The sequence below is a fragment of the Falco biarmicus genome, chromosome 2 (genome assembly GCF_023638135.1).
Source record: "Falco biarmicus isolate bFalBia1 chromosome 2, bFalBia1.pri, whole genome shotgun sequence".
NCBI classification, from domain to species: Eukaryota; Metazoa; Chordata; class Aves; order Falconiformes; family Falconidae; genus Falco; species Falco biarmicus.
In genome coordinates, this window is record NC_079289.1 from 31,641,500 (window position 1) to 31,704,451 (window position 62,952).

Consider the following 62,952-nt stretch of genomic DNA (forward strand, 5'->3'; position numbering starts at 1 on the left):
TTATTACCATCAGTAACTTTTCCACTAAGATGCCAGTTTATCAATTAGAAATATTGTCTCTAGGATCAAGGATTTTTTTAAGAAAACCTATTTATTTATTTTTCTCTGTAACACATCCTTTTTAGCCTTTCATTGCATACAGGGGAAAAAAGGAGCTTTTATGTGGACAGATTCTGTACGAGGTACTGACAGCTAATGGATTGTGAAGTGCACAAGCATAAAAGCAAAATTAAGCCACTAAAGTGGCCCTAAACACATGTGCTTATTTTGCTAGCATGTGGTTGGGAAAAATGTACATTAATTTTGACTAGCTGTACACAAAATCACCTGTTGCTGCGCAACAATTTTTAATCGTTTTTACAGCAATTGAGCTTTACATTCGCCAGTAACACTATCATGTTATTACTGTAGACAGTGTAATGGCCACACAGCTGCACACAGAAGAGAAAGGAGCAGCTTCTGTTGTAGAAAATTGAATATAAACAACAAATAGGATAACTTTCTTTCTCTCCCCTCCTACCCCTTCCTATCATAGATGTTAGCACACTCATATATATATGTGTGTAAAGACACATATATGTATTTCTCAGAAATAAAAATAGATAAAAGAAAGGACCTAACCTTGGACTTCAAATTTTAGTTCCTCTGAAGGTGTTAGCAAACCCCTTTCATCTCTGTTTCTCTGCTTTAGCTCTGCTGCTCAGAACAGAGCCCAGTGCTGTGTGTTGGGCCTGAGGAACAGGCTCAGAATGGTGGGGGGGGCTTTTCTTCCTGCCTCTTTGCAGATGCCACAGGATTCTAGCAAAACTGGCAAGAAAACCAGCTAGCATCCTATAACCATCTTTTATAACAGGCTTAACTTGATGACAGCCTCACAGAAATCATGCCTTTTCCCTAGAAGGACAGCTCTGGTACTAGCCCTCTTCTTTTAGCTGGGCTTTACTTTGTGAGACCTCTAACATCCAGCAACATTATCCTCCAAGTCCCTGACAGAGCAGGCTCCCCAAGGAGAACTTGGGTACATGTGCGGAGGAAAGTCATTAAGAACTGAGATTTCAAAGCTCTCTTACTTCACAGAAGGAAAGGTTTTGTATTTGCAGTTGTGTGGGGATTTTTCCACAGAAAAAAAAAAAAAAAGAAAGAAAATGAGAAACACATTCCCAAAATATGACAGTAGCCAGAGCTTGGACTTACTCAGGTACCCAGATGGGCAGATAGCAGCTATGTGGCTTCTTTTCAAGCTAAGGCCAGATTCTGTTTAACATGTGTTTGCTTGTGCAGCCGTGGTTTGGAAAAACAATACCTCCCTGGTCTTGGGATGTATGTTGTTGTTTTCTGCGTGTGCTTACTGAGACTAATTTGAACTGGAATAGTTGTTTCCTTTAAAAGATTCTAGCTAGTTGTACCCCAGACTTACTTCATGATAACCTGTAAGGGCTCTTTCTGAAATCTGTGCAGGCTTTTCCTGCTTGCTCCCGAGCCCTGGACGTGGAGATAAAGAAAAGGATCTGTTCTTTGTCTGGGTGCTAGGTTGCAGAGTGATGATGTCTTAAAATGTAGTGAGGAAACAACACTACATCTGGCTCTCTGAGCTCCCCTGCAAATCAGTTCTGTGCCCACCCGCCTGCAACGAGGGGCTGCCCAAAGCCTCCCAATGGGGGGTGTGCCCAAAGCCTCCCACAGCTTAAATACTGACCTGGGAAGAGGAGAGCTCCTCAGGTGAGCATGGAGGGAGCAAACAGCTCAGCGGTGTGTGAGCTGGCTGCAAAGGTGCTCTGCTGCGTGTAGGCGTATTCCAGGGCAGAACTTGGGTGAATAAGAGATTGCATATAATCAGCACTTATGCATGCAATAAAGGATCTCACTTGGGGTCTGTGCCTTCGTATGCTATAATAACCTAGGAACTGCTGCTTAACTGAAGAGGATTTAAGAGGTAAGGTGAAGGGTGATATAGGCTAATAGCTTGTAGCTGGTGTGAGAAACCCAGTTATTATCCAACATCATCAGATATGTAACTATTCTTAAGCTCACCCTCAAAAGGAAAACAAAGAGTACCCGCACAGTGTGATTTACCATTCCTTAGATAAGACAGAAGAAAAGGGGAAAGAAAGGAATATAAAAACTGGCAGAGGAAAAGCAGCTGCTGAGGTAAGCACTACCAACCTCAAAAGAAGAACTTGAAAAACTATAAAATTTATTAGAATGAAGAACCTGTGACACCTGGAACAGTGAGCTGAATGCATGCTCAGCCTACAGCTTAGTAGTTATGTACCCCTGGGCACCCCACGTACCCCAAGTAGCCACCCCTCTCTGGGCAACAGAGGGGCCAGGTGATACAGATCAGTGCTTAGTTTTGTACAATTTTATTTGTTCCCAGTGATTTTCTCTATTAGATTTGTACCATCTTCACTGCCAGCTGTTTGAGCACTTGTTGTCTGGGTTTATCCCTTCAGCTACAGTGGTGGGAGTGAAGCAGAGAAAAAACGGTGAGAGATCAGGAGATGAACAGCTTACATGAGGGCAGAGTTTCTTACTAAAAAGAAAAGTTGTAGGTGAGAAAATAGTAATAGTAAGACAATGTTCAGCCAGTGGAGTGTAGTTTTAAGTGCAAATTAAAGCCTAGAGGAAAGTGTAAGTCTGAAAGTGGGCTTGATGCCAATTAAATAGAAATGCAGCCTGAAAGTCTCTGGAAGAAACAACAGTTCCACAGCTCTGTCTGTTTCCTTCACTGCAAGATGCCTTTCTCATTAAAAAAGCCACATTGTCTTGTTCTCCTCTCAAGATAACTCAAAATTTTCTTCCTTTGGTTATGACTGTTCAGTTCCTTGTCATGGCAGGAAACAGAGTTAAATTGATGAGTTGCATTTGTAATTTTCTGGAATCAATTTGAGGTTCATGCAAGATCATCAGGGAGAAATGCATAGAGCTCTATACAGGGCATGAGGTGTTAGTGTTGACTCTGTGTGTGACATCACCTCTACTCCACACCTATCCCAAAACAGTGCAGAAACACACCAAAAACACTGCCAGTACCTACTACTATTGAACTGATGACTTTGATTTCTCAAGTAGTGACAATTGAAACGTTGTTAACAGTTCCAAAATCCAGCCTCCAAAACCATCACTGCTACTTTTGACCATATGTGTCCTAAATATAACTTGCTTACTTCTAGGAGAAGTATGATTAGGAGAATTGGTGAGCCTTATATTTTTAAAATTGACTCCAGAATTCTTTCCCTCTGTTTGCCACTTTGCAGCTTTTAGAGATTGCTGTGGAATGAATCCTCACTCACAGTCTAGGGACATTGTTATAGCTTTTTGCCTTTTAAGGTCCTGACTGGAGATTACACCAGGATATACAGCCATGTAGACTACGGAGCAGCTTGTAAACAGACCATTTGTTGGTGTGTCGAGGCTATATCTCTGCTAGCTGTCACTGTCTCTGCTAACAAAGGAAAGACACTACAGAAAAAGAAGATATCTGGAGGTTATAGTAGATTAGAAGCTGAACATGAGTCAGGAACATGCTGCTGCAAGAAACTTTGATACAATTGTGGGATGTAAAAACAGAGGTTTCCTAAGTGGCAAAGAATGTAATTTTTTCTGCCCCTCACAGCACTATTGAGAACCTGTCTGGAGTACAGAATGTAAAAGTAATGGGAAAACCCCAGAAGAGAGTAACACCGTTTCCGAGAGGTTTAGAAAACAGACATGAGAAATGGTTGTCAAGAATTTTGTTTCTTCCATCTAGAACAGAGAGACTTGAAGAAGGACATAACATAACTTTAATTAGTGAAAATACTATTAAAAGAGAAACAGAGTTCAAATGTTTTCCACGTACACCAGATGTCTTTCAATATAAACAGAGTTTTCATAAAGAGGACTGCAATCAATGGTTTCATTTTGCACCAGGTGTGGGACAGAGTTCTTTGCCACATGAGATAATCCAAATGTAAAAAAAAAAAAACACTTCTAAAGGTAGTGGTATGTGGAAACACAGATTTTAGGAATATTTGGCAATTTTAACAAGGCCACAAGCAGTGCCAAGGACATATGCTTATCTTTCCCCAGAGAAGGGAGATGGCTAAGAGGACTTCTTCAAGTCCCTTCCAAGATTAATAATTTCTGTAATTCATACTCAGACATGTGCACAACATAAATCCCACACAGTCAATTTTCAGAGTCTCTCACCAAGCTGCCCCAACATGGAAACAGCATGCCAAATGCAAAATAAAGTTATTGCCATAACCAGAGGCTCCTAGAGAGATTTCATTCATCAAATATCTGTTGTATTAGCTGCCAAGTAGACAGCTGTCATAGTAGTGAAGTCCTTCCTTTCATGGTTCCTCTCCTTTTATTGGTAATGTTTGCTGCTAGTCTGGTACAGATTGTATATAACCACTGTTCTCTCTTCATTTCTGCTTATAGCAATTTTCTGTGTTCATAGAATTCAAGCACCTTTGGGTTTATTTTATAGTGAATATAATAATATACAACCACTATAAACCGTATGTTAAGCTGACTTTTACAACAGAACAGCTGTCTTGGACTTGGTGGGGTGGTTCAAAGAGGTCTCAAGAGCACTTACTCTAAAATCATTGGAGCAGGTTTGTATTCCTCTGACAAAGTCCCCATTAAACACTCAGCGAGCACATGCCTACTCATGATGTGATATGATCCAGGTGTTAAGAGGAAAGTAGGATGGACATCTGAATGGGGAGGTGCTGTTTTAGTAGCTGAGACTTTACTGAGATGTGCTTTTTAAGCAGGAAGTGTTGATGACTGCTTCAGTCCCAGACTAGATTTTAACAAAAGGTGGGCCACAAGATCATGTCACATGCATAGTATTTTCCCTGCTTTAGCCTTCTGACTGAAAATAAGATGAAATGAAAGAATAATTTGTAATGTATTCCTAATGATTTCTTCTGTCAAACTGTGGTACCCATGCTCAGCTGTTATCTATAGTCATCATCTGAAACCTCATATCACCTATAGTGCTTGCATACAAATTATATTCCCTTCAAAGTCTCATAAATCCTAATTAGCTTTAACTCTGATGCCTTAGAGTTTCTGATTAAGGAGATCAGAATATCTCTTTGCTGCAGGATCCCTCAAGAAGCAAAGTAGAACATTTGAAGAATAGTTCGATATAAAGTTAATAACCTACAAGCATCATGGTCAGACCTGATAACTTTAATTAAGAAAATGCCCATTTGGAAGTTGATAAGAAAGAACAGGAAAGATAAAAACATTTATGAGAGGAGAGTGGCCATTAAATAATGCAGTTCTTGTGACTGCCTTTAAAAAATATTTATATAACAAGTGTATTTTATACTTGTATAATTTAACATACAGCAATTTGAGATCTTGCATCTGAGTTATACCTTTACTAGTCTGTAACTGGAAGAGCGCTGAAGGGCTTACTGCATTTATAGTATGAAATCACAGAATCATAGAATCACTTAGATTGGAAAAGGTCTTTGAGATGATCAAGTCCAGCCATTAACCCAGGACTGCCAAGCCCACCACTAAACCATGTCCGTAAGCACCACATCTACATGTTTTTTAAACACCTCCAGGGTTGGTGATTCCACCACCTTCCTGGACAGTCTGTTCCAGTGCTTGACCACCCTTTCAGTGAAGAAAATTTTCCTAATATCCAATCTAAATCTCTGGCATAACTTGAGGCTGTTTCCTCTGCCATCACATGGCACACGTAGGACAACCGGGGGATCAGGCCCAGCTAGCATGGGTTTATGAAAGGCAGGTCCTGTTTGACGAACCTGATCTCCTCCTACACCAAGATGAACCACCTAATAGATGAGGGAAAGGCTGTGGTTGATGTCTAGATTTTAGTAAAGCCTTTGACACCCTCCCCCGCAACATTCTCCTGGAGAAGCTGGCTGCTCATGGCTTGGGCAGGTGTGCTTTTCATTGAGCTAAAAGCTGGCTGGAAGGCTGAGCCTGAAGTGTGACAGTGAATGGAGTCACATCCAGCTGGTGGCTGGTCACAAGTGGTGTTCTCCAGGGCTCAGTACTGGGCCAGTCCCCTTTAATCTTTATTGATCATCTGGATGAGGGGATCGAGTGCACCCTCAGTAAGCTGGCAGACAACATCAGACTGGGTGGGAGTGTTGATTGCTTGGGGGCAGGAAGGCTCTGCAGAGGGATCTGGACAGGCTGGACCGATGGGCTGATGCCAATTGTATGAGGTTCCACAAGGAGAAGTGCCAGGTCCTGCACTTGGGTCACAGCAACCCCAGGCAGCGCTACAGGCTGGGGGCAGAGCGGCTGGGAAGCTGCCCGGTGGAGAAGGACCTGGGAGCGATGGTTGACAGCCAGCTGGACATGAGCCATCAGGAGGGCCAGTAGCATCCTGGCTTGTATCAGGAATGGTTGGCCAGCAGGACCAGGGCAGTGATTGTGCCCCTGTACTGGGCACTGGTGAGGCCGCACCTCGAACCCTGTGTTCAGTGTTGGGCCCCTCACTGCAAGACAGACACTGAGGTGCTGGAGCGTGTCCAGAGACGGGCAGCGGAGCTGGTGAAGGGTCTGGAGCACAAGTCTGGTGAGGAGCGGCTGAGGGAATGGGGGTTGTTTAGTCTGCAGAAGAGGAGATTCAGGGGGGATCTTACTGTTGCCTGCAACTTGGGGAGCCAACTTTCCCTTGGGTTGTTGTTTTGTATTCCTATATCTAATTCTTCCTTAAAAGACACAAAACCCAATTGTTTCTTGTGGCGTATGAAGGCACGGACTCAGGTTGTTGTGCAACCAGAGACCCTTTATTGTGCAATGAAGGTCATATTTATATCTCTGAGCCCGCATACAAATTCCAGCGATATGTTTCACCAGGCTCGGGGCGGAAGCCATTCATGCAGTTACATAGCTATATATAGTTACAAACATGCACACACCTTTTGGCTAGATAACCATGTTTTTCTTTCTTACTTTCCTTCATAAGACCCAGCTGTTCTCTTACTTCCTGTCAGTAATGATCAGACATTCTCCATCCTCCTCTCCCAGTTTCTCACACCCTGCAATTCTTGCCTTTAAATATAACAGTCTGTTATACTCTCTGCTTTCTTCCATTCTGTTCTAGGCTTCTCCTTTATACCCCCAGCCTTTATGGCATGGCTATCAATTTGCTTTTTATTTCCTGCCTGCAAACCCCCACTTCTTGTTCCTTTTTTCACATATGCAGACTTACTCTGTTCCTCAGATATGCTTTTTGAGTGCTACCTTGGAAATTCGATTTTAGCTTCCTCAGTTTCACTTCACTCATTAACTGGATATTCCCAAATAGGTTTTCGCAGCATTACAGTGCCTGCCATCTTACCTCAAAGACAGACCTGCCTGGTGTCAACAAGAATAGCATCCATTTGCACCAATATATCTTAAAGCTAGAGTTCTCGCCACATCTGCTTGCACTGAGGCAAATACTTCAGAGTGATTTTGCCTTCTTGCAAACATGTAGAGTGCCATATACACAAATAATGATGCATAACAAGCAGTGCTGGTTTAGAAGTATTTTTCCCATAGGAAATGCTGACCAAAAAATTTAAAAGCAAATATAGTTGCAATTTTTAAAAGAAAAACCTCTACTGTTTGGATTCCTTGCCATCACTTTCCTCAGTTGTGTTCCTTCCATCCCTCTCTCTTTCCTTCTGATGGAAAAATATATGGAAAAAGAATGACTAGGAAGAACAGGAAAATTCCCCAAATGTTCTTCCTTCTAAAGAGTCTTATTCTCTGTTTTCTTCCTCTCTCTTTCACAAGAACACTTTCTAAATAGAAAGCAAGAAAGTAAAAAACTCTGAAAACACTTGAAACTTTTCCTTTTCTTTTTGATCTTCCCTATTCCTTCCCACTAAGAAGGGGGATAAACAACCAAGATGCATATATGAAATGAAGGGGGGTTCTATGTTTTCAAGGCAATCTGCTCCAAAGTCTTCCCAAAGTAAAGCAGCTTGTTCAGTTCTGATCATGGATGACTGTAAAGTTACAAGGTAAAATAAAAGTTTTCTCTTAGGTGGCAGTGAGGGACATGAGATCTTAGGTTATATCTGAAGTTTTCCTTTGACTTTGCTGCTGGTTAAAGCACTCTCCACTTCCAAAGGTGACAGAGAAACAGCAGCTGTGGGCAGTTTAACTACAGCTGACTCTGCAGTAGTCTTCTGCAGAAATCCGCCTGCCTTACATATTCATGCTGCTTTTACACTCTGCCTGTCTCTCCTCTCAACTCCAGTTTGCCCTCGGCTCTTTGCAGCATGACACACCTCTGCAGGGAGTTCACCTCTGTATTTCAGAGGGATATTTGACTTCCCTACATGCACAGAAATTGCATCTTCTCTGCTGAATCACAAGATACTCATGTTTGTGCATGAGACTGGATTTGCTGTGTGTTCAGTGGTTGCACGATGAAAGCTTCCAAAGCCGTGGAAAAGTAAAGGTCAACAGAGTCCATCTTTAGGAGAGCAGGGCAGAAATTTAACCCCAGTGATTTCAGGATGGGTGGCTAACACAGCTGCCTGCTTGTGGCCGCGTTATAAAGCAGGGAATCGCCTGTCAACAGGGCCACACACAGTCCCTGCCATCCCTTTCCCTATGAAACCTGCCTCTCTGCCAGCCACTCACTATGCTGGACAAGCGTATGATGAAGACTGGGAGCACAAAACCACTGAATAATTGAAGCTGGATTTTTATGTTCCCCATTGCCTGCAGCATCTTTAGTGTTGGGTGATGCAGATGTTGGGCAAAACACGGAGTGGGGGTGGTGGTTTGGGCTGCCAGGATGAAGTACAGTTTGAGGTCCCTTCTTCATTTTTCCCCAGAGCTTCCCACAGGATGACATCTGCCATCTCCCTGCCGAAACATAGGCATGTGTTCTGCTAGCCAGTGTCAGCGAACTGCGTGGTGCTGACTGCATTTCTCCTTACAGAAGCAGAGGACTTTGTCATAGCAAATGACTAGAGTGTTAAATCTAAGAAGTGTCATGAATTGGTTCGATCCCTCTGAAGAATTAGATAGATCTTAGTTTCTATTTGTCTTCTTACTTTGGGGAAAAAAATAGAAAACTAATGTTATTTCTTTAGCTGCAAAAGCAAACAGAAATGAGAAAAATATTTTGGAAGCTGAGAGGTTTTTCTTTTTTATAATATTGCACCGAAGTTTCTTAAACTAAAAATTTCACAGTGAAAATATAAGGTATGTGCTTCTGCTTACTATGTAATAAAGAATGGTAATTCCTCCCAGGAGAAGACAAGAGCACTCCAAGAACTTTTGCTGTCCTAGATACAACAGGATTTCAGCTATCTCCTGGCACTCAAGTTATACTTAGAAATATATTCCTTCCTATATTCAGAAATCTTTGCTGGCAGGGAAAGAAACAAGCTAACACCTATACCTCTCATGAGCTGGTGTTAGCACTTATTACTATGAGTTAATAAGAACAATGTGGTCCCAACAGCCTCGATGCTCAAGGTGGCTGTGGTTTCCAAGAGCTGAGGGGACTGCATGTCTGAAAGGGTCAGGTTTTGATTTACATTTATTTTCAACTCTATTAGTCTCTTAAGCATTTTTGCAACAACTTCCTTAGACCTCTGCCAACAGAAGTATCTTCTGCCCTATAAATGCTGCCTGGTTCCAGATGCTAGGATACAAGACTACCACCAGGATTAGGGATTCGAGATCTAAGGCTGAGCAGGTCAGAGAGGAACAGCCACCCACTGAACCACCCATAAGTGTTGCATTTCTTGGGAGCGGAGCAGCAGCAGTCAGGCCTGAGGTCCTCTTGGACCTGGTGACAGTCTGGGAACTGGCTGCAGATAACAGCCAGCTCTTCCAAACTGCCTCTAGCACAGCTTTGATTCTCACCTGGACCTGTGACCTGGTGAGTCAGTGAGTGGCTTTTCTTTGAGTCAGGACTGATCAACTGCCTTACAGAAGCAAGTACAGGAGCTGACATGGTCATCTTTCAGCTAAGCTCTAGAATAAGGACTTCAGTCACAGGAACAGATATTTCATAGCATCTTCCTAAGTGTCCTGGTATTGTCCAGTTTCTGCATACTGCACCTCTGGCAGTTTTATTTTCTCTGCGTGAATTCCTAAATTAAGTTTCTCATAGAACGCATGCTGTGGTTTTATATTTTTACGGTAATATCTCTTAAGACAGAAGACTACCTCAGTTCCACAGTAAAAGCAAAAAAACCTTTACAAAAATAGGTAAAATCTCCCCAGAGCCACTAATTCTGAAGTTAACCACTGAGAAATATATGTATGAAGGCTGCACAAATATGCTATATATAATAGATATATAGCACTATACATAGCATGCAGTAATATTATAAGTAGGACACTAATTTGATATGCACTAGGAAATGTAAAATTAAATTAGCAATATGTCATCAAATAGATTTGAAGAGATTTGACTTATGAATTAAATTTTAGTCTAGCCTTTTTGTTAGACTTCAGTTATCTTTTTTTTTTTTTCTTTAAGCAAAATGTACATGAGAGGTGGGCCTGTGCGAACATTATGAAGTTCAACAAGGCCAGGTGCGAGGTCCTGCACATGGGTTGAGGCAATCCCAAGCACAAGTACAAGCTGGGCAGAGAACGGATTGAGAGCAGCCCTGAGGAGAAGGACTTGGGGGTGTTGGTGGATGAGAAGCTCAACATGACCCAGCAATGTGCACTTGCAGCCCAGGCAGCCAACTAGACCCTGGGCTGCATCAACAGAAGCACGGTCAGCAGGTCGAGACGGGTGATTCTCCCCCTCTGCTCCACACTCGTAAGACCCCACCTGCAGTACTGCCTTCAGCTCTGGCGACTCCAACATAAGAATAGCGTAGGCCTGCTGGAGCGAGCCCAGAGTGGGGCCAAAAAGATGATCAGAGGGCTGGAGCATGTCTGCTGTGAAGACAGGCTGAGAGAGTTGGGGTTGTTGAGCCTGGAGAAAAAAAGGCTCTGGGGACACCTTATAGCAGCCTGCCAGTGCCTGAAGGGGGCCTACAGGAAAACTGGGGAGGGGCTTTTTGCAATGGCATGTAGTGATAGGGCAAGGGGGAACAGCTTTAAACTAAAAGAGGGTGGATTGAGATTAGGCATTAGGAAGAAATCCTTTCCTGTGAGGGTGGTGAGGCACTGGCACAGGTTGCCCAGAGAAGCTGTGGATGCCCCATCCCTGGCAGCGTTCTAGGCCAGGCTGGATGGGGCTTTGAGCAACCTGGTGTGGTGGAAGGTGTCCCTGCCCGTGGCCAGGTGTTGGAACTGGATGATATTTAAGGTCCCTTCCAACCCAAACCACTCTATGGTTCTATAATACATAGTAATTAGATAAGGAAGCATTTCTTTTGTTGTCACTGCAATTTCCCAGCTTTACCAAAACTTTCTGCTCTCAGGTACTATTGTCAGTCATATTCTATATACCTACATAGGTTATTTTGTAAAACTTATTTGACAAGGAGGGTTTCTTGGGGGGAAAAAAGGAAAAGCTAATAAAAAATCCAAAGCTAATTCAACCCACCCATTCCTCGTATTTGATTTCTGTAATAAAACATCAGTACCTCAGTTATGACCTTTGCTCTGACTCTATGTATGATTCAGAGACTACCCATAACAGCCCAGTTCATGTGTAAACAACTGTTAAAAGTTAATGTTGCAAAAAGTATGGAAGGATTAGATGCACAGTAAGTATGCTCTTAACTTTAAGCAGCAGTGCAATTGCCCAGCATTATGCAAAGTGTGAATCAGCATAGAGCAGGTAAGAATTATTTTTGTTTTCACCAACACTTGAAGCTCTAAATTGTGTTGAGTGCAGCTAATTATAGTATAGTTCTTTCAACAGGGAACAACATATCGGTGCACAGGAGTGTCTCTATTAATTATCAACTCTTGACAGAGGTTTCAAAATTTTGCTTGTAAAACGTTCACTAACTTCTAGTAGAAGCATATTAAAACTGTAAGAAGGTACCTCTTTTATCTCAGTGTGGAATTCTTATAGCACCTTGCTGTTGGTAGCCTTCACAGGACATCTTATGCCTGGGAGGAGAGACTGCCATCAGCAGACCAGGAATTCTTCACCATCCCTGAAGAGAAACAGTATGCCTTAGTGAAAAGAGATCCAAAACTAGGGTTTCCCCAAGTTTCATGGGACTGTGCAGGGGGAAGGAGATACATTTTGTGAGTGAGGAAAATGTAATACCAAGCTAACTTTGGTTTTGTCCATCAAGCTGGGAAGGTGCATAAAGAATTTGCCCAGTGTGAAGTCAGGAATATTGCTAGAATAACTGCTGGAATTGCAGGTTTTCACTGAGCATTTGTACAGTGTCAGTGCCTGGGTGTTGGTGGAGGGGCTGCAGGGCAGCCTCTGTGAGCTGCAGGTAACCACACCGGAGCAGATAACCACCCTGCAGCCCATGGAGGACCTCAGGCCAGAGTAGATATTCATGCTGCAGCTCGTGGAAGACTCTGTGCTGGAGCAGGTTCACCCTGAAGGACTGCAGCCCCTGGGAAGGACCCATGCTGTAGAAGGAGGAAAGTGTGAGGAGGAAGGCACAGCAGAAACGAGCTGCTACGGGCTGAGTGTAACCCCCATTCCCCGCTTCCCCTGCACCACTTCGGGAAGCAGGTGGTAGAGGAGTTGGGAATGAAGCAGTGGAGTTGAGCCTGGGAAGGAGAGAGGGCAGGGAAGGTGGTTTAGTTTTTTGTTTTGTTTCTTACCGTCTTATTCCATTTTTAATTGACAATAAATTAAATTTAAATTCCCCAAGTTGTGTCTGTTTTGCCCATAATGGTAATTGGCAAGCAATTTCCCTGTCTTTATCCTGACCCATGAGATTTTTCACACAATTTTCTCTCCTTGTCCCGTTCAGGAGAGGGAATGAATGAGCGACTGGGTGAGTGTTTGGTCCTTAACCAAGGTCAAACCACCACAGTGTTGCAGAGCTGGACTTGGGGAACTTGACATGTGGCCAACAGAAAGTCTGCTGGAGACAGTGTCTCCTCTCGAAAGCATGCAAGCTGATTATCAATTTACATCTGCTCAGAAGCAATTCATCCCTGTAGGTGATGACTAAGGTAATCATGCAAATACTTGCAAGTACAGATGAACCCATCAAGGAACTACATGGAAATAGTCAACTTTACCATTCAATCCAAGTTGAGCACTCAATTCCCAGCTTACCTCAAAGGCAGAAATTCTTGTTCAGTTCACCCTTTATTCAATACAATTATTTTGCTTTTCTGTCAAATGCAGCGTACTACTTAAGCCTCCACTTCAGTGGAAGGGCAATTTAATTAATTCACAGAGTTATTATTTTAATTGGGTTTGAGTGAATCAACTTTTGAGTGAAAGTCAAGTGACGGGGGTTATTGGCTTGGCTTCATAGATGTTATTCTTGCTTGCATTTCAGCTAGCCCCAGAAACAAGGTTACTTCTCTCTGAGGATCTCAGTCTGAGACAGTGGCATCCACTGCAGTTTTATTATTTTAGTAACATAAAAATGCAAGAAAATTTAATGTTAAAATCAAACTTTCCCCTTCTTACCACATTTTAACATGATGGAAATGCTAATTAAGCTGACACCAACTTGGTCATTAGGCCATATCTTCAATTGCCAAGAAAAAAAAAGAACAATGAAAGGGGAAAAAATTCACATTTTGGTGAGGAAATATTCTTGTCAGCTTCATCATGCAGCTGTGGTACTTGACCCACCTGAGCACAGGCTGGTACATGAGACAGAAGTGATGTCCACAGAGGTGATGTCTGTCTCCTTTGCTGTGCTAGGTAAAGCAAATTCAGTAAAACAGTGAAGAACAACAAGACCAGTATACACTAAATTAGCAGGAAGCTCTGTATTCTGACAGGACTAGCTAGCTGAAGTAACGCTATAAATGCAGGACTGAAACAAATAAAGAACTCTCAATAACAACCTTTAACATAAAACCACTGTATCTTCAGGTGGAATCAGTTCTCTATCAGCAAGATATGCCAAAGGAAGGATTTTTTCTTTATCTTTTGTAGTTGCAGTGAATTCCTGAGTCATTAGAAAGTGCATAGCTATCACGATCCGAGTTCCAGCCAGTAGGAGCTCCTAGATGGTTCCCTAATGCAAAAATTGCTTCCATTTCCTCTCCCCTTTCCTTCCTGATGCACGGGCAGATGGGAGTGGGCAGTGTGTGTTATTAGTGTTTGTGTTGATGTACCACGTATAAGCCTCAGCTGAGTCTGGCACTGAGTGTGGAGTCCCCTGATGGCACCAAGGATGGTATAAAAGTAGAACAGGACAAAGTTCTTGCCTCCAGAAATTTCTAATTCCAATGAGACAGGAAATACTGTTAACAGGAAAAAGAACACAAGGAGGTGAAATGATGTGGCCCAGGCTACCCACTGCGAGAGCTGGGAGCTGCCATCAGCTCTCACATGCCAGAGACCCTGCCTTTGACACTATGCTTCTCTTAAAACCATGCAAGTTGGTTTTGCACCTGATTCTACATGATCAGCGGTAAACAGCATCAGAGAAAGTTCCTCAGAAGTGGGACATTCAGCACTACCAAAGAGATTATGTATCTGAAGTCATCCAAAAAAAAAAAAAAACCCCAACCAAAAAACCCACGTCCCTCTAACAGGAATATATACAAAATTGGAATTCAAGTAAGGCAATGAATTCACATTCCATGGCTGCACTTGTAAACACCAAGGTAAGATGTTGACATTTAATTTTCTCACATTTATATTCCTAAGAGGAATTATACATTCAGTTTACACAGATTTATTGCCTTAATTGCTTAGCAGCATTAGGTGTAACATTAAGAAGGTCAAAAAAAATGTTTTTAATACCTATTGTGAGGTCCTGAGCCCCTGTGAATTACAATTCTAAAGCCTTCCGTCTAAAACAAAAAGCAGTCTAGATGTGAATGTGCACAAATTAAATGCCTTCAGAGGTGGGAGAAAAAAAGGAAAAATAAGTAAATACTGTTTTAAGCCACATACACAAAAGTGCATTTATGGAGGCAAATACTGTCTTCTCTGGTGAGTGGAAATATGTGTCTGCTGTTGCATCTAAGTCCTCAGCTCTGATTTTCTCATTGCCAGTTCCTGAGCAAAGACCCTGGAGGGAAGGGAGCAGCTCGTGGTCCTGTTTGTACAGTAGTCTGATGAGATCATCCACTCCCAAGCACTGGGACTCAAATGGTGTTTTCCATCCACACTTTGCAGTAATGGGAAAATCAGGGTGTTTATTAAACAAAACCTTTCTGCGTAAAGCTTTGCTGTCTTTCAAAGACTTTCAGATTCTGAGGAAAAACCTTTCCTTTTCTTAATCAAATATATATTTCTTTTTTTCCACCAAAATGTCAACATTTTTCTAACAAATTTTTTCTTTTCCAAACAGCTCTAGAAGATACCTTGTGTCAATTACTGATTATGTAACTGATTACCTTTTGAGGTGATATGATCTTGTGTAATTCAGGTTAGTTCTGTTGAAGTCTGGAGTTACGGCCAGGCAGCGAATTTTCCAAGATGCTGTTAAGTCTGCACCACTGCACCACACCGTCCTCTCTGTCCCTGCCAGCCAGTGAACCTGCAATGATTGATGCATCGAGACCTATACATCTCCTTTCCCATTCAGATCAGGGCTGCATGCTCTGCTGGCAATGCCATTATATGCTGGATGAGGGTATGGCCAGCAGTGTATTCCTTTTTCAGTCCTAAATTCCTTTCTGTGTTTCGTACATGCAAAGCTCTAAACAGCTTATGAGCTGCGCGCTGTGGCTACATAGGAAATTGGTTCAAACAATTTCCCACTCTGTGATGATGATACATACTGTAACTTCAGTGAATGACTCCTACTGCTAATTTAGCTTAATATGAACGTGCAACATCACAAAATCATTTGGCAACAGCAGTGGTAAATGCCAACCAGAGCTGTTGCCATGAGATGAATATTAGTTTAATCTTCTAAACCAGGGGGTGATATTTTAGTTGGAAATGCTACAAACTGTGAAGAACTTAATCTGAAAATAAGGATAAGGAGTTGTATACAATACAGCTGATTTAGGCATGTACTTTACCAAACCAGTACAACATTACACTGACCGTACTGTAGTTCTTATATATCATATCTTAATACTGATTGGTACATTTATTTTTAATTCAGCATTTCATCTGATTTTGATGGAAGAAGAAATGTCAGAAATCGGTATTCTTTGTGCTTCCTCAGACCAATATTGTTCTGAACAAGTTTCACTGTGGCAGTACAAGTAAAAAATACAGCAGGATTTAGGGTTTTGTTGCTATCTTCTAGACTGTCACAGTCAGAGTTGGATGCTAGAAATGCGAAAAAACCTCTCCAGACATTGAGTCTATTTCAATGCAAAACATTTCCTGTCATCTGTGTATTTTCTAAGATCCTCATTCACAAAATTCCCTGTGGTGGATTTCTCCAGAAAAGGAAGGAGCTAAGACGGTGAAAGAAAAATTATCTCTTGGCTTCAACCTGTTTCTGTTCACCTTTTCCTTCCTTAGACTTTGCTGTTCTCATTTCTTCTGTGTAGAATTCCCCAAATACTTGCTGTCTATCATCCTTCTTGTATACCTCCCCTAATAACCAACTAAATTGAGTCTTCCCTGTAGAGTTAAGCCCCTACACTTACTTGTTGCTTTTCTGGAGCCCTGATATGTTTTCATTGTACAGTAACAACAAAGTAGTACATGTTTGCACAAGGACAACCCATCTTCACTCTACACTGCTTCACCAGGTAGGAATGGAAACTAATCACAGAATTCCCAACTATTTCAACCAAACCAGGGTGAAAAAACACTATCAACCCTCAAACCTATATACGATTCCTACCCTGCTGTCACTATCAGTAAGAAGAGGCTTAGGAAGACCAGCCTGAACACAGATGAAAATTGAAAAAAATTTTTCCTAGGCCCTTCATTCCCAATCGCTCTATGCTGGATTTTCTTAGTCAAAAATGCCTCACTGCACTTTTGCATCAAATACCCAGCAAGGATAAGCTAGTCAGCACCTCTCCTCTCCCAGTAAGTCCTCAGATTGCATCCACTCAAGCTGTCTTCTCTCAGGGCATGTTCGGTGCTTTATCACTGCTGGCTCACAGTGTCTCATGTCCTCCTCAATGCTTCTTCAACAGCAGCAACTGCCATCGCTACATGGCTTGCAGGGTGGGCCACTGCTTGGTTAGTATCACTACAGGGAGAGGATGGAGTGGTACTTCTCTTTCCAACAATACTGCAGCCAAAACAGGTCACAGATGAAGGTCTTGCCTCTGCCTAGCCTGACTTCTGTCTGCTGATCTGCTGTTCTTCAGATCAGGCTATGCTAGAATGAAGGGACTAGGAATTTTAAATCCTTAACCAGACTTTAACTAAAGTTAAAGTGATTACCTCCCAAATACAACTTTAGGAAGTAAAATGTTCTCTGTTACTACCAGAGCCCTGTAGCTTGACCAGCTGCTGCAGACATAAGATGTGCTCCTCCTCTTAAGTGAGAAAAAGAGATTTTTTTTCATACCAAAAGAGGCTTTTTAAAATTTTATTTAAGACAAAGCCTAAATGATTAAGCTGTTCCAGTGTGGCTTGTAAAATACAGTACCAGATCCAACATAATATTTTTTAAAGAAATCTAGGAAGCAGAGATGTAGGACTCCTCACAATTTCAGGCCAGTTTTCAGAAGCAATTTCTTAAGACCCTTCTGTGGCAGGGAGTACCTGCAGGTAGAAGAACAGAGAATGGTGAGTGAATAAATGAAGGAGTCAAAAGTTAGGGTGGCCAAATGCACAGAATTCTGCAAGAAAAACATCTTGAGTAACATAAAACATACTGATAGGACTGCGATCAGCAGGTGCATCAAATGCAGATAAGAACATGTCACTGACCAGATGCTACTTGGGCAAAATCTGCCCTGTAAGTCTGCCTAAGTACAGGTTCATTTTTCTTCCCATAAGGCAAGAACAATTCAACATTTCTTGAGGTGCTGGGGTTTAAACAAGCTGTCAGAATTACATTCAGGAGCAGTCCTGCTTTGTTTTGCTCATTTATTTGTATGCAAGGATAGGATAAGCACCTACAAATATTTCCCTGCCCAGAACAGGAATGAGGATGTTTTCTGGTTCACAGCAATCGCTCACAGATCCTCAGCTTTGCTGAATTGCTTCACATGAAAGCTCCTGTGCTTAAGCAGGTATGCAGTTAACCCATATGAAAATGCCCATCCATATAGCATGGAACCTCCAGATGGACTGTGGACACAAAGCATCTTGAAAAATGAGGTTGCTTGCACCATATGAGACCCTGTCCAAGCACACGCAGCTGGAACAAGGGATGGTGACACCACTACAACTAATGAATGCAGGCCAGTAAGTAAACCTACCTCAAACTTGCTTAGTGTTTGGAAAATTCTATCATTATGCTTTGGTAAATTATATTCACTTTTTGTCCTGGATGCTTATGGGTGTGGCAGTGCCAAAGACCTAAAAGGAAGTATCAGGCTTGCTTAACACTTAAAATACTTGTTTGCTGGAGACTATTTCCAGCATGACAATCTGGATGGAACATTTAAAGAAATAAGCAGATATGTGGCTAAAATTCTATGAATAAGAGGGAAGCTGAAGAAATGTGTAAAAAAAATGCTCAGAAACAAAGCAAAACAATCATTATTTTTACATGCTAATCTGTTCCTGTGGGTTGATGATTCTCTGGCTGTCATCCCCTGGCAAATTACTGTGACCATTAAACATCATGTAGCAAAATCCAAACCCAACTGATGTACAAGGCTTCCTTATGCTAATTGCAACAGTGAATATTTCTCAGAATACCTGTCATTCTGGAGGAACAGGCAGAATCCATGAAGATGAGGTTGTTTTCACAACTTTACCCAAATATTGTAGCTCCAGCCACATTAGATGCACACCACTAGGCATCTCCTCTGGAGGGATGTTTCTCTAATAGCAGAATATTCCCCTTCTAGTGTTATAAACTAAAAGAGGACCCTTGACTAGAGGTTCCCCTTAGAGTTTGGGGTCCTCTTGCTCCCCTGAGGGGAGTATTATCATTGCAGCTCTTACCTCTGCCAGTCTTCTTTGTTACAGTGCCCTGCTATGTCAAGCATATGGTGGTGGAAGACTTTTCCATCTTAATACCTATTCATTCTGCTTCATCTTACCATGCTACAACATCCTATATCAAGATGTACTCTCAGTACAGAAGGTTTTCCCAGAGTAATAGCTCTTTTTGGAGGTTACAAATCCAACTTCCCCATGTTCTCTGCTGCACCATGAAGTCTGTTTTTCTCACCCTACACATCCAAGCAGGCGATAAATTTAGTCGACAGCGGTACTGCATCACTTCCTGCTCCCCCACTATCCCTCTGTCCCATGAGTTGCCACTGCCATATCTCTTCCTCCTGTCACCTCCTGCCTGCTTGGTTTCCCCAGTTCAACCTCCCAATGTGGTCCTTGCTATACACTGCAGCTACCCTGCTCAAAAGTGTCTTTTTTCCTAGTGGTGCTCACCAGTCCTCCAAAGCATTTGCCTTGCTTTATCCCCTTTGCCTGTCACCAACCTCCTCCTATGCCTGAGTTTTCCCAAACTTTTCAGCACTGACAGGGTTAATGATGGAATGAAACAGCTGTGAAATGGGAAGCCCAAAAGCTCCTAATTCACTTCCTCTTTTTTACCTTTCCCCCACCCCTCCTGTTTTTAAGGGAAAAAGCTGCAAACACAATTTCAAGGACTGAATGTGGCTGAAATTGCACTGGAGGGGACAATCTGTTCCAGCCCAGAAGATGGTGGGAAGAGAATCCAAAGAAAAGCAATTGTCTGTCTTCAGTTGTAAAATCGATGAACAATAGGATTAATTATCTTCCACTTTGGATGCAAGGATTTGCCAAACTTTTCCTTACTGCTGTATTACCATCAAAGCTGAAATGTTAAGACATACGCACAGTGAGAAATCGTAAAAGCAGAGCAGCAAAAAGGATGCGGGGGCTGCAGAAAGAAAGATTTAAAAGACTAAATATGCAAAGAACTGGGCTTAAACACATCTGCAAAAGAAAAGGGACACAGTGATTTTCTTATCAATATTTGAAGGGTCTGAACACCAAGGGGAGTTACGTCCTTCAGCAGAAAGGATGCAATTAGGAACGGTGGATGAAATCACAAGGTGAATTTAAACTGCCCATTGTGGAGAGGTAAAAACAAAAAGTCTTTACATAGGAAGATATTCTAGGAAGTGGGTGTCCCACTGCCTGTGGAGAACTAGGCTGGCTCAACAGAAGCACGCTGTTTGCAGCAGTCCTCCACTGCCAGGGACATGTAATAGATGACCTAAGGGGCTTTCTCATCTGTTGACTCCATGTTCTGGATTAAATGACCACAAACTCCAGATTTGTATGTGTTTATTAGCACAGTTTAAGACCGCTTCTTTGCGCTCTGTCCCACAGGCTGGCATCGCTTTGCTTTCCTCTGTTGCCAGCACAACCATCTCTTCAATTATTAATGAAGGAGTGGTTTTTTTGAAGCTTTTCTTATCCCAATATGTTAAATCTGTCTTGGAGTTGTACTACTGTGTAATTAGTTTAATGCATTTGAGTTGGAGGCACAAATAAGGTGGATGCTGTAGTAGCAGTGTAATGATGGGATTTCTCTCCAGCTGATGATACACCCAGTAGCGTTTCCAGTTTTCAAATTTTGAATCTAATGGCTCATTCCTGTTCTTTGCCAGGGAGCATGTGTGAGAGAGAAACACAGGGTGCAACCACTGAGCTGCTTATCTTGTAGAAGTCAGTTGCTCGCAGTATATGTGAAATCAGACCAGGAGCTCATCCCAGAAGCTTGAGGGGGGAGCACAGAAAGCAGGCTTCAGGTGGCAATTTGTTAGTTGGTTTGGATGTTGCACAACTAACTGCTGTCATTTGCCAGCACACATGGATGACAGGGACATTAAGGGAACTTGGAACAACATATTTAAACATCCAAAGAGCAGCAGCAGCAGGATGGGGAAATGGGGAGCCCCATCCCTGACAGCTGCAGGCAGGAGGGAGGCACCGTTCTCCAGCTTCATTTGCAATTCTCTGGAGCTCAGGGCCTTCTGGGATGGCCTTCCTGAAGCACCAGGCTGATTCCTAGTTTTTATGGCTCTCTGTGATAATTAATTGTCCATAGTCTGGACAATGATGTGGGTGGCACTGATTTGTTTGTTGGGGAACCACCTACTAGTCTCAGTAAGTATTGTGTCCCCGTGCCAGAAAACACGTTGCAGTGTAGCCCATAACATAGGCCTGGATCACTTCCTTTTAGTACTTAGAGTCACTGAGATAGTTCATGCATTTTGATGCAGGAACTCCTGCCCCATATTCTCCAGCTTACTTTTTGTGGAAGCTTGACTCTCCATTAACTTCATGTTAGTGGGAACATTATTGATTTCAGAGAATTCACTGTTAGGAAAAATAACTTGCTTTTACAATGGCTTCCTTTATTTGTCTTGGATGATGCTATTTTCTTTGTTCACCTACCATCAGCGCAGAATAATTCAAGCTGGATGCACTAGTTCAGCGGCCTGATATTTAAGCACATATTTACAGGAAAAAGGCATTAACTGAGCAGCCCTTGACTCAGGGCTCAGATTCTGCCAGGCTGGCAGGACCCAGGAGTTTCAGCCATTAGAAAAAAATACAAGCAAAACTCATCTGTTAGGCATTTGGGTGGGTGCCTGATTTACTTTCAGAGGCAAATTTCTGGCTTGAATCTTGCATTTTAATGCCACACGTTACATTAAACACTACACACAGAGCATCAAAGAAGCAATTCAGTGCAATGCTTGAAGCTCTCTTGTGTAATGTATTGATTCCATCTAGCATGTGCCAGGTATGTCTTGTAGCCTTGACATTTTCCAGCACCACAGAACATTTTGATTTCTGTTCCTCTCCTGATGTGTTTCTTGGGGATGAGGTATAAGGCACAAATGGCAGAAGTTACCTCTTTATAGCAGAAGTGTCTTTCCAAAGTCAACATGCTATAGGTATTTCTGTCCTTTTCGCTTCCAAACCGCCCTACACACAACTCTGGACTTCAATAAACAATAAGATGCTGATAAATGAGTTGTGTTCATAATAACTCTTCCTACAAAGCAACCAGGAAAGGTGATGCATTTTTTCTCCCGCCTTTTCTCCTGTGGATTGTACAGTCCAAAAGCTCCCTATAAATAAAACCAGACACATATAAACATGCAGCCTCTAACCTCTGCCAAGCAGTCCATGGTGGGACTCCCATTAGCACCAGGAGTGTACCTCTGCGAACAAAGATCATGAACCTCTGTTCTGAATTTGCTCCCCATTATAACCTGTGCAATTCATTACAACTTCTTGCCTACACATAATTCTGCTGAAAGTTCACCTGCCCATTCCAAGCCTTCCTTTACAAAGGCAGGCTTTCCATTGTTTTCTCTCAGACCATCACTGGATTTCCAGTGTTCAGGTATTAAAGGTCATTCTCAGACAGGAAAGCATACTGGCACAGCACCTTGGGAAACAAGAGTAACGAGATCCCTATGGACCAGATTCTGGCTCACTGCAGAACCTGGCACAGATAAGCTGTTTTCTCTCACATGTAGAAACACACTGGAGTGAAAACAGGAGATTTTCCATTTATATTGATTTACCAGTGGTTTGAAAGATACTGTACTCCACTGCCAAGCTCTCCTTTTCTTAGTCCGAACAGGGACAGGGGTCTAAGTTACTTGGAGAAGTTCTTCTTTCTACGGCATGCCTGACAAACACATGGATAAAGTAGTCGAAGAAGTACTGAAGAATAAAAAGGACATTAAAATAAGGACTTGACAGTTAGCCAAGAAAGGATTAAAAGTTTAAAGAGAGCCCTCCAGGACCCCAAAGACTTTTTTTGGAAAGAGATATCATGTTAGGGTTTTCTACTTTTTGAGGTTTTGCATTTGAAGTAACAAATTTGAAACCATGGATGTGGAAAAGGTTTATTCCTGGGCTTACAAAGGAATCTAGCTGGCCACAGGATATGGAAGGGAGTTTTTGACAAAGATTCACCTGAGTCCGCATACCTGATACCTGACTCTTATGAATCTGCATACCATAACTGACAGGTAGATCTTCCTTTCCTCCCCTTTCTGCCCTTCACCTGTCACACATCAAATCCTTCTCAGTCCTCACTTTCTATTCTTCAGGTCCTGTTACTTTGCAGCAGCATCTGTTCCTGGTATTTCTCCTTATCACCCTGATCTACTTTCACACCTGCATTAAAAGTGCCTTCCTTTTTGCCTGCCTCTGCTTACCATGTAAGAACTGTGCTACAGGTCCCAATTAATCACTGGAGCACTGGGGTTATTGCCGCCCTGTATCTGCCAGGACATCCCAGGAAACGCTGTCAGCCTAAAGGGCTCTCTTGGGTGCCTTCCATCCACCCCAAGGATGCTCATGCATCCTCTCTGCCCTTGCTGCAGTAGCACCAGCAATCTTCATGAAGTCTTTCCTTGACGGTATCTCACAAAGACACACACGGGATATCTGCCAAGGCTACAGCCATGTTCATGAAAGATACGAATGCTGTGGGAAATACTCTGTCTGCCCTAGTCCTAGACCTATGCCTAGACACATACATCTTCTCTGCAGTGGATCATGCCAGCATGTCTCTCAGGACTTTTGCACAGATGACCAGAGCAGACCAGCAGCTAACTGGGATTTATTGGTGCGCAAGAAGGTGATCTATACATGAGTTCAGTGACTCTGCACATACCACAGAAAGCTACAGTGCCCTATATTGTATTAATAAACATGATAAAAACTTATGGTTGGAAGAAAGGCAATCACTTTTACCATTTAACACTTCAATACTTTTAATGGTAATGACTGCTCCCTCATTCCTGCCTCTCATCAACAGCTTTCAAGGAAGCATCATTAAGAAGGCATATTCCAGTACAAGAGAGGCATCAGGTTCCATTCATTTAAAAGAGATATTTCAATAAAGCTAATTTAACATTCAGATCAGAGGTGCCCTCAGGGATTCCTGTGTCTACCCTACACAGCTCTGATGCTCAGCTGTAGCCCATGTTTGTATGATACCAGTGTGTAAGATAGGGAGATGCCCAGTGAGTGTGGATTTTCCTAAAAAAGACTGTAAGTCAGTCTTTTATTGGACTCCACAATACAGTGGTGTTCAGCCATATGTTAGAGTGTGGGAGGGTATAAACTGCACTACATAAAGCCAGCAGGTTCTCCACTTGTATTTCAACTTATAGTACTTGCACCCCTAGTAGAAACTGATAGAAAATTTAATATTAGATCCTCGACAGACTCAAAAATGAGTAGGAAGAAAATGGAAGTCAAAATGTTTACAGAGATATCAAACCCCACTGGAAAAATATTTTAGCTTTTGGTTGTATTCCATTTGTTTCCTTAAGTGATTCAGTGCTTTAAATAAATAGTTTTGATTGCCTTAAGTGTTCTAAAGAAAAACATTCAGATTCCAGTGGTATTCAGGAAAAAGAGCACAGATAAATCAGTCTATTAAACTAGGTAAATAATAACAGCTTCTTTTACAAATCAAGTTGTAAGTTTTTGTGATCTCCCCAAGGTCTTCAGAGCAGAATTTTACAGGCTCTGTAGAGAGTACCTGTTCACAAACTGCATCTAAAAAAGAAGGTGGGAATTAGTTGTACCACTAAGCCAAAAAGATGCTGCATTTCCTCTGGAACACTTAAAATTATAGTAAAATTATTCTGCAGAAAATACAGCATTGCAAACTTTGGAAGTAACAGCAAAGTCTTGGCACAGTCAGTTGAGCTGAGTCAACTAGTTCAGCCAGTGCTGCATCTAGATGTAAAGAAATATTTACATACCTGGAGGTAACATGATTCTTTTATTGTATTTTGCAGATCTGACTCAGCTCTCACTGTTTCAAGAATCAGATGCTATGAAGATACAATTTGTAGCCTGATCTGTGAATCACCACCTTACATGAAATGATTAAAAAGTGGGATCCAGCACAGCAGTCCAATGAATGAGTGCCCCTAAATTCACTGCCATGGAATCAATGGAAGCTTTTCCATTGACTCTCAATGGAGACACTCAATTACCTTTCCATTAAGGCATTTTTTTTCTGTGCACCTACAGTTAAGATCTATCTTAAACAAGCAGACTGGATCCCAGCCTACGATGCTAGCATTGTTGACATGCCACAGTTACAATACTTAAGGATTCAATCAGCCAGCCTGTCTGTTGCAAGTTTGCACCTTCTTGCAAGTTCACATTGCTGAACCAACCTTGATTTAATGCTGGACTATATTTTCATAGACAATAGCTTTGCCTGATTTCACAGAAAAGTAGACCTACTGGGGACTGCCCCTTACAGAACTCTTGCATGTATCCATTAAAGCTGTTCTAATCAGTTAAATACAACTAAACAAAACCTGATAACAAAAATATTAGTTTTGCCAAGGAGGAATAACTGCATGTTTCTAGAACTACAGCACACATTCGATAACAGACATTCATGCTGATGCAAATTCATGCACTGTGTAATGTTTTCCACTTTGATGGTCATAAATTACATACTGTAACTTAACAAGTTGGAAAATGTGCTATCCCAGGAATAAGAGAGGGAAAACATAACAGCAATCATCTGCCAGTTTAATAGAGAGCTGTAACAAATAGCAGCTATATTTATTTTTTTAAGATCATCATTTCAGGGCTGCAGCTGTTTTGTTCTGCCATCTTTAAAGAGCAATAAAGGTATGCATAGAAAATACATTTGTAATGTTAACTCCTGCTGGTCTGGCAGGTCCCCACCTATTTCACAGGTCTCTGGTAGTGTCTTCCATATGCTGTTGAACCCATGAGCTTCTGGGGAGATGGGAAATACAAACATATTTGGGCAACTCCCTGCCACCCCATAATGCTGCTAAACCAGCAGAGGTGACTCCACCTTTTTGGATTCAATATTGATATTTTTTTTCTTTTAAATGCTTCTCCATCCATCAATGTCCAAGTAGAAATGTAGCAAGTTCCTCATGGATTCAGCTTACTCTTGCTTTTCTGCTTATGTGCTGCTAGAGAAACAAGAAAGAAAAGAAAAGGAAAAAAAAAATAAAAGCCCAGAGAAATACAGACAAATCTGTGTATGGAGCACAATAAATTGAAACAGCTTTTGTTTTCTTTTTGTAGTACTGTACTGACCTTGAGAGGGAAAAAAAGTCTAATTTAAATATTGTAGGATCTAAAATTATGAGTAGACATCAGCAGTGAATACAGGGAAAAAAAACAACTTTATCACCTTTTACAAAGCGATGGAATTTATTGGAAGAAGGGAAAGGAATGAAGGATGAAGTGCACCCACCTTCTATAGTGTGTATTGCCTGACTAAAAGGCTAAAACAGCTCTTAACAGACATGTAAGACTCCCCATAGACGATGATGGCTTGGCAGAAAGTTCCCACAATGCCACCTTTGCAATATGGTGTGTGGTTTTGATCACCCCATTAAAAAGATGTTGTAAGATGGGTAAGAGCTGAGGTGATACAGGCTTTGGACGATGACCAGTGTTAATTGTGGGCAGCAAGTGCATCTTCAAGCAGCAAACTGAAGTAAATCAAGTGGAAAATGCTCACTGCTGCTTGCAAGCTTTAAATTGAGGAAAAAAATAGTGGAAGAGATTCTGGTACTAATACTGGAATATAGAGCTTTATGCTATGGGATTCGCACTGATATGTGTCTGGATGAAATAAAGTTTTACCTACAGTGGAACTGGCTCATTTGTAATTCAGAGGATCAGAACACAGCATAATATTGTCTCAGCACAAACCAACCTGCCAGCTTCTTCCTAGTGCAGCTGAAATGGAAATATCTAAAGCAAAATGTGTTTTAGTAAATCAAATGTCTGCAGAGGCCTCTGGTGATATAAAAGCTATTGTCAGGTATATAAATAGTTAATATTTACATCTGAGAGAAAGATGTAAAGAAGAACTTGTCCCTTCAGGTATCACTAAAATAAAGCATGGAATTTTAGAGATGTTTCTTTAAATAAGGCTGTAGCATTCCTCCTTAAAGCATCAAAGGCCATTCATCCATTCAGCACAAAAGGTTAATGGACACTCCCCAGCAGTTTTGACTCCTGTGGGAAATTAAGTTTCCGCGGGATCAACATTTATGCAAGAAAAAAATAATTTTGCCCAAAGCATTCAGGTTTCCTTTGGGAAGAATCAAAACAAAACATTTCCTTCACTACATGGGTTTGACCCAAATCAAACGTTTCAGTTTATTTTTTAACTGAACAAGAATGTTTTATTTCAGCTCAGTTCAACTTGAAACTGCCTCTAGGCTTGCTGTTACAGTGGATATAAAACGTCCAGGAGAATAAGGCAATTTGCATATCAGCCAGTTAGCTGTCTCATAAGAAAACATTTTTAATTCAAAAATATTAAAATGTTACCTTTAGATCAACAAGACTGAAGCAAAATGTTTGGGTACTTCCAAACTGAGGTTCTTCAGAACTTTTCCTCCCATGAAAAAATTTTGATGTGGTAAAAGAAATGTTTAAATAGCAAAATTGCACATGAGAAAAAAAATATCTGACTGATTTCCAGCCAACTAATCGTTCCATCAGTTTTATGCCACAGCAATTCAATTGAGCTGCACTGGAATCACACTGGAATCATACCAGCCTAAAAGAGGTCACCAGTGCAATGTTACTGATCTTGGTGCACAGGCTTAGGAAGATAAACAATGTACCTTAAGCTGTTCCAGGTTGTCTTTCACATTTACCTCCTTCTTTGGGCTGTAACTGGCAGATCCTGAAAGAATAACATGTGGTTAGAAAGGAGGACACCCTACAAATCACCAGGAATACTGCACATCTTTCCAAAACTCAGGGATGAATGAGGCAATCAGGCTTTTAAAATCACCTGGGATTGAACAGACTGTAACGAGCATTTGCATGTGGGATAGACATGAAAGTTTACAGTTTCTGTTATTTTTATATATATATATATGATACATATTTGCTTATTACAGATTTCTTAGTATATATTACACTTAGAAATTATAGTCAAACTGAGTTATTACAGCTTTGCTTTTAGCCTCAACTTCTAATATTCAGTTCTCATTCAAAAGCAGTCCAGACCAAATCAATACAGACAGCCAGTTTCACAGCAGAGACCCCCACAACAACACACCAGTTACTCACCACAGGTTTTCAGTCATCACGACCCGTGGCCCACAGGAGGACACAGGGTGCTGGTGCTACAACACCCAGCTTGCTCAGGATCATCACCTGTGGACGCAAGGTTGAAGGACGCTGCTCCCGCGTGGATTTCAGAAAGATCATGCAACCTGTTCTCATGTTACTGCAATGGCATGGGTCAAGAAGGCTGAGAGATCCAGAATGAGCTTGACTGCGGAGTGTGTGCCAAAAAAAGAACAGCACTGTTTAGTTATTTGTTCTGGTTTGCAATAACTAGCTTTTGATTCACATCCTGAGGCACCACAGTATTAACTGTTCCAACAATCCCTGATAAATGTACACAGAGATACAAAATGGTAGCTGTCTTGACCGCAACACAAATTATTCACATTCTACTTGCCTCACTTTTAGATGTCAGAGTGAGTGATTAACCTCTGCAGTTTACACATTTACTGATCACACAAGCCACTCAATACATAGGGCAGGGCAATGGCAAACTCAGAAACTGGGGATTTTTATACCTGAAATAATCCTGAGAACACCAAATCTGTGTTATGCAAACTAGTTTTTGTATTTCTCCTCTTTCAGATGAAATTGTTGAAAAGCAGCATTTCTAGGAAGCAGTTATGTGCACCACGCCAAGCATAAAAACCCTGCCCAAGAGGACAGATTAATGTTCTACATTTCCAAGCAGAGCTAGGAAACAGAGGAGGGGCTCTCATGAATCTGATATGTTGGTGCCTTCCAGAAATTAAAAAGCAGTATGTAGACGGTTCCCATGCCAGCTGTGTTTCTGAAGAATGCTCTATGTCTAATGCAGACTACATTATCACCGTTTTAAGCTAAGATTTCACTTAATTTACATAGACTGGGACAGACTGCAGCTGTCTGTTTTTAGTGCAGACATGCTGCCTGGGATTTCAGGTCACAGCATGTGAGGCTCTGCTGCTGTCAGAGTGCAAGCTTCTTTGTTTAAAAACGGAAGATCATGGGACCTACAGTTTTCCAGAACTACTCACCATTAGGAGAAGCAATAGTCAAGGCTGCCTTTAGACGTGACTAACCACCTAGGGGTTGTACCTCCCTGCTCTCTCAAGGCAAAGTACATGCTTAGTTCTGCGTAGAGGCGAAAGCACCCGTGGAAGCCCTGATACCTGCCTTTCACTGGGTTCAGCACAGAGAGGTTGGATATTTTTGCATTGCTTGACCCCTGTAACGATACCATATGGAAGGGAAGCCATTTTCAGGTTCTTGTGGGGGAGATGGGATGGTTGGGTTTTGCAGTCAAAGAAATCCTGAGACAAATAATACAACGTACTTGTGCTCCGTAGCACATCCAACATACTTTGCTAGAAGATATTGTAAGATCACAAATTTGTTTCTGACATACTGGGCTATACAAAAGTGGTTTGTGACTCATCCATGTTTCACGTGCAAACCTTAAAAAAGACATTTCATCTACCTGTGCCTCAGTTTCACATATGTCAAACAGTTTTATGGGGAGACAGAGTAGTGTTCAGAAGGCACTCAGACGTTGTGGTGGTGGTGGTGGTGGTCCACAGCTAGACCAAAGGAAATAAACGGTGCAGTGCTTAGCTGAAGAGCTTATGGCCATACCTGCAAAGGTCTTAGATGAGGCAACGTTCAGCCTGTTTGCACTTACCTTCTGCGTTTCTGATGTCCAGAGCAGAGCTGCAGTCTTAAATGAGTCATTGAAGCAGAGGAAGGATGAAGTATCTGTGAAAGTCATGCCATTCTAGCAAAAGGGAGATGAAGCTACTCTGTAAGAACGAGGAAGCTCCTTTAGGCATCTGCTTCAGGTCTACAGGGAGCTGGAGATGTGAAATCAGGATTCACAAACCTTTTACACACAGCCTATTTCTTAACTCAGGAAATTAGAAGACCAGGTCCTAAGCCTCTGTCCTTGGAGTGGGAAAAAAGACGCACAGCTCTGCTTGGTGAAACTGGGCTTTGCTGGCAGACCCACAGTTTGGGTACTCACCTGCAAAATAGTACCCCCCCACCTATGACTGTTACTTTAGAAATGTTAGAGCCCCAAGGGAACCAACTAAGAAAATAACAGGACACCTGGGTTCTTCAGAAAGGATTATATGTAGCCCTAGCCAAGGGGTCTTGTGCCCTGTTTTGCACAGTAGCCACGTTCAACAGAAGTGCAGCCAAACATCTGCAGTGGATCTGCACTTTCACGTCAAGAGCATCTTCGCAGGATGGCTGCTGAACCCTCTGGAACATGGATGCCAAATTCACTTGGTGAACACAGTAACCCATTTGGTTGTTGTATTAAAGGCAAGAGGGAAAGAGCCCCTTCTGGCTCCTGGACAAGACTGCCAGGGTTGAAACATTTCTTGCTAAATTCAGCATTATTAACCTTCTTTACCATCTTGTGTTGCCCGATAGTCTTCTGGCCTCACCTACAGGACTGGGAAATTTAAGCACTGGGATGACTCATCTCCAGCTCCCATGTGGGCATCGGTAGGAGCTACTGCCTGACTGCTCCGTCCTGCTGTGATGGCTGTTGGTCTGGGCTCAGCTGGGAGCAAAACTGGTTCCACAGGAACTTTACTGTGAAAGGGGTCCTGTAACAGTGCCTCAGTGACCTGAATGGGCTTTGGTGGGTGCTCTGAGACTTTGATCAGGTTTTTGACCCCTGAAGTGATTGGCACATCAGCTGAGCTGTTGTAACTCTCCCTGTGTTTGCAGCCCCCGGGAAGTGCAGCAGAGTTAGTGGTGCTGCACATAGAGCTGCGCTATAGGAGCACACGGCAGTTGCTGTGGGTCTGCCAGGACCCACCAGTGCCCAGTGACACTAGCATGTCTCTGAGCTCTCACTGCAAACTGCCTGAGCCTGCCTGTATATGCCCTCTACATGAGGGAAGTCTGCAGTGTATTTCAGGATGGGCAGGGGAGCGGTGAATCCACTCAGCTGAAATTTTGACAACTGTGTTTCAGAAAATCTGGGAGTAGGTTTTATGTTAGGTGGCAAATTAAAGAGCTGGCTACTTCCTCATCCACGTCCTGGCAGCAGACGTAGAAAGCAGAAATGGTGGAAGGCTGTTTTGGTTCCCCCTCTGCTGTATACTCTTTTGCTTTACTGAACTGCTCCATTTGGGACACTTACTTGGGACAGGCTGCTGGGGTTAATTGTTACATCCACCTCCTGACAAATGAGCATGATATCAGAGTGACTTCAATTTTTTATAAATATCTATTGCCAATTTGATTATCGTGTCAGCACAGACCAGGAGTTAAAACTGAAGGGGACTGGATGTTACTCCTTCATCTTAAGGCTGGCATAATTTTCCGTCCACATGGGAAAAGCTTCACACTTACATTTTTCACTAGTATCTACCATCGGGAGCCTTAGATTTTGTCTCTGTTAAGCCTGCATCCTGTAAAACACTGTAATTGCATGCAGCTGTGTTTGCAAGCCATCCTCTGCAAGTGGAAAGCGTGCATTGAAAAAGCACCCAAGCGGAGGACCTCTGAAATATAAGCTGCACAAGCTGCTAGTTTACCAAAAAGACCCCCTCTGGTCTGCCCTCCCCTGCCCTCCTCTGCTGTTGCTACCTTGCAGTTTATGACATCCAGACAGTGGGAGGTCTGACGAACCGAACAAGGCAGTGAGCGAGAAATTCCATTCCTGTCGAAATCAGTAATTCCTCCGTGCAGGCTGCTTTTTCGTGTGCATGTGTGTGCTTTCTTTTGTGTCACTTCGAGAAGGGCTCTGATATTATTATTACTTTAAATACAGCTTGCCCTGGGGCGGGGAAACGCACAAGGAAAGAGTCGGCAAGCAGCCTATCTCTCAGAAGAAAAGAGCAAGCCTTGCAGCACAGGAACCGGCTTCACTCAAGTGTGCAGTTTAGAAGTCAAAAAACTATTCCAAATACCACCATTTTGGAGGAGGCTGAAGAAAAAGGACACAAAACTGGCTAAACACAGTGAAGAATATAGTAAATCAGGGTATAAAGTGCACCTAATTGCAGTTTGAGAGTGGGCTCTGAAGTACAATGTAAGTCTTCCTTAAATTGTATTTTTTTTATGATAGTATCTTGTTGTTTAATTTCCATTCTGAAGCCAGGCTGGGCCAAAAGGTACAATTAGCTATAAAAGTCAGCATGGAGCAGAATGTGTAATCTCTGATATGAGGCTGAAGATGATGCTGGAATAAACAGGAGTCAGACACTATCAGCCATATCATGGAAGACAAACTATAAATAAGAGCATGTCTAATTATTTCAAGAGAAAGATGCTGGATGGAATCTTTAATCAACTTTCTTAATAGGGAAGCGAGAGCTCTGATGTTTTCTATGGCAAGCTATTTTAATACTGTTGTGTTTAAAATTGTGTGATTATGGTTACCAATAGCAATAAGATATGTAGTTCCAGAGGGGAGTCCTAGTGGCTGCAAAAGTTTTTTCTCTTTTTCTCCAACATTTTTGCTCCTGAAGCCTCAAGTCCACATTCTCTATCCTACAGCTTGGTTTTGCTTTTCAGCTGGATTTTCAATGTATGCCAACGCTGGACTTCCGATGGAACTGAAAACAAAACATTTCAGCTTTTGGAGTAATTCTGGTATGTTTTTCTACATCACACTAGTGGCAAAGATACAGTCGACAAAAGATTGTGCTCCCTCAACTTCTGGCATGGACAGCTGAGGAATATAAACCCTGATGGTGACAAAGGGTGATCATTTCTTATTTTTCACTACTTATCTCACCGGTTTTGGACTTAGCAATGGATATTCTTTGTGATGAGAAGAGCTCTGTGAACCCCACTGTAAACTCCTTAATACAAATAAATCATGAGAGAAGACTTTACAGAAATGTTTATGGAGCTGGAGAGATTAATATATCACATCTTTTTAACCTGACTGTCGACTCTGAAAACCTTACCAATCTTTCGTGTGAAAGTAACATGAGTCCACCGTGCTACTCTTCCCTGTTTCAGCTTTCACAGAAAAACTGGCCAGCTTTGCTGACAGTGATAGTGATTGTTTTAACCATTGCTGGAAATATTCTTGTCATCATGGCTGTGTCACTGGAGAAAAAACTACAGAATGCCACTAACTATTTTCTAATGTCACTTGCAATAGCTGATATGCTGCTGGGTTTCCTTGTCATGCCTGTGTCAATGTTAACCATACTGTACGGTGAGTATTAGCTGTGTAACCTACTGCATGTATTAAGAAGCTTTAAACATTGCATGCACATGTTGTTGTTGCTATTATTTCATTTAGTTACCACAAAAAAAATTAATCACTCTATACAAGTTGAAATATATGTAATTGGTTAATGGATGTAAAAATAGGTGAAGTATTTGAATCTTTTCCTACTTTCCATTTCTAGTTACAAGCATTTTAAACACAGTCCAGATCATCAGTTTATTACTTAGTTGCTGGATGAATTGTCTCAAAGTGTATACGAAGATGCTTTGTTCTTGCTATTCTTTCAGTTTTTTCCCTGGCTCATAATTTTCAATATTCCTAATGAGAACGTAGGGTCCTGTCAGTTACTTTGCTCTGCAAATATGCACAGAAGCACTAATGACTACCTTTAGATTCAAAGTAGGCAACCTCTTCAATTTTCTTGTTTAAGTAATAAAAATGTAAAGAATTTTCTTAACACCAATACCCTGCTTAGACACTTACTTACCAGCAAATGCTGGAATAAATATTGTGGGAGTTAAAAAATGGATGGGAATTAATTCTACCTGATTCTAAGTAAAATTTACAAATGCAAAGCTATGATTTCTTAAGAGTAGTTATTTAAAAATTAAGTGAATAATGACTTACAGTTCATAACCTTGCAGATGTTTAACAGCAGATCTCATTTTCACCAAAATCACTTCCAGCATAGCTCACGTAGAAAAAAAGCAGCAGCCTCTGTGTTCAGTACTAATATAGTCAGGCTGTTATAATCCCTAAACTTTGAGTTTTCCAGTGCCACAACTGAATTACTACAGTTCAAGGAGAAGCCAGGCAACATCAGGAGGAAAGTGAGGTTGTTTACAAAGATTTCTATTGCTTCACTATTTTGGGAATACAGGTCCAAGCACGAGCCTGTGACTTAAGAGAGATTTCATACAGAAACCTGGAAGTTTATTTCCCAGTTTCTGTATTTCTACACAGATTGCCCTCAGTAACATTGGCAAACTGTATTTGGCATCAGTGATGGTGTAACTTTGTAATTTATTGCATCAGTGATGCAACTACCTTTGGTGGAAGAAACAGCGTAAAACAGAGCTGTGGGAGCAGCAATCGTCCGATGGGTGAGATTAGCAAAAACCTTTATAATCCTGCATGATTCTCTGAGACATGCAACAGGGACTCCTGCTGGCCAGGCTCTGCTGCCAAGCAAAGAGGTGCCAGAAATCTGAGGCTCAGAAGTGGTTTGAAGGTTGGGACGCAGGATTTCCTGCACACAGCAAAGCCGAAACCGTTGTCGCAGAGGGAAGGCTGCATCACCCTGCTTTGCAATCACCAGAGTGGAGGAGCAGCCAGGCACCTAAAGCCATGGGGAAGGGAGTGTGTTGGCTTTGCCTCCTCTCCCCCTGCTTTTTGTCTTGCAAGGTTAAGAAGAGGAGGCCTTTGCAGGGTAGCTGCGGGTGAAAAATCATCTGGTGGTGCACACAGGTACCAGAAGAGCCATCTCAGCATGGTGCACCATCATCCTCCACAATGACCAGTGATGGCACGCAGGGAAACCTCACCTTACACAGAAGCATTTGCTCAGTCTCAGCTGCCCAGCTTCAGCCACATCACCTGCGTTGTCATCCTAAGCCCAAACTGAGGGCCTTTGCACTTGATTTGCTCTGCCGGGGCACCTCAGAGGCTATGGAACAAGTGTGCCCCACCACCCGCTCCGCATCACCTTGAAGGGGAATTGTGACTGTTTTGCTCAAAAGAGAGATTATTTCCTTCTTGAGAACTTTACAGCTACTGTGGAAACTCCCATTTGGGTGCCCAGTCACACCAGTCATGCACCTGTCCCAGCCTGCATCCTTTGGCCCAGGCAGGCTTCTCCATCCACCCAGCAGCACCAGCCTCTACTGGGAAAAGACACCAAGCAAGTCCTGCCAAGGTGGACATGCCCACAGAGCAGAAAACTCACAGAGCTGAACAACAGTGCTGGTTCCCACCCAAAACAATAGGGTGCTGGATGCTTGTTGCTTCTGCCTTGGAGACTTGTCCCATGCATAGGTGACAGCAAAAGTGTGGAGCAGGGGTAGGGATTATTGGCAGATGCTACATAACTCCCTGCTGCAGTGGAAAGACCAGGCATTTCAGAGGGCTCCTGTCCAGCCCAGTGCTGACCCCAGGCGTGGTCTCGGCTGATGTGCTTCTGAGAAGGCAGGACAGTGCACAGGGCCTTGTCAGCAACTGCCTGTGCCTACAGACTCTCCTTTCTTCTTTCCTTACAGCAATTCCTTAGCCTTTCGCTCAAAACAGTTTTCCTGTACCTCCTGCCCAGTCATCCTGGCCAGCTTGGCCAGCTTGCCTCCTCACCTGAAAGGCCTTGTGAGAAAATATTTATCCTCTCCTGGATATATCAGGAAGAAAATCTTATCTCATCCTAGGGGCTACCTGCCCTCCCTCTCAGTCTCTCAACCTGAAAATGTATAGATGACAAGCCTCATTTGCCTGTCCCTTGTATGGGACTCCTTCACACGAGCTCCTGGACCTCATGAGCTCTCATGGACCACATGAAATCCTGGACCTTGTAAAACTTCTCCTGCCTACCCAGTCTTTAAATTGCAGCCGTATTTTGTTTTGTTCGGTTCGGTTTGGTTTGGTTTCCCCTTGGATATATCAATGGGTGAATTGGACAGTGGTCAGAGCACAGCACAAGACAAAGGTGCCCTGCACCATGCTCCACATAAAATGTCCCAAGGTCTTCCTGGAGGATACTGTCTACACACTTCCTAACTCTTATTTCCTCCACAATTGGCTCCTCTCATGTACTTTTCCCTATCTTGGCCCTGTAGTCTCCAGCGTAGTTTATCTGATGGATGCTGTTTTACCCCTGCCCCATCCAGGTTTAGAGCAAGGACAAGAGATCTAGAAGGATATGACAAATGCCTTCCCAAAGGCCACTGAAGCAAGAGAACAGATGCATGTCGTCAAGCGTAAAAATACTTTATCGCTTTTCCCTTTGTAAACTGTCCTGGCCTGACAGAGAGATGCTGCTGGGAAGACATGCCCCAGAAAGCCTGCCCTCACGTAGCACACCCCAGAGACCAGACTCCCCACTGGAAAACCAGAAAACAAGATAAAACATACCCATAAATGCTGTATGGCTTGTCAGGATCAGCTCATATTACAGCAGTCCAAGAGCACCATGAAATAGGTCTCCTCAGTGCCTACCAAGACTAAAATCAATTAGGCACAGACCTCGCTTCTCTGCCTCTCCCTCTGTTCCTGCTATTGCAAATCGGGTTACTGTATCTTCCAAGGAGACAGGCACTCCCCCAAATACTAGCGTGTTCTCACAACACTAAATTTGGCATTGCCCATGACACGCTGTCATGGGCAGCTTGGTTAATATGCTCTAAATTAAATCACCACAAGATAAGGACGCAGATAACTGCAAAACTTATTTCAAGGAGAGTTTTTAGTGATTGCCTGCAGGACTAGAATGGCCTTTGAATGGGGGTCCTGCAGGGCTCTGCTTAGCCTGGATCTGCTCAGTATTGCCCCTAACAGCTTGGCTAGTGTGTAGAGCGTGAAGTTACACAGCTCTCCAATAGCACCAAGCTGGGAGAGGTTACAAGCACTCAGAGGGACAGGATCAGAATCATCAACAATCATCTGGACCCCTGAAGAGAAAATCTGAAATGAACAAATAACATTCAGTGAGGATAAATTCAAAGATAACAGCTAAGGAAAAAGATAGCAAACCAACTACTGCTGGGAAAGTTTGTCCAGGCTTCGGGAAAGCTGAATAAGATCTGACTGTCAAAACGGATCATAAGCTAACCATGCATCACTAGTATGACATTTTTATACAAAAGGCACTCATCATTCCAGGTTTTGTAACTAAGGACATTCCTGTGAAGCAATCTTGTATTTCACTTAGCAGTCAGGAGGCCTTTGCAAGAATACAAAGCCCTGTTTTGGTCACTGAATGACAAACAAGATGAGGATAAATTAAATAGATTTCAGGGCAGAGAAACAAGAAGCACAAAAGTTTTAAAAGCATCATCTGTAAGCAAAAGATAAAGGAATTGGCTTTGCTTAGTCTCGAAGAGAAAAAAAAAGACACAAACCAACAAACTAGACAAGACACGATAGCCATCTCCCAATAGCTTCCAGAAAGGATAGCAATCAATTATTCTTCAAGGCTAGTGGAAAGAACAAGGAAAAAGAGAAGGCTTAATTTGCAGCTAAGAAGAGGATTGGATATTGGTAAACACTAATGCTTTGCTTTGGATTGCTCTCTGTGGAGGAGCCTATCAATATTTATTGATACAGGGAATATGCTTATATAAGTATGTGGTGAGACAAATATCACTGGTATGCAATAAAATGCATTTTTTTCTTCAGCTGCCACTAAATCTGAAGTTTCAGTTTCACAATTTAGATGGCTTTGCATACCAGCAGGTGTTAATAATGTAGTAATTACGTGGATAAAAAGTCCTAAAACGAAATTGAGAGCTTGCAAGTTTACAATGACAAAATTGCTTCTCTTTCCATAGATTTGCTGCCAGAATTGGTTAATCATAACATCAAGCATTAGCATTATGCAAATAGAATAAAAGAGAAAAAAACTGACACTGCCTGTAGCCTGGGAAAGAAGCAGAGTTAATCCCAAAAGCTACACAGTTAGAAGGTTGCAAACAAATAAAAAAGGTTTCTTGATACAGCATCAGGCAGCTTCTGTTGAAGACATCACTTACTACCAGCTCCCACTAGAAGGATATAGGCACTAAGACATACGTGTCACAACAAAAGATGTATGACATGTTCTTAGCTGATGTCAACTTTCTCTTGTGCAGGATACACATGGCCTCTACCGACAAAGCTCTGTGCCATTTGGATCTACTTGGACGTGCTTTTCTCCACTGCCTCCATCATGCACCTCTGTGCCATCTCACTGGATCGCTATATTGCCATTCGAAACCCCATCCATCACAGCCGGTTTAACTCAAGAACTAAGGCCTTTGCAAAAATAATTGCTGTTTGGACCATATCAGTTGGTAAGTGAGGCAATATTTCAGCATGTAATTGCAGATTTCTAGCCTTTGAGAGGATTTGACATATATATTGCGGTCTAAAACTGTATTCTCTGCCTGCAATATTTTGCTTGCTACAGTCTAAGAAGTGCTGTAATGTAGTAATTACACAGTGGAAATCAAAAACAACAACAGGAAGTGTAGGAGAACTGACTACTGGGTTCGGGTTTGTCTTAAAGATGTGTTTATTTCCCATATTGATTATCCATTATTACCTTAATGTCTGAAAAGAAAAATTTATCTCAACTGAAAAAAAAATATCCCTGTTTTATGTAAGTCTATTGTTCCCAATTTCTTACTAGGGTAATTTGATTACAGATGTTTCATACATGCAGATCTTTTCTGCCTTTCTCAGTGCATATGGTGGGGTATTTATGCATCCTATTTAGGAGGCATTAGACGCTCTGCGCAAACCCAAAATGAGAGGAATTTCTCCACAGGACGGTTCAGAGTTACAGCTTAAAATAGGTGCTCTGAATGACTCACTAGATTAATCCCTCTTTGCACTAGCAAAACCCAGAGGCTCAAAACCAGACATGGGAGCATTGCTCTTCCATTCCCGTGGTGGCAGCACCCTTGGTCCAGGGCAGTCTCACAGCATGGGAGTTGGGAAGAGTTTGGTGACTGATGCCACCAGGGATTTCCTCACACACCTGGGGCAGTGCTTCTTAGACGTGTTGGAAGCATGGTTCCCTTTCAGCTCATCTGGTTTCGTACACCCCCTGAGCACTGGCAGCTCATTTATTCAGAAGCAGGAAAAAATCCCTCTTTGCCCTGGAAGAGATGGGTGTTGCCAGCAATCAAATGTAATTAGCTGCTTCCCTGGCTAATACAAATTATTCCATGTGTTAACTGTAATCTGTTACCACTCTTCCAAGGGGAAGGAAAGGAGATTGCTGCCAGCTTGCCACTCTGAATGGTCTCCTGGCCTCCCTCTTGATCCTGGCCCACAGTCTGAGAAAAAGCGGTCTAGGATTTTTATGACTTAAAATAGCTGTGCAGTAAGAAATAGCGGGAGCCCTCTTTCAACAGGAGGACAGTTCCTCCAAGACCTGATGAGGTTCAGCAGCACCACGTCTAGCTCTAGGGTGCATTCAGCTGTTCAGCTGTAGATGTTCGGCGCAGGCCAGGTGAACTCCACCCTAAAAATACCTAGTTACCTCTCAAATATGAAGGAAGCCTAGAGAAATTCAGATGTAGATGTCTTCATTTAGATTAGATAAATCATACCTTATATCTCTACAGTCACATTTTTATCAGTCCAGTAGAAAACATATTACTTTGTCCAGTTTTTCAAATCTTGGGCACTGCTGTGCCAGCATTTTCAGTGCATTCTCCATTTGATAGAAAAAAGTCAAGCATTCCTTAAGTTTCTATGTACTGTCTTTGTCTGCCTTTGTGAGTGGTGCCTATGCTTATTTTGTGTGAAATTATTGCCCTTTTTAAACACAAATAAATTCACAGAATGATCAGAACAACCATTCCAGGGGAAACCTAGTGATCCATGCTGCTCAGCATCTTTCCTCAGACATGGGCTCACTGTCAGAGTATCTGAATTAGCTCACTATTAAAATGAATCCACAAAAAATATTATTTAAGCCCTATTAGTTAGAACATGGTTTATGGTCCTGTAGCAGGAGGGCTTAGTTCTTTGACATCTTGATATTTCATTTCAAAAGTCAGGACTGTTCTTTGCAGTAATAACTGACAGCATCTTACCCGTTGTAAAAACACCTTTTCTGCTCTCTAGAGAATTTTCTTCTCACAGTGATCAGATGAGCCACAGATGTTATCTGTTATTACTATGGCAAGTGATAGCAACATGGTCCCTATTTATAGAACTCTGAAAAATACAACTTATTTTATTGGAAATAACTCAAGTGTGGCATGAGTGAAGAAGACGGTGTCCTGCTTTACTGCAGCTGAATAAGGACACATGTAAGGGAACAGTGGATGTCAGGAAAGTAAGTGGGCTGATAGGGTAAACTTCATGTCATTCACACATCACCTGTCCCTCAAGCAAGTAGGTTAAATAGATATAAATGAATGCAGGCAAGCACACTATGGTGTGCAGGAATGAAGCGGTGCTGAGCTGGTTTGCTAGTCCCATGGAAGCAAGGGGCGTGGGGAGACAAGCTGAAGGAAGACGAGTTGGTTCCCAGTCTGGCAACCATGTCGTGAAGGAGCTCTGGCAAATCTGATGTGCTCCAGAGGACAGACAGAGAAGCAAATAAATGGCAAGCTATAAAGAAGCTGCTGAGCTAGTCACTGCCAGGCTGGACTGAGTTTGCACTATGGCATATTGCTATATTAACAGAATAAAGAAAAATGCCAGTGTTATGAGGAACCTTGCTAGATCCCAGATCACCCATGCAACTTGCTGTCAGTCAGTCATTGACCCTGCCCTCCTGATCTGCCACCATTCAGCTCAGAATAGGTAGGAAATGGTTTCTAAAGAATGAGGTGCTTTCTGTATCATTTACTAACAGAAGCGCTTTCTGAACAGAGAGGTACTTTATGTATCATTTACCAGTCTCCAGGCTCTCAGTGCTACTTAGAGTGGCAGGGTTATAAATTATTTAATTCATTGCATTTTCACATAGCTATAGGGCTATAGGTGGCACAGACAGCACCGCTGTCAGGCACAACACGCTCTCCTCAGTGCATGGTGTGGCTGTTATCTCATTGGAGAGGCAGGAGTTTCTCAAGGGTTTGCCCTCCATCCTCAGTTAGATATCCTTTGGCTTCCCCTTGCTCCTGCAATTTGCAGCTGAGCTGGTGCACTGTGAACTTTCATGATGTATGAGATGGAGGGTAAAAAGCAAGAGAAAGAAATGAAAGATGTTTTGCTCCCCTGCATAGAGGCTCATTTTAGCAGGGGAAGAGGGTGGGAACCTGGTGATCAGAGACCTTCAATAGCTCCCTCACTGTCAGAATCCTTAGTCCATCCTCCTGCATAGCCCCCTTCAACGACTGCTTTACCAGGCTGAGTCCAAATCTAGTTATGTTCTGTTTGTATGGTAGTATCCTGTGCCCAAGTCATCTTTGTACCCTTCTCTGAATCTTTCCTAGTGCTTCTACACTCTCTTTCAGACATAGGTGGCCAGACCACAATATTAAAGATGTGGACACACTATGAATTCATGTAGTGTAGTAATATTTCCTGCCTTGTTCTCAATTCCCACTTCAATAAAACCTACCTTTCTTTTGATCTTTAGGACTATCCCTGCACATTGAGCTCACTAACTCCAAACTCATGGAATCAGAGAATGGTTTGGGTTGGAAGGGAACTTTAAAGATCATCTAGTCCAACCCCCCTGCCACGAGCAAGGACGTCTTTCACTAGTTCAGGTTGCTCAAAGACCCATCCAACCTGATCTGGAACTCTTCCAATGATGGGCATCTACAACTTCCCAGGGCAATCTGTTCCAGTGTCTCACCACCCTCACTGTAAAAAAATTTCTTCCTTATATCCAACGTAAACCCATGCTCTTTAAGTTTAAAACCATTGCCCCTTGTCCTGTCACTACGAGACCTGATAAAAAGCCCCTCTCCAGCTTTCCTGTAGTCCCTCTTCAGGCACTGGCAGGCTGCTATAAGGCCTCCCCGGATGGAGTCTTCTCTTCTCCAGGCTCAACAACCCCAACTCTCTCAGCCTGTCTTCACAGGAGAAGTGCTCCAGCCCTCTGACCATTTTCATGGCCCTCCTCTCTTTCCTGAGTAATGACAAATAGTTCTGCATATCTAGTTAGGGCTACCCCCAAACTAATGTACAACTGCTTCTCAGCACTGGATTTTGTTTGCTACTTTGCTGTTCATTAGCTGGGATTTATGAGGACCTTCTGCAATTCTCTACAGCCAACAGCTGCATGTTGCCAGCACATTTATTCAGTCCCAGTGTTCACACAAACAGGTCACGGATGGGCTGAACAGCGCTGATGACCACAGAGGGCTCTTGGATGTGACCTTCTACCACCCTCACTGTGGAAACAAACTGTTTAATCCTACCCTTTGTTTTCTGTCTTTCAACCCATCCTTTTTCTACAAAAGAATCTTTCTTCTTCTGACATTAGAGCTTAGTTTCTTTAAGACCCTTTGACATAGTGTTGTCAGAGCTTTCTGGAAAACCAGGAATATTATATCAGTTGGATCACCATTATCCACCTGCTCACTGACTCCTGCAAATACTTCTAGCTGATTTGCAGGGCTTGCAGATGTTGTCTTATTGCTTCCCATCTACCCATGTTTCTTTCATTATGACTTCTAATTTACCTAAGCAACAACACTTCCATTCACCAAATTTGTAATTTTCCTTTTATTCACTAAACTCACAAATTTATTCAGTCAATTTGTTCCAAAGACCAGTCACTCAGTGGTCTTCCTTCTGTTGGCTTCGGTGACATACTAAGTATGTATTAAGTATTTAAAAACACCATAAAAAAAAGATAATTTGATTTACTTGACTTCTGAAATCTTGACTTTCTTAGTTTAAACAAAAAATGTACTAATATATGGGTTTGCCTTTAGTGGAAGAAAAGCATTTAGCCAGCAGCATTTCTTTCGCTAGACCATGTAATGCCACAGGCAATTGGTTTAAAATTGATTCTAATTACTGTAACAGATTCTAATCGTGTCTTTAATTCTTAAATCATCCACTACCCAGAGTGGCTAGATAATTAGATTATTTGTAGCTGTTGAAGGCAAAAGCCCATTAAACCCTGAAAATTATTCCATTTGTTTTAAAGCACAGAGGTCATTACTGAGAACAGGTGTAAAAAGCCCAAGCATTTCCTCTTCCTAGAAAAATCAGAGCTGAATTTTGAATAGTGTTTGACTGGAATCTATAGAATTGTAAATAGAGCCTATGCTGAAAAATTCAGGTAAAGCACCTTTGAGTCCTAAGTGGACCTAAGAAATGTATTGCTCTGCAAGAGCCCAACAATGCCTCATTCTCTCATTTAAAAATCCTCGAAAGGGCCTCATAAAAGAATTACAGTCATGAATGTTAAGCTATTATATATGTAATTCCTCTGTCCTTATTTCTCTCTATTCCTCCGTTAATGGTCTAAGTAATGTGAGGTTTGATGAAGCCCAAATCCTCTTAGCTGAGTTTTCTCTTTATCATTTCTCACTCAGCCTACACATCTGTTCACTGCCTTCAGGCAATCTCTGCTTTCCCCAGTCACTAACAACTTAGATTTATTCAGTACTTTTCATGCAGAAAAAAAGTCCAAAGTGGAGCTGGATGAGGCTGGTGAAATATCCCCCACTGCATAACTCTCCAAATTTTTGCTGTTGCTTCCAAGGCTTCAAAAATAGAGAAATACCATAGCATGTGAAGCAACATTCTCCAAAGTGCAGGGTGCAAAAATTTACCACTGGTGCAAGCCCAGTGCGACTGAGCCCTCTGATAATTTGGCAGTGTGAAGTTTTATGCTGACATAGAGGCTTGCCCCTCCTTCCCAGGCAGCCTGCAACTTCTTTGCATGACTTCTTGCTGCCCTACAGAGTACAAAGGGCCAGGGAAGCAGCTGGGATTGGGAAAGTACAAGTCTCAGTGTCTCTGGATTGTGGTTTGGCCTTCTTCAGCTCACACCTCCTTCTGCCAAGGATAGCTTTCATTTGAAAGTCCCTTTACTGTTTTCAAAAGGCACAAATAGCCAAGGGGCTACAGGCTGGGGATCCCTGTTCCAGATCCACCACATCCTCCATCCTTCCCAGATGACATACTTGTAATTTGCCAGTTCATTCAAGCCTAATTTAGGGATGGCTTGGCATAGTAAAAGACCACTTGGTATAATATGGAATACACTGCCAAAATACATAAAATTGCAAATAATTACACACAGCACTGTATTTCGACAATATAGATTTAAAGTTGAGCATTTAAATTTGGAAGTGCTGGAGCTAAACTGGAAATATCTGCTACACTACTCTCTTTACCATGTAGTCATTCAAAACTTGGCTTTGCATTTTTAGAAGTATTTATAATCACTTCCTTAGTTAACATTTCTTTGTTTTTTAATCATACTCATTAAATCATCTCCTAGAGAGTGAACATACTGTTTGCTCTTTCCAGCTGGAGGATTTCAAGAGCAAACATTTTAGGTTTTGTGTTTGGGCAATCCTCCGGGACCTTCTCCATTTGTGGATGTAGCTGCCACCATAAAAATAAAATGCCAGAAAAATGTTGTCAAAAAGTTGTGACACAACATATAGAGAAATTTGCATTAACTATAATGAAGGGCCATGGCACAAAATCTCATGAACGAAGTATTAGAGCTTCATCACCATTTCACAGAAGTAGGATTTTCATTTTGTTATTTTATAGAGACACAATATATGAGTTTTGGTAGTCAGTAACAATTATGCCAGTAGAAAGTTTATTGCCATACTAATCACTCCCCCAGCAGTGATAACTAACGAGTAAATGAGCACTTCATCCATAGGTTGTCCGAGGGAAGTTAACATTCTGTGCTGGGATGCACATTTCTGAGTTGGCTAGCACATGTATTCCGGTTATGAGACATTACTTAAATGGTTCTGAGAAAGAGACATAAATACCGTATTTACCTTCCTCATCGATGTAAATTATTCCCATATTTCCCATGTAACAGAATCCTTTGCTTCTTTCCAGAAGAGTGAACACATGTCATCCACCAGACCAACAGGTTACCACACGTACCTTCCTCTCATATCTGTGAAAGTTAAAAAAACTTGCATTTTGAACTTGTATATGGGTTTTTTTCATTATCTGACAAGGTGGTGTTACTAACCTATACTTTTCTGTATGCAAAAATGCGGAAAAGAATAGTAATGATTGAACTGCTTTCCAAATTCTCCAAATTTGGAAACACAGACATAAAGAAACAGCATAAAAATCCGTTGGGCCACATTTCCAAACTGGAGACACTGAGCAACCAAGTAAACATCTGGATGGGGAAGAATGCATTATACCAGCACATATGTGTTATCAAATGAAGAATAATTACTATGTATACGTTTACTAATTTCTTTGTGTAATTACCTGATTATCAGGAGGAGATGAAGGATTTTGCCTATGAAAAAGACACACTTTCATTTTGTGAGCACCTCTTTTGCAAGAAATATTCTGCTTTACTGGTACAAAAAGCAATGAGGAGTGGTCACAACATTCATGTGTGGCCTTTCTACTTCATTTTTTTTTTTAAAAAAGGCAAATTTTAAATTATAGAGCTGTATTTTTAATAGCGGAGCTGTGTGGAAAGAATCTGGTCAGTCAAGGTACTGATGGCAGAATTTGTTCGTTGTCTTTTTTTAAAAAAAAACACACTTGTCTTTGCCCTGAAGACCACAAGAACCATTCTTCCCCTTGAAGCTAATGGCAGAGAAGCATTAAGCTCAACTGGACCAGGCTGGTCCTATTGTCAGGTTTCTTCAATGAGTAAGTGACTGTTCATGGTTGGCAATATAACTTATAACCAGCCAGACTCTCTTTGTAGATAAACAGATAAACTGAATGTTTTAAGAAAAAAGGCAGTAACAGTACAGTGCCCCTTATAAGTTACTCCTCCTCTGAAAGGCTGTTATCTTTTAGCCAGTCGTGTACCCAGCACAGTGTGCAATACCTACAAGAATCCAGAATGGATTCCCCAGCCAGAGAGGGAATGATGAGCCTAGATCCTACCACAGGATACTCTTTTCTGCAGAAAGTATTATGTGAGGTGTTGCAAAATGCAGAAAGGACATGTTTGCAGGCCTGCTCTGATCTTTTTCCACTAGGTCTCTACAAGAGTACATGCTCAAAAGGTGATCTTATAGTGACCAAGAAATTACTTTAGCATCTCTTACCAGAGGAACTGGAATTTCCACATAGCAGAAGCCACATGCAATATAAATGAGCAGAGAAGAAGTGCACAAGGAATCATGTTGGGATTTATAAACTCTGTCAGCTGTACACTGCAATTGCATTTAATTGCCTTCTAAATTAAAAATAGTGTTGTTAAACTAGCACTACATGGCATAAAAGAAAATGTCAAGAACAAATTTCCATTCATTTTAAAATTATAGAGAGCAATTTCACAGCTTCTTTCATGTATTTAAAAAAAAATTATTTAAGCCAGATCTTACATTTTATAATGTTAAGAAAGAAATACATATCACAGAATTCTGTTTTACAAAAAAAAATCCTTACATTTACCCCTGTTAACAGGAACATTGCAAACTATTGCACACTTGGTCTGCAATTAACTTTCCCCATTCATTTCCCAGCCCATGCCATGGGCATCTTTTCTAAGTAGAAGTCCAGCTAATAAGTGTCAGGGGTTTTGTCAGAGATGACTCAACATATTTCTAATTACCTACAAAAAAATTTGGAAATACCTGTCAGCTGGTTTTGCCTATGATGTCCTCCAGAGTCACTGATGGAAAACAGCCTGTCAAAGTCCTATGACGTCCTAAAAGTAGGCTAAGATATCACAATAAAGGCTCTGTTTTTTGGCTGATCAAAATCAGAGCTGTGTATTTCACAGCATTCAGTCTGGCATTTATGTCACAAGTAAATCACAGCCACTGGGAAGACTTGTTTTCTTTTGGTAGTACATAACCCTTGTTATGATTCTGTATTTGATCTGAGCTTCCAAATGTCAACTTGACCGCTATTGCTAGGATCATGGACTGAGCTGAACCGAGCATAGTAAGAAAAATACTGCATGGGGTTTAGCTTGCAGCTTTCTTCTTACAAGCGTAAAAGTGCCCAAAAGTTTTAGGTTGTATGTTTCCAGGGTAAAACCAGACCTGCCTTGCATACCACTGCAGGACATGAGGAGATCCCTCCAGCACTCAGAGCAGCCAATTTTTGTTGCAAGGGCAGTTCATCCTGTAGATGGGATACATGGGAAGGCATGATTTATCGCTTTTTCATCTCTTTTTCAACCCTGCCATCTTCTAAATGTGACCAGGGCGCTGGCTGATTTAACAAAAGAACAGTTCCGTCAGGGTGAAGGGCATTATATACTGGCCAGGCACTGGCACATCACGTACAGTATCCTGAATCATGATGTTCAGAGCAGTGCAGGTCTCTAAGCTGCTTCTCATCCTGTTTTCCCTTCCAAATTATCCATCGCATGAGGGCATCTACCCCAATAACTGTCTGGCCATTGGCGCAGTCTCCTTATATAACTAGTTAGAAGCAGACTATTTGCTTAATCAGCAGCCTCTCTGCAAGCAATCACAAAAGGAGGCACAGAGAGACAAGATGAAGATCTGGATCAAAGTGGAAACTGGCCTGAGGTCTAGAAAATTCAGAAGAATTACAGTTTGGGTTGTCTGTGCCTTCAGACTCAGTGCAAAATAGTTGCTAAAATAACAACAACAACAACAACAACAACAATAATAATAATAATAATAATCTCATAGTTACATTCAGTCTCCTTTTAAACTATGCAATGAGGTCAAGCAGAACTGCAGGAGAAATCTCAGATACCAAAAGAAATCTCTATTCAGTTCATTGGAGGATTAAGGCAGAGTTAAGTAAATTACCAGCGTTCAACAAATCATACCCAGTAATAATTAAAATCCCAGAAGTATAAAAACAGAGATAGTAAAGGATCTTGCCACTCAGACTGCTCCAGGAGACATCACAGTAGTTACTTATGATCTGTCTGTAATTTCTAGCTTATTGCTACTATACATTTTTTTTAGACATCACTGTGTATGTAGCATGTATAGTATATAATAAGCTAGCCCTAAGGAGCCTTCAGGATCTTCATAGCTAAAAAGGCAGACTGATAACGTGTGATCTGGAAAGATCCTGTTACAAACGTATGGTATTTATTTCTTTCTCAAAGCACAATTATCCCCAAATCTGTTCTCCTAGGGGCCTGAACAGTGAACATTGCAAAGCCATCTGACATGGAATACAAAAAGGTCCTGCGCTAAACAAGAGGGATACCACAAGTGGCTGGAGTTGATCCCACTTAAAGGCTCTTTTCCTTTTCAAATTAATGTATTTACCTAAGCCAGTGACAACTGTAAATTTGTAACTTCTTTTGAGTAGAAATTAAACCATTGCTACAGGGAACTTAAAAACACCAATGCAATTTAAACAACATTAACTGAGTATACAAAAAGGAAAAAGGGTGTTTGACCTGCTTTGCTGCATTTTGCTGAGCCACAGAAGTAGCAGGTTTGTCCATCCAGGAGCTTTAAATAAAGAAAAAGCAGCATCTTGTCCCTCTGCATAGAGCTAGGCTGGAGACCTAGGGCACCTCTTGCAATTTTTCAAACTAAATATTCAGCTCTTTATCATAAGGTCACTCACTTCTAATCACTTCTAATCACCATGGACGATGTGGTTACACAGCCATCATCAGCCTACATCCCCTGCAGGAGAATATTAAGCCCAGCTCCCTCCCAACTCCCAGCTGACAGCAGGATTGTAGCTGCCATCTGGCTACCTTGAGCTTTGGCTCTGCTCAGCCAGCATCCTCCAGGCAAGCCGCTTCCTCGGCTTCCTGTCCACACTCAGCCAGACACCGCCTTACTCTCTACTCTTTCCAGACTCGGGAGAGTGATAAGCCTGTATCTCGCCAAAGATCAGACTGCAAATAAATTGGTATTGTAAATAATAATGCAATTAAATTACAGGGTGGGAGGTTTTAAAAGCCTTCTACTGTTACATTAGAAAACTCCCCCCCCCTCGATTTTTGCAGCTGCGGTTTGGTTTCCTCTAGGCACTGTGAATGCGACACGCCATCTCCACCCTACCTCCCAGCAGGTCTTCCTAGGTGGGGGGTGGGGATTAAAGTGGAGGCAGATGCATGGAACAAGCTGGAGTCCATGTAGAAGGGCTGGCACATGGGGCCACATGCCCTGTCAGTCTCACTGGAAATACAACGCCAGTGTCCCAGCTGGGAGTGCTGGGATAGAGGACCAGCGATGTATAGGCGGAGGAACCCTCCCAGGAGACTTCACCAGACCCATTTGAAGATATAAATGCTATTGACAAACTAGAGGGATGCAAAACTTGCAGAAACCTCCACTGCTACCCTACACCCTTTCTACCCTATGCAGTTGGGTGCTGGTAGGACATCTCCTTTGCGCTAACAGATACAGCATCACTGGCACGTTGTCAGAGCGCAGGCTAAAGGTGTCACAGCACTGGCCTTGCTGGTCCTCAGGGGACTGCCAATGTTTGTAACGACCTACTGACACTGTTGTCAAAACAAGGCTGATGTAAGTAATGGTGACTTCAGATCATGAAAACACAGCTTGTAACTCATTTAGAAAAGTTGGCAATCTTAGTTGAGTAGGTATGTGGCCACATGCAGATGGGTGTGTGTTTCTGTGAAATTAGTGCTTATTTTCAGCCCTGCTTCTTTTTATGTGACACGTGGTATCCACATGCCTTTAAGCCAAGTAGGATGGAGAGTACCCATGCCTTTCCAGTCCTTGTAATATTTCATACTCTCAGATTTTAAAATGCACCTGAGGCTGCAGGCAGGTCTCCCTGCCCTTCTCTTCTTCAGGCACTTCCCCATGAGAACGTAGCAGGAATAGCTGGCCTGAGGGAGGGCTAATGAGAAAAAGAAGCCTCTTGCCGGATGCAAATCTAACCTAGCCCAGCTCCCAGCAGAAGAAAGTTATGGCTTCCACACAGTTTGCTGGTATGTAGTGGGGTTTACCCTTCTCTGTGCTTTTTCAGCATTGCCACTGACACTAGTTGTCCGTGTGCTCTCAGCATAAGCTGGGAAACATGGGACTGAGCAGGACAAAAGACAAGCAATTTCACCTCAGATGTGACATGGCAATGCGGTGCCAACAACACTGCTGAATCCCTCCCATAAACACTTCTTTGTCCCACCTCTAAGGATGGGCTAAGTTTTCACATGGGGAACACAGGAATAATGCTTTCTCAGGTGGACAAGTTTGCTCTACGTGGCATGATGGCACACTCCTTACTGGAGGTCAGGCTGAATGGGTTCCTCTGGATCAGTAAATAGGAAAAGGATTTTTAGGCTCTGTTACTGGCTTTTAATCTCCTGGACTTCCTGGATTTAAACAGCTCTGCCCTCTCTTCTGCTGCAAAAGCCCAGATACCTTCTTGCCTCCCTCTTCTTCCTTGTAGATGCATTTATGGTGACTTGTATTTGCACAGTAATCTACACAAGGCAAAGAGATTTATTTTTTAACTGAGAGTTGACACACTTGCCGAGTCTAGGGCCAGGTTCTTTTGACATCTTTCTCCAGGCTTAACATCCCTAAAATATTCAGAATCAGACCATGAGGTCTAACCAAGCACAGTAAAAGGGAGATTCATTGAATTCATGGGAGACCTGTGGAAGAATCTGGCATGTGGTACATTACTTTGTCCTTTAGCCGTATTGTGCAAGAATTTATTTATGGGGTAGTCTGATATTTCTTACTTATTTAGGAAAAGCTCTGTGCCTCAGTATGTATAAATGCTGTAGTAAACAAGCAGATGGAATGTACGTGTGTGTCATCTAAAAGAAAAAATCTGTATAAATTGATAAAGTGTTTCAGTTTTACAAGGTTTCTACTGATCAAGAACATACACATATTTGCTGGCCATAGAGGTGAAGGTTTTACCTGCAGGTGTTCCATACAGAAGGTCACCAATGTGCTAACTCCAAGCAGAAAGACTTTTGTTCTACAAAAGACAGAAGCACTGCAGAGCTTCAGCTAAAATAAGGCAATATGCAGTAAAGAGCTGAGGACATTATTGCCTACAAGCACATAAGGAAGTTACTTTAAAATAAAAAAAATAATACTCAAATGAGATAGCAAGACTAGCTTTGGGAAGTGTGACTGCTTTGCTGCTTATGAAAGACCAGACCAGGCAGAACAGCTTTGTCAAGCAATTTCTCACCCCTTGAAGGCCTCCCCTCTGCCCACGGCAGTCGGCAAAAGATGAAGTCAGCCTGTGCAGACCTGTGCTGGCAGTAAACTAAGAGGGTTTGGTTGTAATAGCAAGACTCTCTATTTCAGCTTGCTCAGTTGAAACCACCAGGATCTGTTTACTATTGCTCCTTGCTGCATACACAAATGGCATGATCTGAAATCCCCAGTCCCTAAATCCTTTTTCAAAGTAAATTTTTTTGGACATTCATAAATATTTATTTATTTATTTATTTCTAGCTATTTGCTAAATGCAGACTTCTATACGCCTCTGTTAGACCCTTTAGCGACCGGGTAATCATATTACACAGAGGGGTAACAACTTCTCTTGATTTGACATAGCTGAGAGAAGCCAATAAGCACCTTGGCAGAAGCCTCTGCCCAAGCCAAAAATGTCATTAGCTAAAAAGCAAAGACTGTAACAGTGGAGAGGCTCCACTGGAAATTACTGTGCAAAAGGTTGTGTCTTCTGCAAACACTCAGAACAATCGGAAAATCCAACAAGGCAATAAGAAGGACCAGATGTGAAGGACACAGAACTTCTGAGGTGCGTGCAGGCAGGAACAGCACTTAAAGCCGAGAGCAAAGAAACCACTCCCTACGGTTGGATTCTTGCTGCCTCTAGGAAATAGGGCTGCATGCACATTTTGTAAGTGAATGAGATTATACCAAATCAGTAAGAAACTCCATCAGCTGTTTCCTCTCTCATAATTCAGCCCACTCTGGAGCCGTGGGTTTCTAATCATTTGAGTCAAAAAGGGACACATGTCCTTCATTTCTTGCTCTGTCCTCCCTGTAATGCTCCTTTAATTCTGTTTCTATTTAACTTATTATTGCATTCCTACAAGTTAATTTGGAGAGACACATCTCTGTTCTTGTTAGAAATAGGCTTCAGCACTGAGGACGTAAGTGAGAAACATCAGTAAGACACTGAGACTTTTCTGATTTTGTTTTTCTAAAATGAAATAGCTGATTTCTGGCATTACATTATTATAAGTGATCATTTGCAATCATTTTCTCACATAAAAAGAATTGAATATATCTCCTACTAGGCTAAATAACATGTTTCCTCAGAGATTTTCTGAGCTGCCAAGAACAAAGCCATTTCAAAATTTATAGAATAATCCAAGCATTACTTGGCACCCCCTATGGGAAGTTAAATATAATGTAGTTTTCCTTTCAGTTGTATTAAATATAACATGTGTGACGAAATTAAGTGTACCAAGGGAAAGATATAGAAAACCAGCTCTCTGTGTGCCCTCGAATAAAAAACTAAATTTGGCCTATAGACAGTGATAGGGAAAATGCCTGGATCCACTTTGACTCCAGCCCTGTGAAGATGGCCTCTTGGGATGCAGAAAAGAGACAGTGCTCCCCTAGCACCGTGACTCACTTAGCTCTTGAGGAAATCCATCTGAAAGCAAATATTATGTTGGAATTTATTATGTGGGGATGTGACAGAAAGCTCCTCATGACTCCTGCCTCCACCAACATGCGTTCCTACCGCTACAGAAGAGGTCCGTGCTTGTCTCACACGTGAGGAGAAATTCTAGCCCAGGATACAGGGGACACTGCCACGCTGTCTAGGAAAGGCAGAGGGTTTTTAACATTCATACTAACTAGATGAAGCCTCAGATGGTGATTCCCAATCCACCCACAACTTTTCAACATCCCCTCTCCCCAGGTGGAAATGTTTGCATCTACACTGCCACCCATCAGCAAACTGCACACCCTTGCTATTGGCAATGTGGCTGGCACTATTTGAGCAGCAATAAAATTATAACAGTGAAAGGTTTGTCATGACTGGAAATGGTCAGTTGGGAAATAACATTTTCAGGTGCATGCAGAAATCAGCTAAGTGTTTGCAGTTCTGTGGAAACCCTGACTCCCGTAACGGTGAGTGCCACACGCCAAGCAGAGACATGGAGCCAGACTGAGTGGTTCTTCTGCAATGTTTAAGCAAAAGCTCAGAAGTAGCTGTTGCTAAACTCCAGCTCCTGATATGAAGTTCAGACACATTTGCATCCTTGACACTCGGAGGAGGACAGGGTCCACAGCCCCCCTACAAGTGGTTCACTGTGGTATATGTTCCTAGAGCAACCAAACATCCACACAGGGCACCGTGGTAGCCCAAATGAATAAATATTCTTTTGTGTGGTTACTTCAATCCAAAATATTGAAATAATGTGATGGCTGTGTTGCACCAAGGCCATTTTTATACAACATGAAACTGAGGATATGCATTGTATGCATTTTATGTCTTGGGATGTAGGATGTGGATGGACATGGACATCCTACAAGTTTGTTGTTTGAATGTGCAGAAGTATCAAAGGAGGACATTCTCTGAGTACAGAAAGGCACCAGATACCAGGCATGGGCTTTTCTAAAGAAATGAGACAATATTGCCCCATTGAGCTGCCTGAAGGAGCAACTGGGCTTCTCCAAGCAGTAATTCTTTCAGAAGTCCCTAGTGTCACAGTGCATCTCTGTGCAGTGGCTCGTCATCTGGCCCATAACCCAAGTATGTCTGAATCAATGTGACTGCTAAAACTTGAGCTGGGGCGATTTTTTCTTTTTCATGCAAAGTTGAACAAAGGTGCTGAATTTTGTCGAGAAACTGTAATGACATTTCTAAAAGGTATTTCCTATTCCTTGGACATTTATTAGGGCACATAGTAATGCTTATCTGTATTCAAATCAATTGAAATGGATATATGTGAGGTGAAAGCATGTGACTGACAGCTTCTGCTTGAAGGAGACTTCACGGAAGGAACCTTGACTTCTCTTCATCCTAAGCAGCCCAAGTATGCTACCCTGCAGGGCATATTGTAAATTCTGGCTTTGATTCACTGATAGTCTCAGCAGCTCAAGGTAGCTGCAAACCCAGTTTAGCTGTCTAGTTAAAGTGGTTTTATGGCTGCTGCATACCTCTGAAGATTTGCGACCCAGCAATGTGTACCACTAAATCAACCTTTGTCAGTTTTACCAGGCTTTTTGAGAGAACAACAAGAAGGATGCTATTGTTTTACCTCTTAACCTTTGATGTTTTCAAGAGATTTTTGTCATTCTGAAGTTGTGCCCAAATGCTTGAGGTTTAATGAAGGATTTATTACTCATCTGTATTGTGTGAGTTCTGTTTTACACTTTATTAAAGTCCATAGAGTTTGAAACAGCCACCTGTGTATAAATCAAGCTACATGAATAAACCACCTTCTACCAGAGGAACATAATATTTAGGGATGTCCACAAGGGAAAATGTTCTGATATAAGTGGAAATGTCAACTGGAAACGCAGTGGATAATGTACCTCCAGGGCCTGAATGGATGCTCCCATTCTGTGGTGAGTGCTTCCTCGTGCTTCAGCTTAGTTTGGTTTGGAAGCAGAATAAGATAAACCATAAAAAAGCACTCAGGGGATGTCAAGACCTTTTCCAGACGGAGCTTGAGCTAGAGGGAGCCAGGGATGTGGCATGAACAGGGTGTGGAACAGCTGTTCTGTAACAATCCTGCCAAGTCGTTTCCTCTGTTTCTATTGTTTGCACATGCCCATTTCCCAAATACCTGCTTGTCCCTACCTGGTAGCTCTGCATGATCCTTTCCTGTGAAGCTGATTTTCTTCTCTTGATGTTTGAATACACAGGCACAGTTTGTGTCTTTTAAAACATCCACAGTCACCAAGAGTGGGGAGCTGGAAAGCAAGGACAGTAAAACCAGCAAGAAATTATATACCTGAATCATCAAGATGAAATAGATCAGTCAACTTCGATCTTTAAAGAATGAATTCAGTCAGCTGCAATAATGCTAATACAGCTTAGACCAGGACTTTTTGTTATGTGTCTACGGGACAAGCCTGATCTTGACCAAATCTGAGTGACATATAGGTGACATTCTTGGCCACGTATGATACTTCCTAAAAATTCTATCAAAATAGTGGACATGGGTTGCACATGGAAGCTCCTTTATTTATAGTTTAAACATGACTGCCTTTGAATTTGGTCCCTGTGTGGAATTTGCTATCCTCATGCTACAGAAGCCAGAAGCTAGCTGTTGAAGACGGACAAATTTTGTTTGTTTGGTCACAGGAGCAAAGAGTTTAGTCCCTGTAGAGGGATGAAAAGAGAAAATTGGGCTGGAAGTTAATTTATTCCATGCAGGAATGCCACAGTGTCATTTGTGGGACCCCTTGCATCAGCAGAACTTGGGTGTACACAAAAAGCAGGTTACAGCTGTCAATGTTCTCTGCTACCAAACCGTGGTACCTCTGGTATTTCCAGACTGCATACAGGCCAGTTACCCGTGGCTGCAGGGGAAAAACACCTTGAACGGTCATTCAGAAAAACTTACATGACCAGCGCCAGCTACAGCTCTGCTGTGAACTGCACTTTCGCGCTTGTTAAAAGAATGACAAGGAAATGTGAAAACTCCAGCTACAAGCTGAAACTCATTTCCATTTTTTAAAGCCAGAAATCTGGATTTAGATGCCAGTCTCCAGAAGCTGCTAACAACAAAACAAAGCAGGTGGAGAACTGCTGCCCTTGTATTTCAAGTGAGGAGTTGTAACTGACTTTGGCCTTCTACTTGAAAAAGCTTGCAGTTGTGCTAAAATTTTCCTTTCTAGTGCTGCTGCCTCTCCTCCCATGCCCCCTGATACAGCTGAACCATAAGGTCTGTAGTAATGAAAGGCATCTTTTTACTCTGTCAACGCCATTGTTTATTTTATCTCTGCAGCTCACACTAGGTCTTTGAATGAAATGAAAAAACAGCCCTGCTGTTATCAGTGCAGGGCAGAACCAGATGGGAAGCTTGTGGCATTGCTCTGACTAGTGCTGTGCCTCCACGCAGCTGGAGTGTAATGCTGGGAGGTGCTGGGTGCCTTCAGCATCTTTCAACTCATCCAAAAAAGAAAAGGAATGTCAAAGCATTCCCCATTTCCCTGGAGGTATTCTGCACCCCAGATAACTCATCCATGGCTGGGCAACATGGCTCCTTGCAGCTGACCTCTCCCTCTGTGCTGTCAGTCGGACTGACTCAGATTTTTTTAGGCAGCAGCTTTCCTGGCATCACTGGAGATTTCCATCAGTTCAATGCAGGAGCTGCTTGCACCTCACCCACTGGCTTCTCAGAGCCCAGGTTCAAGCATTTAGGGCTTGCGCAGCAGAAACAGAAAGGGCAATACCGCAGGGTCTCCACCAGCTTCTGCCCCAGGCAGATAAGAACAGCGCTTTTGTAAATTGACCTGTGCAGACAAAGCTACAGTGTTGTTAGAAAAATAAACAGCCATGGTGTTAGAAAAATAAATATCTTTGTAGAAGCTCCAGAAGCACCAAAGGAATGGAACATATGAAGAGAATAATAGCCTAATATTATTATTATTACTGTCATTATTACTGTTTTTTACTGTGCCTGGACTCCCCAGCCTCCCTCTAGGACTGGAACGGCTGTGCTGGGCACTGGAAATGTGTGAAATGAAGAGACAGCCTGTGCTTTTAAAGGGTTCCCTGTCTAAGCACCAGAGTGGAAAGAAAGGAAAGGAAGGGTCGTAGAGGGAAGTACCACTGAAATGCTAATGTTAGGGGATGAGTTTCAACTGTGAACCAGTAAGGACATTCTTGGGCACACAAGGGACAAGTTAGGATACAGCATCATCCTCACATCGTAAGAAATTCTTCCCTAATGAATTTTTTCTTCCTCAGAAGCCAAATACAGCATCTGAAATTTCTATTCAAAGATGCAAAGGGGACTGAAGCTCCCAGATGATGCTAACTTTCTGCAGGAGTCAAACTCCTAGTTGCTTTTATCCAGAGAGGGCTGCATTATCGCTCTCTGCTTCACTACTCCACTTTTGCTGTCTTCACAGCACATCATCTTTTTCACTGTCTGAATATTGCCTTACTTGGAGAGACAGTATCCATTTGGGGGGTGGGAACGAGACAAATATTGAAAAAAAAAACCCCAAACCCAACAACCAAAGCAAGAGCAGCTGTTTGATTTTGCTGAGACGCTAGCAGCATTTGCAGAAGTCCCTGAGGAAATGGCTGAGTGGGCTTGAATCAGACAAAGCAGTCCAAGGAGAACGGACTTCATCAACCTGGCCTTGCTGTTCATAACAGGGCAAGGACACAGCACATGCTCCAGGGGAAGAAAAAGTTTGCATGGCTGCTGTTGCCTCCGGGGCTGTGCGTTGAGAGGGCAGCCTGTAGCAGATGGCAATACCATGAATGGACCTTTGCAGTCCTGCACAGAGAACCACATCTCAGGCTGCCTCATCTGGTCTGTCAGTGCTTAATATATCCCTGTCATTCCTCTGGCTATTGACATGTAAAGTGCTGGGGTTTTTTTAGCATTTAGACTGTGTCGTCAAATGTATGGTGATTACAGGGAGAACAGAAAAAGAGCCAATGAAAGATTACTCTCAGAGATATGAGAAAAACTGATATTTCCTCTTAAAAGCAGTATTTCACAGCCTAATCAGAAACCAGTACCCAGAACACTTTTAATTCTCTTATAAACACAGCCCAAGACCACTCTCTAAGCCACCCCAGAAAAGACAAACATAGTATCATTTTGATCATAGTTAATAAAAGCCTTTGCCAAGGTGGCAGGAACCAAGAGGCAAGTCTGGAGATCATTACAGGGGCCCAAGGTCCAAGGGTATAAAGCAGTTTTTTATGCTTGTGTTGCTACCAGGTGTCATGGGACAGCTGGATGGAAGGACATGTGTTTTACCTGTGGCTGGGGTTTCTGTGAAAGAGAGAGGGAATTCAGATTAGAGTAACGGCAAAAAACCTTCAAAACTGTAACACTGCTCTTCCTCTGCCCTTCTTTGCTGGAACCTTGTAAAGGTGGTGGTAGTACAAATGTCAGAGCCTAGCAGACCACATTTAGTTCCTGAAATTCAGCATCTGCAGGATGAATGTTTCACACAGCATCTTTTCTTAGGACAGCCCCAGTAAAATGTCACAAGAACAGGACTAGCATTGTGCCGCTGCTGAAACATGAGATGCAATATAGCTCATTCCCCTGTGTCAATTCAGTTTGCTTTGGGATATCTATCAATTGTGGGTCCATCTGTTAGTGCTCATTTGTGTCCTATACCCATTTATTCTTTGAGAAATTATCTATATATAGCTAAGAGTGTGGGGTTTTCTTCTTGGAGATTGGAAATAGTGGGGTTTCTTACTGTGTTTAACCTCTTATTTTTCTAATCTACCTTCAGGTATCTCCATGCCTATACCTGTCTTTGGACTACAAGATGACTCCAAAGTGTTTAAGAAAGGCAGCTGCTTACTTGTGGATGACAATTTTGTCCTAGTAGGCTCTTTTGTGGCATTCTTCATCCCTCTAACCATCATGGTGGTCACCTACTTTTTAACTATCAAGTCGCTGCAGAAGGAAGCTATGCTATGCGTGAATGACATTGGCCCAAAGACCAAGTTTGCTTCATTTAGCTTCCTCCCTCAGAGTTCCCTGTCCTCAGAGAAACTCTTCCAGCGCTCTTTGAACAGAGAAGTGGGGACTTCTGGGAGGAGAACCATGCAATCCATCAGCAACGAGCAGAAGGCTTCCAAGGTTCTTGGCATTGTCTTCTTTCTGTTTGTTGTGATGTGGTGCCCGTTTTTCATCACCAATGTGATGGCCGTGATTTGCAAGGAGTCATGCAATGAAGAAGTCGTTGGAGGACTACTTAATGTATTTGTTTGGATTGGCTACCTTTCTTCGGCTGTCAACCCACTTGTATATACGTTGTTCAATAAAACCTACCGTTCAGCTTTCTCTCGTTACATTCAGTGTCGCTACAAGGAGGAGAAGAAACCTTTCCAGCTGATTTTAGTGAACACTATCCCAGCACTTGCATATAATTCGAGCCAGCTCCAGCTAGCACAAATGAAGAGTTTGAAAAAAGAGGCAAAAATGATGGCTAAGGATTATTCAATGGTCACGATAGGAATACATCATTTGGATGGTACCTCCAAGGGAATTATCAGCCCAGCAAACGAAAAGGTTAGCGGTGTTTGATGGTCAGCAGCTGCCATGAGAACCACCATGTGTACGCTGAAAATTTCACCTGGTTGTGAGAAGCTCTGATAGCTTAGGAAAATCAGCCCTGTTCAAGAGACCCTCCAATAACATCACATACTCCTCATATTATCCTGTGGTTGAAAAGCAGGGATGAAATGGTATCAAATGTGCAATTTTTTTTCATACAGTACTTTGGCTATTTTAAGCACAGGCTTTATTAAACTTATTTTTTTAATATTCTAAAGGATATATTTCTTAAAGAAAAAAAATGAAATTTCTGGTATTATAACATGAGCTGTGAAGAAACCTACGCATTTCTTTTCTCTTTGCAAATGAAAGCTAAGCTTTGATGCTCTTGCAGAGTTGGCTCCAGCTAGTTTGTCTTGCTACAATGGAATTTTGTTATCATCAACTGAATGAGCACTTTACAGAATTTTAAATAAAATGATGGTTAATTTACTAATATATATTTAAAATAAATTTTAATGTATTAAAGAAAAATCTATTAAAACCTGTAGAGATTAATTATATGGACATTTTGGTAACAGTGTTTTTATGGCTATATTTTTCTTCTGAGTAACCATTCTGAAATGTTACTGGGCTTTTCTGCCATTCATTCTATAGTGCGAATTAGCAAACTTCAAAGGTAAATTATACTTGAATGATTCTTTGTTTCCTCCACCACTCATAATCTTTATTTCATGTCTTGTGCTTTATCTCCATTCAAGAAGTTTCATCTGTTCAGCTTAAAACTTAAAAGTAATCTTTTCAAAAGTAATTGTTGGGCTTGATTCCCTGCTCCTTCCCACTGATGTTGGCAGGGAAGTGAAGTGAGAGAAGAGGGGAAAATCAGGCACAACATCGCTGAATGATTTCAGGAACAATTCCACATCCATGCCTCTGATTCCAACAGAGTCTGATTTAAGTAATGGCAGAGGAAATTTTGAATGAGTAAAGCCTTCAGTAAAAGGTTGCAGCAGAACCTCTCTCGTCATTTCTCTTCGGTTACAAAAGCTGTTATAAAAAATGTCCTTCTGGTTTTGTTTTAGTGCTTGTAGAGCCAGAATTATAAGAAAACTTTTAGTTGCTCCAAATTGTTTTCCATAATTTCACTGTTTCATTGTTATGGTAGATTGCTCAGGAACAGTAGGTATCTTGCACTATTAGGACTCAGCCTTAATGAAATATGTATGGACAAATGGAACCCACTTGAAAAATAACAGGACTTATAAGCGACACTGTATTTCACCTACATAGCTCCAAGGGCACAATACATTACATAAAGAATGTCAAATACATTGCTTGACAGGAATGCCTAGTCATGAAATTGCTTCCTTTTGGGCATCATAGACCATTTCACCAAAGCCAGTGGGACTCTGCTGGAGAGCAGAAACATAAGTGTCGCATTCACCTGCAAAATCTAGATCCAAGCATTTGATTAATTCCATTAATTTTGCAGCCACAATCATCAAAAGCAGGATGCATTCCAGTTTCAGATCCTGTCCACTCTGAAAAAAACCACTGCCTGGCCCAGATGCCAAACCCTAATGCCCTCATGAGTCCTTCTCTTGAAATTGTTCAGTTTTTAGAGACCCATTAAATCTCCACTAAGACAGAGCAAGAGAGAGACAGGGAGAAACTGAATCTGATTCTAGGCTACCAGCTGGGGGTCTTTGGAAGAGGAAGACTTCTAGCTTAAAATACTGATCTGTGGTAGAAGAGGATTTAAAACTTGCCTAGGTATTTTGGTTGATTTCCAAGAAACGGCTTTTATTGTTCTTTTGCCAGTATGATAATTAAATCTGCCAGTTCTATGAGCCATTTCCTCCAATGTGAAATATGTCAGAGCCACCATGCGCAGGTCACAGGAGCTCTTCATGCACATGGGGACACTGACTGGGTCCACAGCCTTCAGACTCCACACCTGGGTCAAAGTGTCATGTTGCAGCAATGCCACGTATGTCATCCATCACCTTGTGGCCATTAATGGTTTTCCCCCCAAAACTGGGAATTTAGGATCACCTGATAAATCAAGTGGTACAAATGCTGTGTTCACTAAGGTAGTTTATATGGTCACTGTAGCTCTGGGTACACTTATTCACCACAAAAAAAAAAACAAAAAAACAAAACCTGAACAGCTTCAGCAGAAGGAAAAATGGACTCACTGCTCCTGCCTTCCTATACACACCCTGCTCCCACTGTGCAGTGTGAGGCATCGGCACAGAAGGGATTTCAGGGAGAATCTGCTAAATGCAGCTGTGCATGAGGACCACTGTAGTAGTAGGTGGGAGCAGTGACTTTCCACTGTTTCCTGACAAGTTTGATACAGACCCTAAACAGGGTGTTTGAGCTAAGACAACAGTCAGATTGAATCATACAGGGCACCCAGGCAAGGGATGAAGCACTGATGGAGCACAAGTGGTCCAAGGCATCCCGTGAAACATGGTATTCAGGTACTTCCTGATGTCCAAATGTCTCCACTCCATAACTGGTGAGATGGTTTTGAGGATTCACCCTTGGGAACAAGCACCCCAGGCAAGAAGTAGGCAGTAATAAAACCAAAGGTCTTTTGAAAGTAGAGGTCTGAGGATCAGGATCTGCCACCATACCAGATTGCCTTCATATGATGAATACTGACACAGGATCGAAGGTCTCTAACCCTGCCTGCAAGGGGAAAGGAAATACCGATGCTTCTACCAGTGGAGGGAATTGCCACATTTTGTGTAGTTTGTGTCCATCTTGATGCAAGTGTCTCTGGCCTTGCAAGAGAAAAAAGCAAACAGGACAGATGGCTCGGGTCCATTTGTGCCAGAGAGCTGAGCCTGCCTGCATGCTGTACGATATATACGGCACCCTGCATTTCTCTGAACTCAATTCCTCCCAAAACTCCCAAGAGTCTGGTTGCTGGTCTGCGCAGTCTTCTTCACCAGCTTGCACTTGATAAACTGTTACTGAGCATTTAACGTCCATCGCTTATGCTCTGTTTACTGTCTGCATTTCACCCACATGGCACAGCAAATCATCCCCCCGTTTCTCTTTCATTTCACCTTCTGTTCCTCTTTCACAATGTCAAATTGCTCAGGTTGCAAATACTGACAGGGGATGTTTCACTACAGAGAGGGTTTCAATTACTTGCTTGATATTTCATTAGAAGATGACTCTGAACAATATTTTTTTTCCAGCTTATTAAAATAAAATCTATGTTTTGGACCTAAGAGACTTGACAGAATTTCTTTAATTGACAGGTGGAGGTAACATAACACTTATTTTTTGCTTAGAAGCATGGATATCTGCTGCCTGACATTTTAATTCTGTAAGCACTCAGATCAGTGGTTTTATTGAGTGATCGGCAGCTTTTACCTAAGAAGCCTCTCAAAGCCAAGAATGCACAGCAGATAAAGACCAATATTTCCAGCTCCTTATGGACATCTTTGACAGTTTAGTGATGCCTGATTCTGCCACTTTGCACCAAAATGTTAATAGATTTTTTTTGTGTGGTTTGCCTTAGTGAGGATGACAGAGTCAGTGCCTATATTTGTTCTACCCACCATGCCAGATCTGCGG

General features: G+C 42.1%; 1 protein-coding gene and 1 long non-coding RNA gene across 13 annotated transcripts; one reads left to right on the forward strand and one right to left on the reverse strand.

Moving 5' to 3' along the window:
* Positions 1 to 17,469: 17,469 nt before the first annotated feature.
* LOC130144935 (uncharacterized) lies at positions 17,470 to 31,939 on the reverse strand. Of its 11 annotated transcripts, none has more exons than XR_008820310.1 (7): positions 31,808 to 31,939; positions 29,883 to 30,051; positions 29,239 to 29,429; positions 28,223 to 28,430; positions 27,769 to 27,830; positions 25,832 to 26,884; positions 17,470 to 17,728 (listed from the first exon to the last, which is right to left on the reverse strand). It is a non-coding gene; the product is annotated as an uncharacterized LOC130144935 (long non-coding RNA). The 11 variants fall into 11 exon arrangements; XR_008820314.1 differs by lacking the exon at positions 17,470 to 17,728 and having other exon boundaries at positions 22,469 to 26,088; positions 26,774 to 26,869; XR_008820315.1 differs by lacking the exon at positions 17,470 to 17,728 and having other exon boundaries at positions 22,469 to 26,091; positions 26,774 to 26,869.
* A 173-nt stretch (positions 31,940 to 32,112) lies between these two features.
* HTR2A (5-hydroxytryptamine receptor 2A) lies at positions 32,113 to 60,419 on the forward strand. 2 transcript variants are annotated; one of them, XM_056329226.1, is made up of 4 exons: positions 32,113 to 32,252; positions 32,738 to 33,392; positions 38,237 to 38,437; positions 58,586 to 60,419. In XM_056329226.1, exons 2-4 carry the CDS (start codon positions 32,978 to 32,980, stop codon positions 59,383 to 59,385), a joined length of 1,416 nt encoding a protein of 471 aa, XP_056185201.1. In that variant the 5' UTR covers positions 32,113 to 32,252; positions 32,738 to 32,977; the 3' UTR covers positions 59,386 to 60,419. The 2 variants fall into 2 exon arrangements, with proteins under 2 accessions (XP_056185201.1, XP_056185200.1); XM_056329225.1 differs by having other exon boundaries at positions 32,114 to 32,252; positions 32,720 to 33,392.
* Positions 60,420 to 62,952: the final 2,533 nt, after the last annotated feature.

Coding starts and splice junctions, on each gene's coding strand:
- HTR2A (XM_056329226.1), top strand. CDS start 32,978: ATGGATATTCTTTGTGATGAGAAGAGCTCTGTGAACCCCACTGTAAAC. Junction 33,393..38,236: donor AATGTTAACCATACTGTACG/GTGAGTATTAGC, acceptor TCTCTTGTGCAG/GATACACATGGCCTCTACCG. Junction 38,438..58,585: donor TGTTTGGACCATATCAGTTG/GTAAGTGAGGCA, acceptor ATCTACCTTCAG/GTATCTCCATGCCTATACCT.